This window comes from Simochromis diagramma, unplaced genomic scaffold, assembly GCF_900408965.1.
Source record: "Simochromis diagramma unplaced genomic scaffold, fSimDia1.1 OVJJ01000344.1, whole genome shotgun sequence".
In the NCBI taxonomy this organism is placed as follows: Eukaryota; Metazoa; Chordata; class Actinopteri; order Cichliformes; family Cichlidae; genus Simochromis; species Simochromis diagramma.
The window spans coordinates 6,541,152-6,613,056 of NW_024387375.1; the positions used below are offsets into that span (position 1 = coordinate 6,541,152).

At 42.7% G+C, this 71,905-nt stretch overlaps 3 protein-coding genes across 3 annotated transcripts; all 3 read right to left on the bottom strand.

The window, feature by feature from the left end:
• Positions 1-1,556: 1,556 nt before the first annotated feature.
• Positions 1,557-6,630, bottom strand: LOC120719962 (nascent polypeptide-associated complex subunit alpha, muscle-specific form-like). Its single transcript, XM_040009520.1, has 3 exons — positions 6,611-6,630; positions 4,074-4,275; positions 1,557-3,731 (listed from the first exon to the last, which is right to left on the bottom strand). The coding sequence occupies exons 1-3, from the start codon at positions 6,628-6,630 to the stop codon at positions 2,115-2,117; spliced, it is 1,839 nt and encodes a 612-aa protein (XP_039865454.1). The 3' UTR covers positions 1,557-2,114.
• Positions 6,631-12,709: 6,079 nt separating this feature from the next.
• LOC120719388 (coiled-coil-helix-coiled-coil-helix domain-containing protein 2-like) lies at positions 12,710-15,319 on the bottom strand. The gene is made up of 3 exons (XM_040008526.1): positions 15,104-15,319; positions 13,893-14,151; positions 12,710-13,053 (listed from the first exon to the last, which is right to left on the bottom strand). The coding sequence occupies exons 1-3, from the start codon at positions 15,151-15,153 to the stop codon at positions 12,907-12,909; spliced, it is 456 nt and encodes a 151-aa protein (XP_039864460.1). The 5' UTR covers positions 15,154-15,319; the 3' UTR covers positions 12,710-12,906.
• Positions 15,320-20,731: 5,412 nt separating this feature from the next.
• On the bottom strand, positions 20,732-31,097 carry LOC120719963. The gene is made up of 10 exons (XM_040009521.1): positions 31,062-31,097; positions 29,563-29,666; positions 29,292-29,398; positions 28,531-28,656; positions 28,223-28,440; positions 24,824-24,862; positions 24,646-24,726; positions 24,441-24,557; positions 21,298-21,444; positions 20,732-21,189 (listed from the first exon to the last, which is right to left on the bottom strand). Exons 1-10 carry the CDS (start codon positions 31,095-31,097, stop codon positions 21,154-21,156), a joined length of 1,011 nt encoding a protein of 336 aa, XP_039865455.1. The 3' UTR covers positions 20,732-21,153.
• Between the last annotated feature and the right edge of the window lie 40,808 nt (positions 31,098-71,905).

Consider the following 71,905-nt stretch of genomic DNA (forward strand, 5'->3'; position numbering starts at 1 on the left):
AGACTTGATTTTCACAGTGTACAACTTTGAGGGAGTATATTATTGATTTAGAGAAATACCATGAACCTGGTATTCATTCGTGGAAGCTGGAACTTTCCATTTAATGCCATTCTGAAGTTATGGAAAGACAAGCTCCTATAAACAAAGTCAAAAGGCTTTTACTCTGAAATGCAAAACGAGATTGATTTGAGATTGAGATGTTACCACTGTAGAGGTTGTGTATGGTTTGCATGAACTCCAATAACTTAGTGGAAACAGTAATTGTGCTGTTAACAGCATCCGCGTTTAATTATTAAAAGTACCAAATAAACAATTATAATTACGATATTGATGTGAAATTATCCCGTGGAAACAGCAATTTTCATTTTTAAAACATTCTGAAATAATTGAAAGAGTATATCACATATGGGCAAATTCGATGGGCCATTAATTTGAAATGCAAAATCAGACCAACTTGAAATTTACATGGTTTTGCTGTCGAGTTGGATACTGTTGATCTAAAGTGGAATTATCCTGTGGAAACAGCATATTTCAATTTAAGAGCATTTTGAAATCGTTAAAAAGAGTATATCTGGTATGGTCAATTTGAAAAGTCTTTTATACTGGAAAGCAAAATCAGCCTGACTCGAAATTGATATGGTATCACTGTGGGGTTGGATACTATTGATCTAACATGGATTCATCCTGTGGAAACAGCAAATTTCAATTTAAGAGCATTTTGAAATAGTTAAAAGAGTAGGTCATCTACGGGCAATTTGAAAAGGCTTTTTTTTTGGAAGGCAAAATCAGAGTGACTTGATCTTGACATGGTATCACTGTGGGGTTGGATACTGTTGATCTAAAGTGGAATTATCCTGTGGAAACATGAACTTTTCATTTAAGAGCATTTTGAATCTGTTAAATGAGTAAGTCATATATGGGGAGTTTCAATGGGCCATTACTTTGAAAAGCAAAATCAGAATGACTTGAAATTCATATGGTAACATTGCAAGGTTGGATACTATTGATCTAAAGTGGAATTATCCTGTGGAAACAGAAATTTTCAATTTTAGAGCATTTTGAATTCGTTCCAAGGGTAAGTCATATATGGGCAATTTGAAAAGGCTTTTATTTTGGAAGGCAAAATCAGACTGACTTGATATTGACATGGTATCACTGTGGGGTTGGATACTCTTGATCTAGAAAATCCTGAGCATTTTCTGGCAGATGTTGAAGGACCTTAGTCGCCTCAAAAAATAGAGACGACTCTGGCCCTTTCTGTAAAGTGCTGTGGTGTTTTTAGCCCAGTCCAGTTTATTGTCAATGTGTACTCCAAGGTATTTATAGTCCTCCACAATGTCAACACTGACCCCCTGGATTGAAACAGGGGTCAAGTGTTTCCTGGTCTTCCTGAAGTCCACTATCAATTCCTTGGTCTTTGCCATGTTGAGCTGCAGATGATTCTGCTCACACCATGTGACAAAGGAGTCGACCACAGCCCGGTACTCTGTCTCATCATCCCTGCTGATGCATCCAACCACCGCGGAGTCATCAGAAAACTTCTGAAGATGGCAGGTCTCTGTGCAGTGGCTGAAATCTGTGGTGTAGAGGGTGAAGAGGAAGGGAGAGAGGACAGTCCCCTGTGGTGCCCCTATGTTGCTGATTTATTCCCACTTTTAAGTAGGGCTGTCAGCTGTCAAAGTCATCCTCGACAATGTAGGCAACATAAACTAGAACCATTTACTCATTTATTTTCTTTAAGTGCATTTCAGAGGGTGTACTTTTTAAGAGGCTCTGCAATGTACTCAAAGAGTAAAGAAGTTTAATCAGCTTAATACTTCAACTTTTACTGGAGTATTTCTTAACACTAATAACTGTATGACTTGTACCTAATAGCTGTGCTTTTGCCACCTCTGATCACACCAGATATGCAAGTGGATGAGATCATTAGACCTGTAGTCAAGACTGCCTAAACCAAGATCAAGACAATACCAAGATCAGGACAGACCGAGTCAAGACCAAGACAAAGTCGAGACAAGACCGAGACAAAAAACAAGGAGCACAAGAGTCCAAATACACTAGAAAACAGTTCAAGAACACAGGAAAACAGATCAAGAACAAACCCAAATTAGAGCTCAACAAGAGTCCGAGAAAAGTTCAGGGGGTCGACCCGGGGGTCGACAACACAAAGACCAAGACAGTTCTGGGGGCCGACCGTGCACACTGCAACGGCGGCGGAGCAGGCAAAACCAATCAGGAGGCCGACCACTTGGAAGGCAGTGGCGGCCACTGAGCAGGTCCGGAGGTCGGCCGCGATGCCAGCGGCGGCAACGAACTCTTTCCGGAGGCTGTCCCCGAAGGCCATGATGCCAACTTAGAGGCCCGGAAAACGGCCGGCAGAGGCGAGGCAGAATGGGTCGAGCTGGCTCTGACGGCGGTGTGGCAACCGCAGGACCAGACGAGGCAGGACCAGACGAAGACGAAGGCGGCGTCACGGAGGCAGGACCAGACAAAGACGAAGTCATGGAAGCTGGACCAGACGAAGACGGCGTCACGGAAGCTGGACCAGATGAAGACGAAGACGGCGTCACGGAAGCTGGACCAGACGAGGACGGCGTCACGGAAGCTGGACCAGACGAAGACGAAGGCGGCGTCACAGAAGCTGGACCAGGTGTGGATGAAGGCACGGAGGCTGGACCAGGCGTGGATGAAGGCACGGAGGCTGGACCTGACGGCAGCGGGACGGCTGCGGAACCTGACGGCAGCGGGACGGCTGCGGAACCAGACAGTGGTGATGCTGCAGGAGGTGATGTGAATGCAGGCAACGGTGTAGAAGTCACAGGGGATGATTCAGCAGGTGGTGGCTGAACAAACTTCCCCGGACCGTCAGCAGACGTGAGAATGTGCTTGCTGGGTCCTCCAGGACCCCCAGCAGACGAGGCGTGGTGCTGGGTGGGCTCCTCAGACCCACCAGCTGACTTGGCTTGAAGCTGGAAGGGCGACTCGGGCCCTCCAGCAGACGACACTCGAGGCTGGACGGGCGACTCGGGCCCTCCAGCAGACGAAACTTGAGGCTGGCTGGGTTCTCCCGAACCCCCAGCAGACGAAACTTGAGGCAGGATGGGCTCCTCAGGCCCTCCAGCCGATGAGGCAGGACGCTGGCTGGGTTCACCTGAACCCCCAGCTAACGTGGCTTGAGACTGGACGGGCTCCTCTGGCCCTCCAGTGGAAACAGACACTGAAGCAGCCGGTACGCAGACCTCTGCCAGTGTGGACACTGGCTGGAACTGAGCAGCACAGTGGCTAGACTCAGGCAGCAACAGTGGGACGCAGTCCTCAGACTGCTGAAAGTCTTCCCCAAGACACTCAGCAGAGGATGAAGGCGGACGGGTGAACTCACTTGAACTCTCAGGGGGGGCTGAGAGCCGAGACTGTTCTGGTGAGTTCTCCAGGTGAGCTGCTGGCACTGGCGTCTTGACCTCTAGGGGTCCAGAGTTGGCTGGTGAGCGACACCCAGCCTCTGGGGAGGCCCTACAGGGAGCAATTGTCTCAGAGATGGCCAGCTTAAGAGAACCAGCAAAAGTTTGTATGAAGCGTGTTCCCTGCTTGTAATGCGGCGGTGAGGATGAAGACTGAACTGAGGGCAGCGTGGCTGCTGACTGAACTGAGGGCAGCGTGGCAGCTGACTGAACTGAGGGCAGCGGGCCTGCTGACTGAACTGAGGGCAGCGGGCCTGCCGACTGAACCGTTAACTGAATTGCAGACCCAACGTTAAACTGTGGTGAAAGTGTGGATGGGAGAACATGATCAGGAAAAACTGTTTCGGTGAGGTTTACAACTTCCCCTGAACGAATCAGTGCAGGTGAAAAAGGGTCCCAAACATTTCCATTCTCTAAATTCATAATACCAGGCTTGGAAACAGAATGGAAACAGTCATTAACACAGAGCGTGGGCTTAGGAGAAACAGTCTTTGAAGCAGTGGCCATGGGTGAGACAGAAAAATTATTGTTATCTTCAGAAGACACACAAAAAATAGCTCCAGAAAACACAGTCACAGAGTCTGACGCAGCAGAAAAAGTGTCCCTTTCACTCACCACAGCCGATTGTTTACATGTCCCGACATCCGGCTGTGGGGTGCCACGCCAACGGCGCAAACGTCGCTTCTTTCTTGGAGACGGCTCCGACAGGCCGGGTAATCCCTTGTCCGGCGGTTCGGATGGCACATCCTCCGTTGAAGCGAGCAGGCGAGCGGTAGCGGCGGGGGGGGTGTAGGTGAAGCTCGTGGAGAACGAAATTCTGCACGAGCGGATGCAGAGAGCCCAATAGCCAGGGATAACCGGAAATAAGGTGTTGTAGGTTGGCTTCCACAGAGTAAAGAGAGGCTTCTCCCTATGGAAGCCCGTTTCCGCCACTAAAAAAAAAAAAAAAGGATCCATAACTCAAAATTTCGAGTTATTTTCTCGAAATTTCGAGTTATTTTTTCGAAATTTCGACATATTAACTCAAAATTTTGAGAAAAGCAACTCGAAATTTCGAGTTAGCGCTGCCAATCAGTAATCTACGTGAATGACGTCATTTCCATGTTACCCGGAAGCTGAAGCCCTCAGCTACAAATGCTACAGCTAAGCTACCGGTATTACATCCAGTCGTGAATGCACAGGTTGCTGAGTGTTTTCAGCCTGGCTTCACAAATGATGAAATCCCTGTGTTATTAGCTGAATCACATGGTGTTACTATCAGCAAACATACTTTAATTTGTTGGGATCCGTTTTTGAGTGCGCGGTCCTGCGCCATATGCTTCCGGGTAACAAGAAAGCGACCTCATTCACGTATATTTTTGATTGGCAGAGCTAACTCGAAATTTTGAGAAAAGTAACTCGAAATTTCGAGTTATATTTCTCGAAATTTCGAGATAATAACTCGAAATTTCGAGAAAATAACTCGAAATTTCGAGTTATGGATACTAGCTTTTTTTTTTTTTTAGTGGCGGAAACGGGCTTCCATATCTCCCTCATGCTCTAACCACTGGTAAATTTATTTAGAAGCAGAGTCGATAATGGCCTCCTGAAGCTCCCTGGGTGGGGTGACTGCCGCTGGATCCATATCTGGCTGGTCCGTACTGTCACGGCGAGTGAGAAGAGCCGTGTGGAAGAAATGAAGGAGGATCCAAACGCAGGTAGTCGTGAAGGTGTGAAGGTGGTTTATTGAATAAACGGCAAAGGGAAAATGGCAAATGAAGACAAACTAAACTATACTGGAAAACAACTAAACTACAGCGCAGAAACCAGAACACGAACATGAAGGAGGGCGAGCAGAGGCAGACGATGGTAGACAGCAGGGAACACATGGATGAAACATGGTGAATACACAGACGGGCCAGCAACTACAAAGACAGAAGACGCGACTTAAATGCACACAGAGAAACACAGGGAGATTACACACAGGAGGGGGACACAGCTGGGAGTAATCAACGAGACGAGAGGTAAAACTGAACACACTCACATGAGACGCGGACCTTCACAATAAAACAGGAACAAGAAACCATCACACAAAGACGCAGACTCGACACTGAGAGACAGACAAAAAATGACACATGGAACTAAACTAAACCTGCAAAAACATGACAACTCAAAATACTGGGTCAAACTGACCCAGAACCGTGACAGGGAGACTGCTCCTGCTCAACGTTGTTCATATGAACACTAGTTGTAGGAGCCTCGGCTGTTTCAGAGGGTGACTGTTTGTTTCTTTCCTCACTTTCACGTGTCAAATTTAATTTTTCATGAATTCTTTCGTGAACTCTGGATGTGCCATTTTCTGCTTCTCCTATATTAATGTTAATATTAATGTTGTATGGTTCAGTAAGGAGGATGGTCAACAGTTCATTTTCATTGGTGTTTACGGAAATGCTGGTTGTACAAACCTCAGCTGTTTCAGAAGTGGGAGACAGTTCACTAGATTCACTCGTGGGTGAGGTAAATGGTGCTCGACCAATATTAAGGATTTGGCCAGTGACATAAGTTACTCCTCGGCCGATAGACTCAACTGGAGCCCTAATAAAGGAAGAAAGAGCTAAAAGGCTTGTTTGAAATCGGGAAAAAATAGTTTCTCCTTCCTCTCTTTGAAGATTTCCTCTAACAACATTATCATTCTCCTCAGATCCATCAACATCACTGCTTTTAGGAACCTTTGTTGTTTCAGAGGTGTCTAGCTGGTCATCACCGGAATCAAACATCGGTAAAACAAGTCCATCGTACGGTGTACATTTTAGGACATCGTCAGGTCTCAGGAAAAAAGTCGTCAGGTATCAGTCTCAGACAAAAAAATGTCAGGTCTATATTCTACTCAATAAAGTTCATCTTATCTTATTCTGTTTTCATTGCACCATTCTCTTTACACACTATAACGTACACGGCAATTTATTGTCTGTGCTTAGGTTTTCCTATAAGGTTTTTGTAATTAATTTTAAAAAAATTATATTATTTTTTTGGCTTTAGTGGATTCCCGCTCAGGTAACTCGGCCATTATGCACTACTCGGTAAACAAAATGGCTGAACAGTCTCTTAAATGTCTGAACATGAGCTAGTCATACCATGTTACATAATATTCATGTGCAGTGTAGCAAGCTCACCTTATAGGGGTGTAAAACATGAGGCGTATGAGGTGATTGTTTAAATTACAGGAGTAGATGCCTGCAGTTGAAACGGTTTTCTGATCTGAACGTGAACCTACTGGTCACGTTTACGGTAATGTTACCAGATATGCATTGTACTATAGGAAAACGGTGGTGGATTAGTGTGCAAAAAGCCCCCAAAAGAAACACACAGCTTCTTTAGCTCAAACACTGTCTGATCTCTTAGATACTGTGCTGTTCCATCTAGTTATTGGTTACTGAGAAATGTTAGGTTATTAATTAATTAAGACAGTGCAGCTGTTCAGATCAGATGGTGAAGTAGGAAAATGCAGAACATGTTACTATAGCTGAATGCTGTGTAAAATACTAGTAATAAATCTAACTCCCATTTATGGCTTTTACTACTGTGGGGCTAAATAAAAAAATTACAGACATAATGAAATCTGCTACAATTACAAAGCTTAAGTTTAAAACAATTATTATATATTAAGCATTTTTTTGCTCTTTTTTTAAATTCTTTTTGCTAATAATGGACTCAATTTTATTATCAAGTTCAAAGACCTATTAAACTTTTAAACCATTAAATCCAGGAAATTAGATGCCTGTAAATGTACGAGACCCTCTTTATGGCTAGTATCCCCAAATATTTAATAATCCTTTCTAAAAGTACACAAATTTTGTTCTTTTCAATTAAATAGTGCATGTTTAATGTATTCTTGAGCAGGTAAAAATTCCACTAAATTAGTTTTTGCATATTTTTAAGTATAATCACATTTTTATAGTTTGCGAGTACTTTTAATTTGGAGATTTTGCCACTTGATTTGAAGTTTGGATAGTGCTTTATAGTAATTTGTAAATGTTTTGAAGTCACCTGGCTTCTTAATAATTTAATAAAAAATTAACAGGGAGGGGCGGTAGTTACACACGCAGTAGCACAGTAACAGAGCAGGAGGGAGGGACAGAGAAAGAGAGCCAGGGACAACAACGTCACATTAGAAAGGTATAGTAATCATCCACAACTATTTTCAGTTGCGGATGATAAAGGATTCAGAAAGTTTATTCATGCAGGCCCATATGACAGATAATGTGCATCTTCTTTTTGTTTTCATATTTTAATTTATATTTGTGTTGTGGTTTGCAGTGTTTTGTGTTGTTTCACTTTAAATTTGTTTAAAAGGAAAAAGCTGAAAATTTAAAAAGTTAAAAGTTTAAATGTAAATAGTTGTTTTTTGTATTATATGATTTATTTATTACATTTTATGTGGAGAGAATAAATAAAAGTATATTTACGGTGCCCGCTAGAGACAAAGCACGTACAAACCCCAAAACACGTAAAAACTCCAAAACACATAAAAACTCTGAAGCACGTACAAAACACAACAGAAGTGCTCCAAGATGCTAGGCACAGTGTTGAGCTTCTGTTACCTAGTGGCTACAAAAGCCAGGAAGTACCAACGACCGGATTTGGTGTGTGGTAGTAACAGGTAAATGAACAGTTTTTGGAATTTTTTATGAATATATATGAGTGCTTGTGTATAAATACACAAACAATGCACATATGCTTTCAATTGTGTAAATTAAGTGATCTAGGTAGCTCTGTTTTGGAAGTTCAGTTAACGCTAGAAATGGGTTTTTGAGTTTGTACGTGCTTTGTCTCTAGGGGCCACCATATATATTTATATATAAACATATATAAATAAAACCATGTTTCTTTTTTTACATTAGTAATTCCTTTTGTGCACAATTTTATATTGTTGTTAATAATAAATTAATTAGAGCAACAAAACAACCTGAAGAGCCGGTTGGGAGCCGAAAGAGCCGGCTTTTTTTAGTGAGCCGAGCCGGTTCTCTAAAAAGAGACGAAAATTCCATCACTGGTTGTGTAATTTGCTGGAATTGATATGATCAAAAATGAACTGAGTTGTTTCGTATTCTATATAAATTGTACATCTAATTAATAACAAGGCTTCCATCCATCCATCTTCATCCGCTTTGTCCGGGGCCGGGTCGCGGGGGCAGCAGCCTAAGCAAAGAGGCCCAGACCTCCCTCTCCCCAGCCACCTCCTCCAGCTTATCCGGGGAAATACCAAGGCGTTCCCAGGCCAGCCGAGAGATATAATCTCTCCAGCGTGTCCTGGGTCTGCCCCGGGGCCTCCTCCCGGTGGGACATGCCTGGAACACCTCACCCAGGAGGCGCCCAGGGGGCATCCTTGTCAGATGCCCGAACCACCTCAGCTGGCTCCTTTCGATGTGGAGCAGCAGCTGCTCTACTCTGAGCCCCTCCCGGATGGCCGAACTTCTCACCCTATCTCTAAGGGAGAGGCCAGCCACCCTTCGGAGGAAGCTCATTTCTGCCGCTTGTATCCGCGATCTCGTTCTTTCGGTCACTACCCACAGCTCGTGGCCATAGGTGAGGGTAGGGACGTAGATCGACCGGTAAATTGAGAGCTTCGCTTTTACACTCAGCTCCCTCTTCACCACGACGGACCGGTGCAGCGTCCGCATTACTGCAGCTGCAGCCCCAATCCGTCTGTCGATCTCCGGCTCCCTTCTCCCATCACTCGCGAACAAGACCCCGAGATACTTGAACTCCTCCACTTGGGGCAGGAACTCATCCCCGACCCGGAGTGGGCACTCCACCCTTTTCCGGCTGAGAACCATGGCCTCAGATTTGGAGGTGCTGATCCTCATTCCCGCTGCTTCACACTCGGCTGCGAACCGCTCCAGTGCGAGCTGGAGGCCCTCACCCGATGAAGCCAACAGAACCACATCATCTGCAAAAATCAGAGATAAGATTCTGAGGCCACCAAAGCGAAAGCCCTCCGCCACTTGGCTGCGCCTAGAAATCCTGTCCATAAAAATTATGAACAGAACCGGAGACAAAAGGGCAGCCCTGGCGGAGCCCATCACCCACCGGGAACCAGTCCGACTTATTGCCGGCAATGCGAACCAAGCTCTTGCAACGGTTGTATAGGGATCGAATGGCCCATAGCAATGGGCCAGACACCCCATATTCCCGCAACACCTCCCACAGGACACCCCTAGGGACATGGTCGAATGCCTTCTCCAAGTCCACAAAACACATGTAGACTGGTTGGGCAAACTCCCATGCACCCTCAAGTATCCTGGAGAGGATAAAGAGCTGGTCCAGTGTTCCGCGACCAGGACGAAAACCGCATTGTTCCTCCTGTATCCGAGGTTCGACTAACGGACGAACTCTTCTTTCCAGCACCCTGGCATAGACTTTCCCAGGGAGGCTGGGGAGTGTGATCCCCCTGTAGTTGGAACACACCCTCCGGTCCCCTTTCTTGAAGATGGGGACCACCACCCCGGTCTGCCAGTCCACAGGTACTGCCCCTGATCTCCACGCAACATTGCAGAGGCGTGTCAACCAGGACAGCCCTACAACGTCCAGAGCCTTCAGGAACTCGGGGCGGACCTCATCAACACCAGGGGCTCTGCCACCAAGGAGTTGTTTAACTGCCTCAGTGACCTCGCCCCCGGAAATTGGCGGGTCATTCCCCTCATCCCCAGACTCTGCTTCCTCCTCGGAAGACGTGTCAGTGGGATTAAGGAGGTCCTCGAAGTATTCCTTCCACCGCCTGACAATTTTCTCAGTCGACGTCAGCAGCGCTCCGCCAGCACTATACGCAGTGCAGGTAGAGCACCGCTTTCCCCTCCTGAGACGTCTGACAGTTTGCCAGAATCTCTTCGAGGCAGTCCGAAAGTCTTTTTCCATGGCCTCTCCGAACTCCTCCCACACCCGAGTTTTTGCTTCAGCCACTGCCCGAGCCGCATTCCGCTTGGCCTGTCGATACCTGTCGGCTGCCTCCGGAGTCCCACAGGCTAACCAAGCCCGATAGGACTCCTTCTTCAGCCTGGTGGCTCCCTTCACCTCTGGTGTCCACCATTTGGTTCGGGGATTACCACCACGGCAGGCACCAACCACCTTGCGGCCGCAGCTCAATGCAGCAGCTTCTGCAACGGAGACCCTGAACATGGTCCATTCGGACTCAATGTCCCCAGTCTCCCTCGGAATGCTGTTGAAGCTCTGCCGGAGGTGTGCGTTGAAGATCTCGCGGACTGGGGCCTCTGCTAGACGTTCCCAGCACACCCTCACTACACGTTTAGGTGCACCAGGTCTGTCCAGCGTCTTCCCCTGCCACCTGATCCAACTCACCACCAGGTGGTGATCAGTTGACAGCTCAGCCCCTCTCTTTACCCGAGTGTCCAGAACATATGGTCGCAGGTCTGCTGATACGATTACAAAATCGATCATCAACCTACGGCCTAGAGCGTCCTGGTGCCACGTGCACTTATGGACACTCTTATGTTCGAACAGGGTGTTCGTTATGGCCAAACTGTGATTAGCACAGAAGTCCAATAACAGAGCACCGCTCGGGTTCAGATCAGGGAGGCCGTTCCTCCCAATCACGCCCCTCCAGGTCTCGCTGTCGTTACCCACGTGAGCATTGAAGTCTCCCAGCAGGACAACAGAGTCTCCAGGTGGAGCACCCTCCAGCCTGCGGGAGGATGGGCCCATGTCTCCTCTTCGGGCTGTGCCCGGCCGGGCCCCATGGACTAAGGCCCGGCCACCAGACACTCGCCCTCGGGCACCCTCCCCGGGCCTGGCTCCAGGGCGGGGCCCCGGTAACCCTATCCCGGGCAGGGTAAACTGTTCCCTCGATGTCCTTTTCATAAGGGTCTTATGAATCGCTTTTTGTCTGGTCCCTCACCCAGGGCCAATTTGCCATGGGAGACCCTACCAGGGGGCAAAATCCCCCAGACAACATAGCCCCCTGGGATCCCTGTGACACACAAACCCCTCCACCACGATAAGGTAGCGATTCAAGGAGGGGCCTTGTTAGTGATTCAATAACAAGGCTTTCTGCTGATTATTAATTAATTATTAATTATTAATTAAAAAAATATTGTTTTATTTTTAAGCAACAACTTTTTAGCATGCAATCAGTCCATGCTGTACAGGACAGATTTGTAAACTGTGCATACAAAAATAGACTATTTTACAAAATTGCTCTTTCAACAAATGTAAATCACAGCAGATTTATTTTTGTTGTAGGTGCACTGTCACAACTAGAAATGTGGGGGGAAGTCCTCAAAATTGAAGGCAGACCAGGAAAATACATGGAAATAACAATTTTCCTTTAAGCACATCAGTAAAGGTCGATCCGGATACTTGATAACTGTTGGTATAGGTATGACATGAATTTGAATATATATATATATATATATATATATATATATATATATATATATATATATATATATATATATACATAGGGAGAGAGAGAGAGAGATACATGTAGCTTTGAGTAAAATAGAAAAACAGGATATAAGAATCAGTCTATTTACAATTTAACACTTTATTCAAGTTAATAATACAAAAAACAAACTGAATGAAATGAAACCATAACAAATAAATTACATTTAAAAACAGCCTGTAATTAACATAAAATTACAGTATGTCTTCTAATGATAGACCTGTAGAAAGAGATAAAAAAAAAGGACAGTTAATACTTTAAATCGTTTAAACTGACTTAACATACTTAGGTTAAGGCTCCCCCTTATGGTCACACTGGTTATTACAGGAGTTTAGAATAGTGCAAAGTCATTTGGCTTTGATATGTGAGTTCTATATCATATATGTGAGAGCAGTCAGTTCTTCTTTTACTCTTATGCTGTTTTGTGGATCACAAGGTTTAAAACTACTTATAAACACACACACAAAGTAACTCCACCGGAGTGACTATTTCGGGTCACTTGCCGGTCCAAGCCCGGGTAAAGGAGCAGGGTTGGAATTGTGACATAAAAAAAAACAATAATTGCTAAAAGAAATTTAATTTTGTAGTTCTAAATAAACTCTAAATGCATTTAGGACGTTTTTTACTCACTTTATGTCTCTTCCACGATGTTATTTCTCTCTCCAACAACATAGGTTACAATTAGATTAGTATGACCAATTATGCAAATTAGGCGATGACGTCATTTAGCGACTTCTAGCGACTTTTAGGACAACCAATAGCGATTTTCCTTAGTGAGGAGTTGGCAACACTGCCCATCACTAGATGAAAGGAGCATGCTGAAAATGTGCAACAGCTTGTGCGTCTACCCCCATACGTAGTAAATGTTTAGCTAGCCGCAAATGCAACAGAAACTATAGCATTTCGTAACTACACTCACTTTAAATATATCAAATTACTAATAATGATGAAAAGCAACGACTATAAGACAGAAAGACAGCAGTCTCCATTTATACAAAGCCTGGATGTGCTTCACTCACCATTAGCGCACATGCACTTTTTGAGTGCCTCTTTGTTTCCTGCGCACAGGTTGAGGTTGCTCTGGTTTTGGGCACACTCGACGAACTGCCTCAGCTCATATAAGCAGGCCTGCTGCTGCTGCTGCTGGGGGTATGGCTCCTAATACACACAAGACAGAGGATTAAATCATGTGTGTGACAAAGATCAAAACAGAGTTCAACATGTCAGAACAAACTTCAGTTTTGTATCACAAAGACGGAATATCCTCCATTAATGACACAAAGTAAATATATTTACACATCTATCGATAAAAATGCTGAAATATCTAAAACTGCGATCCTCAAACTGCTCAAGAGCGTGTGGTTTCCAAGTCCTTTTTGTCATAAAGAAAAGCAGAGTAAATGATTGGTCATCACTCATATCTTAAAATCTACTATGAATGTAACTGCATAAAGATAATAGTGATGTACTGGGTTCAGGGTTAATGAGACAAACATCATTATGCATATTTCCCTGCACTTGTGTGAATGTAAATAAACCACGTTTGACCTTTGGACTTTTGTTTTGGTTATAAACGCCCCAAATATTTTTCATAACTGATGTTTTCCTTCAGCAGCAGCTGTGTCTGTATTTTCAAATTAAACTTATCACATGTGTAAACATAAAAAACAAAAACAAAAAACAAAAAAACAAACCCAGATTGAGCAGAGGGAGTAATTCATCTCTAATCAACCAGCACTGATTGCACTCAGGAGTCTTAATGAAAGCAAGATGATTCCTTCACTGCTTTTAGTTAAGTCTCAATTTTCATCATATTGTTTCCATCTGGCTGTTATTATACTGAGCTACCACAGTGCATGTAACTCCATGCGTTACATAAAATGTGGTGTTTGTTTTTCACCTGCTCCATGTTGCAGAGGCGCTGCATACTGTGTCTCAGACACCCTAATCTTCCTTGAAACTGTTCCAGTCCTGTGGCTGGCTAAACCTGGGCTTACCTGGTGTGTGACGTCAGGCCTGGCAGGCTCTGAGTGTCCTCCGCTGAAACCTCCAGTCATGGCGTGACCGATTGTGTGGCCTACCGCTGAGCCTACTGCCACCCCAGCGGCTGTAGACGCCATCTGGGCAAACATACCCGGCTGCCTGGACGCTGTGGCTGGCGTGCCGACAGCGGACGGAGGCGCCTGCATCGGAGCCGGGGCGTAGGAGGGAGGGGGAGCAGCCCGGGCCATAGGTGGAGGGGATGGTGGAGCCCGGCTGTAACAAAAACGTTTTGTTAAAAACTTTTTAGTCCAAACACAACCAAAAACAGATATGAGCTGACATCTGTTATTCCAGCTATTACTCTGAATCACAGCAAAGGTTTATGAAATCTTAGATAAAGGTGAAGCTCTGATTCAGAGAATATCTCCACACTAGTAAGACAACAAAGAGCTACTTTCAGCTGATCACTTATTCACAAGCGAGAATAATATTCAGATGCTCTTCTTGATGCAACCACGAAGGGATTTGCGTCTCCTCCTGGGATCTGTTCTTCACTTGCTAAGAAAAAGTGTTATCCTGTAGCTGGATAAAGTAAGCCCACCTGTGCCCAAAGTGAACTTTAAACAACATGTCACTGTGGAAAATAATCAGTCTTTCCCTAAGCAGCTTGGCCTTACAGGTGGAGACATTGGTACAAATTATTAAGCACCAAGAGTCAAAAGTGTTCTTGCAATTCTTAGTTTCAGCTATAAATTCAGCTTAGTTTCGGATATATTTAGTGAAAGAGAAATGAGGGCACAGAGGGATCATACTTCCCACAAGGAGAAGAGAAACAGAAATACTTCCAACCCTTGTGCGACTTATTTCATTATAACTTGGAAGAATAAAGTCTCAGTTTAGCTGCAGGTTAGAAGAAAAACTATAGAAGCTGATGCAACTCCACTGGCTTTGCTAGCATGTGGGGATTTGTACAGAGGAAACCACGATAAAGACAATGACCTTCATCATTTTCACAACACAGTAACTTTCTGAGCAATACCCAGATTAACTGGCAATTAAGCTTTAATTGAAATTATCCTTATAAGCTACTTGAAGCACCTCATGACCTGCACTTTCCTAGCTAACATACGGCACTACGACATTACCTAAACGTTAGCATTTGTTCTAACTAAAAATATCTACTCTACCTTTCTTTAAAAAAGGGGAATTAAACCCTAAGTGTTACCTGGCTGGAGGGGGCATCCTGGACACCCAGCTTCTGCTTCCTATTGGCATCACTGCTTTCTATCTTAAACTCTTAATATACTTAATATACAAAACGATTAATATACTTATATATACTTCTATATACCGTTGGAAGTTTGCCAACCGCCACTAACATAGGGCTTTGGAGTTGACGTCACGCTGCAATGCATTGTGGGAGCGTGGCACCATTTTCAGGGTCTACGAATCAAAACAAACACACCGTGTTGGAACGACGATTACAAGGACCCCCTGACATTGTGTTTGCTATTTTGTATTTGTATGTCTGTATTTTGTGATTTGTCAATAAAGCGTATTCAAAAAAAAAAACACGATGATTACAAGATGCTTAAAAGCAGCTCAAAAGAGAATGGACTGTATAGAGACCAATTTCGTTCAGAGGCAAAGCAGCGGTACTTGCAGAAAATAGCGTGCATTGGAAATGTGGACCCGTATGAAATACGGCCGTGGAGTAGAAACCCTGAAGACCAACCGCTATTGATGTAGCCTGACATATTTTCGCACCTTATCTGTGGAATCAGCGTGTACAAGTCGTCATTCAAACAAAGGTAAGTCAGCTCGAGTACTGCGTGTAAAATGCGTTTGATTTCCCTGCAAACATTCAGATTACTGCAGCATAAATTCATTCATGAGGGGAAATTACAGTGAGAACATGTGGAGGCTGTTAGAGGGATAACATAGTGAGTTCAGTACATTGATGTGACATTGTCCTGAAGGATTTAGTTATTCTTTATGGTTAAAGAAATTGCAATAATTTATTCATATTTATTGTAAATAATTCTAATTATACATCTTGCTTCCATATTTGTATCTTGTGTCACTAAAAATACATTTTATTTTAATTTTATACATTGATTAATGACCTGCAGAATCTCCTTATCATATTAAGGGATTCATAATTTTCACTTTATGCTTTCTCCATCTCTAAAGTGATTACATCCTTGCATTACATACTTTAGGTTCATTTTCTGCAGGCAGGTTTCTGACAGAGAACAGGCAGATTTACACTATAACATGCAGCGTTCTATAGATGGACACATAAAGAAATGAAAAATTACATGTATGTGCTAACTTTCTAAACACTTTGTTACATTTATGATAAAGTAGATTAAACACATTTATGTCGGCCTTGGCTCATAGTTCTTGTCTTTAAATTAACTTTGTCTGTGTGTGTTTCAGGTACTGCACTCTCAAAGACTGAATGAACCAGCATTGCAGGGAAGGTTGAAGCCGCCCACTGCACCCAGGTGACTGCTCTTCTGTTTAATGTGGAAGCAACAGTGTTGATCTGTGGCACAAGGACTGTTACAGATGAACCTGCATACTGGGTTTTGCTGGGTAATGTGACCAAGATCCTCTGCATCCTATCCTCCCGCAGGCCCACCACCCGCAGGAGGCGCCATAGGGGTCGGGTGCATTGTGAGCCGGGTGGCGGCCAGGAGCGGAGGCCCTGGCGGACCGACCCCCGGCTGCCAAGACTGGCAATAGGGACATGGAATGTCACCTCTCTGGTGGGGAAGGAGCCTGAGTTGGTGCGTGAGGTTGAGAGGTACCGGCTAGATATAGTTGGGCTCACCTCTACGCATTGTCTGGGCTCTGGAACCAGTCTCCTGGAGAGGGGCTGGACTCTGTCTCAGTCTGGAGTTGCCCCTGGTGAGAGGCGGCGGGCTGGGGTGGGTATTCTTATATCCCCTCGGCTTGCTGCCGGTACGTTGGGGTTTTTCCCGGTGGACGAGAGGGTTTGCTCCCTGCGCCTTAGGGTCGGGGAACGGGTCCTGACTGTCATCTGCGCTTATGCGCCGGGTGGCAGTTCGGAGTACCCAGCCTTCTTAGAGTCCCTGGGGGGGGTGCTGGAAGGTGCTCCACCTGGAGACTCTGTTGTCCTGCTGGGAGACTTCAATGCTCACGTGGGTAACGACAGCGAGACCTGGAGGGGCGTGATTGGGAGGAACGGCCTCCCTGATCTGAACCCGAGCGGTGCTTTGTTATTGGACTTCTGTGCTAATCACAGTTTGGCCATAACGAACACCTTGTTCGAACATAAGAGTGTTCATAAGTGCACATGGCACCAGGATGCTCTAGGCCGTAGGTCGATGATCGATTTTGTAATCGTATCACCAGACCTGCGACCATATGTTCTGGACACTCGGGTAAAGAGAGGGGCTGAGCTGTCAACTGATCACCACCTGGTGGTGAGTTGGATCAGGTGGCGGGGGAGGACGCTGGACAGACCTGGTGCACCTAAACGCGTAGTGAGGGTGTGCTGGGAACGTCTAGCAGAGGCCCCAGTCCGCGAGATCTTCAACGCACACCTCCGGCAGAGCTTCAACAGCATTCCGAGGGAGACTGGGGACATTGAGTCCGAATGGACCATGTTCAGCGTCTCCATTGCCGAAGCTGCTGCATTGAGCTGCGGCCGCAAGGTGGTTGGTGCCTGCCGTGGTGGTAATCCCCGAACCAAATGGTGGACACCAGAGGTGAAGGGAGCCACCAGGCTGAAGAAGGAGGCCTATCGGGCTTGGTTAGCCTGTGGGACTCCGGAGGCAGCCGACAGGTATCGACAGGCCAAGCGGAATGCGGCTCGGGCAGTGGCTGAAGCAAAAACTCGGGTGTGGGAGGAGTTCGGAGAGGCCATGGAAAAAGACTCTCGGACTGCCTCGAAGAGATTCTGGCAAACCGTCAGGCGTCTCAGGAGGGGAAAGCGGTGCTCTACCTGCGCTGTGTATAGTGCTGGCGGAGCGCTGTTGACGTCGACTGAGAAAATTGTCGGGCGGTGGAAGGAATACTTCGAGGACCTCCTTAATCCCACTGACACGTCTTCCGAGGAGGAAGCAGAGTCTGGGGATGAGGGGTATGACCCGCCAATTTCCGGGGGCGAGGTCACTGAGGCAGTTAAACAACTCCTTGGTGGCAGAGCCCCTGGTGTTGATGAGGTCCGCCCCGAGTTCCTGAAGGCGCTGGACGTTGTAGGGCTGTCTTGGTTGACACGTCTCTGCAATGTTGCGTGGAGATCAGGGGCAGTGCCTGTGGACTGGCAGACCGGGGTGGTGGTCCCCATCTTTAAGAAGGGGGACCGGAGGGTGTGTTCCAACTACAGGGGGATCACACTCCTCAGCCTCCCTGGGAAAGTCTATGCCAGGGTGCTGGAGAGGAGAGTTCGTCCGCTAGTCGAACCTCGGATACAGGAGGAACAATGCGGTTTTCGTCCTGGTCGCGGAACACTGGACCAGCTCTTTATCCTCTCCAGGATACTTGAGGGTGCATGGGAGTTTGCCCAACCAGTCTACATGTGTTTTGTGGACCTGGAGAAGGCATTCGACCGTGTCCCTCGGGGTGTCCTGTGGGAGGTGTTGCGGGAGTATGGGGTGTCTGGCCCATTGCTACGGGCCATTCAATCCCTATACAACCGTTGCAAGAGCTTGGTTCGCATTGCCGGCAATAAGTCGGACTCGTTCCCGGTGGGTGATGGGCTCCGCCAGGGCTGCCCTTTGTCTCCGGTTCTGTTCATAATTTTTATGGACAGGATTTCTAGGCGCAGCCAAGTGGCGGAGGGCTTTCGCTTTGGTGGCCTCAGAATCTCATCTCTGATTTTTGCGGATGATGTGGTTCTGTTGGCTTCATCGGGTGAGGGCCTCCAGCTCGCACTGGAGCGGTTCGCAGCCGAGTGTGACGCAGCGGGAATGAGGATCAGCACCTCCAAATCTGAGGCCATGGTTCTCAGCCGGAAAAGGGTGGAGTGCCCACTCCGGGTCGGGGATGAGTTCCTGCCCCAAGTGGAGGAGTTCAAGTATCTCGGGGTCTTGTTCGCGAGTGATGGGAGAAGGGAGCCGGAGATCGACAGACGGATTGGGGCTGCGGCTGCAGTAATGCGGACGCTGCACCGGCCAGGCGTGGTGAAGAGGGAGCTGAGTGTAAAAGCGAAGCTCTCAATTTACCGGTCGATCTACGTCCCTACCCTCACCTATGGCCACGAGCTGTGGGTAGTGACCGAAAGAACGAGATCGCGGATACAAGCGGCGGAAATGAGCTTCCTCCGAAGGGTGGCTGGCCTCTCCCTTAGAGATAGGGTGAGAAGTTCGGCCATCCGGGAGGGGCTCAGAGTAGAGCAGCTGCTGCTCCACATCGAAAGGAGCCAGCTGAGGTGGTTCGGGCATCTGGCAAGGATGCCCCCTGGGCGCCTCCTGGGCGAGGTGTTCCAGGCATGTCCCACCGGGAGGAGGCCCCGGGGCAGACCCAGGACACGCTGGAGAGATTATATCTCTCGGCTGGCCTGGGAACGCCTTAGTATTCCCCCGGACAAGCTGGAGGAGGTGGCTGGGGAGAGGGAGGTCTGGACCTCTTTGCTTAGGCTGCTACCCCCGCGACCCGATCTCGGATAAGCGGATGAAGATGGATGGATGGATGGAATGTGACCAAGATACAGTCAGTGGTTGGCCATAAAATAGACTTCTCCTCTTCAGCTGCCCAAAAAAACACTCTTGATCAAAACATAAACAGACCATCCGTATTGAAAGTTAAAAGGAGCCGTCCTCAAAACAGAAAAATCCCACCTGCTACTGTGGAGGAGTTGTCACTGCTATAATGCCATAATGTTTTATCTAGGGGTCTAGATTTATGCCTGTAGTGCACTGCCGTGTAACTAATTTGCATTTACTGAATATGTACTGACTGAGTCCCACTGTTCAAAAGTTGAATAAAGAAACAAACTAATTTTTGCCCCCCGTTTTTTTTTATTAAAACCACTTTATAGAATATCACATCCGTTACAATGTAGAATCCATATCATTTATAGTTTACAAATGACAAAATGTTTACATAAAATCATGACAGTGTTTACATGATATCAGCCACTACTAACATTACTTTATTTACTGTATCTTTTGAAAAAAAAATACCGCTATTTATACAGCAAAAGACTTAAGAATATTTAACAGGAGCAGGTTTCATTTTCCCTGGTTTTACTATCACACTGTTCAACAAACGCAGCAAACCTTCACCATCTTATCCAGAAGGGTCACCTCTTCAGCGCTGGAACCCAGTCACGATGTGTTTAAGAATTTGTCTCCCGAGTAACTTCCGGTGTGCAGGATACACAACAAGGACAATTCCGCCAGGTGAGTGTTGTGTAATGCATTACGTTGTTCACCTAGCTAGGTTAAAGGTTAGAATTGTTTTCTGTGCCATCAACAAAGTCTTACACAGTTTTGCGTTATACATTATTTGTTTTAAAAAATTGAACTCCGGACTGCTTTTACTTGCAAACTGTTTTTGATATTGTCATATAATATTATTTACATCTTTCATATTGTAGGATCAAGGTCATCTCACATTGTGCTTCATATGTATTTCTTTGTCCTTTAAACCGTGTGTGTGTGTATGCAAGAAGTCACCCTTCACCAACTGGTCCTTTTAGTTTTTTAAGATGTAAGTGAGGCTTTTTCATTCCACATAAACATGTTTGCTATCTTATGAAATCACCTAAAAAAGGCAAGGGAAACTCTTGTCTCCAAAATGTGAAGTGAGCATAAAATATTCATGCAATAATCCTTAAAAGATGCTTTATGTAAATTGCACAATATACCAACAGATGTGTGTTTCAGAGGTTTATTCTTAAACAAACCTACTGATAAATGTGGAAAGCCAACATTTTTTCCATTTTCTGCTCTTTTATCAAAATATCTGGTCATGTACCAGTACTTCATTGCTTTTATAGAAATGTACACAATCTGGTATGTGCATGACTTATAACTATAAATTATACACAGATTTATAACTACAAAATTATATATATAGCACTTCCCAATCGTAGTTTACCTCGCAACAAGGATTTCAATAAAGCAAAATGATCGCTTATTTCTTAAATTGATAAGTAAGGCCAAAAAGACGGACAAGTTAATCTTTTTTCCCTTTCTTCTTCTTATGCTTATGAGATTGTCCGCCTCCTCGTCCCCCTCTGTTGCCTTTCGAGCTTCTCCCTGTCCATGCTGGCATAGGAGGCTCAATTTCCCCAGGTCATCCTCCTCTGTCTGGTACACTGCCCATCAACGTCTAGTGACACCAGAAAAAAAACAACAACAAAAAGAAAAAAGAAAATGCTTACTTAGCTGGAGTCAGAGGCATCTTCATTAAGGATCACAGACACATTCATGATTGTACCTTGTAAACAGAGGTGCTTGTTCCAGCTTTGACCGGGTCAATGAAGGACTGATCCTCTCTGGCAGCGAGCAGCAGAGATGGAGACACTTGGGAAGAGCCGATGAGGGACGCAAGATTAGGTGCCGAAGCCAGCGCAGCACTGCGCTCCTGTAAATAAAGGATGGACTGAATGGAGATGTCTGATATTCATCTTCTGCGTCACCAGCACAGGCTCTGACGATGGCCTAAAGCCGACTGACATAAAAGTAGTCTGTTGCAGTTCAGTCAGACCACACGATGTCAGTGTTGTCCTAATAACACCGTGATCTTGCAGACAGTAACAGACATATACTGTATATAAAGATTCAACATAGCTAGAGCTGGGCGATAGAACGATAACGATATGTATGGCGAAATAACTTTTTCTCGATAGAAAAATTAAACTATTGCGATAGGCCTCATCTCTCTTGTCCTCTTAAAAAAAAAAAGAAGAACAGCCAATCAGAATTAAGTAGCGCAGAGCCGAACCAATCACAGCCACAGCGTCACGTCACGTGACTTGTTATGTACAGCACAAGTGCCAAGCCGCACATGTGTATTTGTTTGGGAAGCAGCCAGCCGTCGTGCCGCCCGGATAATGGAGGAAATGAGTGTGCTGACTAGAGAAAAATCAACCGAGAGCGTGAGCGAAGGTTACCGAAGAGAAAACAGATGATGGTTCCAATGCCGGAGAGATTGTTGAACGGAAGAGCCACAGAAGTTCCATAGTGTGAAGGTATTTCGGCTATTTCAAGTCTGACAAAAAACAGAGTAGCGCGCACTGTAAATTGTGCCGAAAGCAAGTCTGGAAATACAATAAACTGGTGCATGCTCAATCTCTGACTGAAAGCGCTAATTCGTCATTCGGCTTTTGTCAGACTAAAGTAACTGTTAAAACTGTTTGAAAAGCTAAGCTATACAACAAGGAGAGATTGAGAATTTCCTTTTAGTTCTCAGCTTATTTGATATTGACAAAAGTTACTCAATTTTGTCTGTTCTTCTGTAAAACAAACTAAGATTTACTTTTAGAATTAATATTTTGTTTCTAAGTGGAATTGACAATTTAGTAGTCTGTTTTGTTTGTTCTATTTTGAAACTTAAACACTTTAGCGGCTGCCTTTTGTGTAGTTTGCAATATTTGCCTTTATTTATCTGAAAAAGTCTCATGTTCCTTAAGTACATCTACCCTGTTGAACTTATTATGGGAAATAAATATTTAAATCAAAACAAGCTGCTGATTATTTCACATTTTACTTGTGAGCAACGGCACATTTAAATCTTACAAATATAGTTATTTGGCTTATATCGTGATATATATCGTTATCGCCTGAAATGAAAAAAACATATCGTGATATGAAAAAATCCTATATCGCCCAGCTCTAAACATAGCCTATAGGTCTAAAGAGTGAAGTAAAACTACATTTTTTTTTCTCCTAATGGGAAATCCTCTGTTTGCAAGACGACATTAGACAAATGGGTTCTCACTAAATTTATGAACCTTCCTAATGAATTTATCATCTCAGTCAGCAGTTTTAAGTCCTATTTACTGCAGCATGGCGTTGATTTTATCAATTACGGCACCAAGTAGGATTTAAAAAAAAGAGAAAGATGATGAATCAGGGAATGCCTAACTTGCAATCACTCCTGCATGAACACACATCCACCCTCCTTCAGTTTGAAGATGAAAATGATGACAGTCAAAATCTCAGATTGAGGCTTCAGATGTGCTGCTCATCTTCTTTATTACATACACTCTACTTGTTACAGGTGTTAGAGAAGGCAGGGTTCTCATGCATTTTGGAGATATTTGATGCAGATGCAAATGAAGAACCGCAACTCATTTTGTGCATTAAATAAACTTCAGAGTGCTGCTAAGTGTCTTCACAAATGTTACTCTAACCTGGGTTTCTTCATTCTCAGTCACATTAAAGTGGACCTATTCCGTGCCATATTTTCTGTTGTATTAATTCTCATATTTAAACAGTCAAAGTTTCTAATGAGGTAAGCATATGAACAAGTAATCCCTGCAAACTAAACATTTAGGCTTCAGACTACACTAAACGCTCAGTTTCAAACACTTCTTTACTACTCTTGCATTCAACTGATATCAGACGGTAAAGACACCCTTAAAATGGTCATCTCGTGGATACGTGCTGTATTCCATTTTCAGTGAGAAGTTGGAAATTTCAAGTTTGCAGCTGGAATTTTCAGCTAAAACCCTGAATCAAGTTGGACTTCCCACGTAAAAAGTCAGAGACATCACACCAACCCTACCTTTGTAATCCGAGGTGGCAGCAGTGAGAACTTGTAATCTTGTAATACTGTTCTGTATTTGTGACTGCTAAATAAACCATACACGTGGTACTGACCAGGCTCTCTGTGCTGAGGTGCCATTTTTAAGCACAGTAAATAAATGAATAATCATTATGTTATACTCCACACACTGCCTGGAAGCCTGCCATGGGGTTTACTTGGTACGAAATCACTTGCAGCTCCAAAATCTGACTTCCGATGTAAAAACTCCACCTGCTGTTCAAAGCTTCTGTTTGTGAGGGGCGCCCAAGTAGAAGAAATCTGCCTTATGCTTAATTTATGCTACCAAGGTTGTGTCAGTATTTGCCTCCGGAGACGGGTTTTTCAATCACCATTGCAATCGAACAAAATCTCAACTGTGCAGTGCCCCATGTGGACGACACTGTGCATCAGTTAAATGCTGACTGGTTGAAAAGTGGGCCGGAATAAGGAACAGCAGAGTTCACCAGAAGTGGAAAAAATACATTATGAAAAGCTGAGGAAGGGGCTACAGTGCACACTTTTCATTGTTTTTAATATTCTGTTTCACTTCAGCTCTTTGCATGTTAGAACTTCGCTCTTGTCTGCAGCTGGCTGACAGACTGACAATAGCACAGGCAAGAGCCACAAGAGCACAATTTTTATAGGGCCCACATCTGACAGGAGACGCCCTCTGCAGGTAGATGGGCAGTCCAAAGCTTCCTCATGCACTACCGCTGCTGAACTAAGATTTTCTTATTAAAAGGGAATAGACTGAAGAGATGAACCAAGGCTCAGAGTAAAATAACCCAGCTAACAGGCAAATGATGAACAGAGTTATTTAACATTCCTACCTTTTGTTTTTCTCCCCATGCAAATGATTCAAGCGTAACCTGAAAGCGCGTGACCATCATTTGTCGCCGACGCCGATAGTCCTCGGACAGAATTTCATTCATTTTTTTCACTTGAAGCTGAGAAACAGGAAGAGGCAAAGATGTAAATGCCACATTAGAGTCACGTCTAAAGTCTTGAGAGCTGAAAACAGGCCTGGCAGCTTACCCACTGCTCTGAGCTGAGGCTGGTGCTGAGAAGAGGTTTGGTCATGTCTCCACTTGGTAGGCGAGAAAGCCTCTCATTCACCTGCATTAAAGCAAATGTTTGTAAACTCCTCTTTCAGTGCTTCTCAGTCTGTATTCGCAATTTATTCATGGCTCAATCTCTGTTATTTCAAGCTTACCTCGTTCAAAACGTCCTCAAACCGAGAGGAGGCATCCATGTCAAGTCAAATCAAATCAAATCAAATCACTTTTATTGTCACATCACATGTGCAGGTACATTGGTACAGCACATGTGAGTGAAATTCTTGTGTGCGAGCTTCACAAGCAACAGAGTTGTGCAAAATACAATAATGTAAACAAGCAAAATACAAGAATGGCTACATCTGAAACTAATAAATATATGTACAATATATAATAGTATATGCATTTCTGGATGTGTATACTAAATATTTTTCTACGTGTGTGTGTGTGTGTGTGTGTGTGTGTGTACACATATTTTACAAATTAAATAGAGTAAACAATAAATAAAATATATAAAATAAATAAAATAAAATATACAGAGTGAGACATGTGCAAAACAGTGGCATTACTGTACAGTATGGAGTGCATAATGTTAAAGTTCCAGTAGTAAAGGTGAGGTGTCTATGAAGTGTTCAGCAGTCTGATGGCCTGATGGAAAAAGCTGTCTCTCAGTCTGCTGGTTCGGGACCGGATGCTGCAGAACCTCCTTCCTGATGGAAGTAGTCTGAACAGTTTATGGCTGGGGTGACTGGAGTCCTTGATGATCCTCCCCGCTTTCCTCAGGCACCGCTTCCTGTAGATGTCTTGGAGGGAGGGAAGCTCACCTCCAATTATCCGTTCAGAGCACCGCACTACTCTCTGGAGAGCTTTGCAGTTGTAGGCGGTGCTGTTGCCATACCAGGTGGTGATGCATCCAGTGAGGATGCTCTCAATGGCACAGTGATAGAAGGTCCTGAGGATGCGGGGGCTCATGCCGAATCTTTTCAGTCTCCTGAGAAAGAAGAGGCGCTGCTGCGCCTTCTTCACTGTTTTGTTTGTGTGTACTGACCACGTAAGATCCTCAGCCAGATGTACACCAAGGAACCGGAAGCTGCTCACTCTCTCCACAGCAGCGCCGCTGATGGTGATGGGGGTGTGTACTTCTCTGCACCTCCGGAAGTCCACTATCAACTCCTTTGTCTTTGCGACGTTGAGGGTGAGATGGTTGTCTTGACACCAGTGGGTCAGGGCGCTGACCTCCTCCCTGTAAGCTGTCTCATCACTGTTGGTGATAAGACCCACCACTGTAGTGTCGTCCGCAAACTTCACAATGATGTTGGAGTTGTTAGTGGCTGTGCAGTCGTAGGTGTAGAGTGAGTATAGGAGAGGGCTCAGTACACACCCCTGTGGAGCACCAGTGTTCAGTGTGATGGGGGATGAGGTGATGCTGCCCAGTCTGACCACCTGGCGTCTGTCAGACAGGAAGCTAAGGATCCAGCTGCAGAGGGAGCTGCTCAGTCCTAGATCCTGCAGTTTCCTGTCCAGCTTCGAGGGAACGATGGTATTGAATGCTGAGCTGTAATCTACAAACAGCATTCTCACATACGTGTCTCTCTTCTCCAGGTGTGACAGGGCAGTGTGTAGTGTCAGGGCTATGGCATCATCAGTGGACCTGTTGTGGCGGTATGCGAACTGTAGAGGGTCCAGTGAGTCGGGTAGTGCAGAGCAGATGAAGTCCCTGACCAGCTTCTCGAAGCATTTGCTTACGATGGGGGTCAGGGCTACAGGTCGCCAGTCGTTCAATGAGGAGATGGTGGAGGATTTGGGTACAGGGACGATGGTGGCCATTTTGAAGCAGGCTGGGACTACAGACAGAGAGAGGGAAAGGTTGAAGATGTGCGTGAACACTCCAGCCAGCTGAGCCGCGCATGACTTGAGGACGCGGCCGGGAATCCCGTCCGGACCAGTAGCTTTGCGTGCGTTCACCTTCCTGAAGCACCTCCGCACATCCTCCTCAGTGTGCGCACTGACGTCATCCGCGGTGCGCACACTGTCCGGTCTCATGGTGTTCGCTGTGTCGAATCTAGCGTAGAATACGTTTAGATCCTCACACAGAGAGGCCGTGGTCTGCGGTGTGCTGGTTTTCCCTCTAAAGTCTGTGATCGTGTTTAGTCCCTGCCACTTACTCTGAGGGTTGTCAAACTGTTGCTCCACCCTGTCCCTGTACTCACGTTTGGCTGCTTTGATCGTCTTCCGGAGTTGGTAATGTGCGTGTTTGTAGTCCGATGTGTTCGCGGAGGCAAAGGCGGTGCTCCGTGCCGCCAGTGCCGCGCGAACATCTCCGTTAATCCAGGGTTTTTGATTTGGGAAGGATTTAACTGTTCTGGATGGGACGACATCTTCCACGCATTTCCTGATAAATCCGCAGACTGAGTCTGTGTATTCATCAATGTCCCTAGCAGCCACGTGAAACATTTCCCAGTCCGCGTGATCAAAACAGTCCCGCAGCGCAGACTCCGATTGGTCCGTCCAACAGTGCACCGCCCTCCGGGTTGGAGCTTCCTGTTTCAGCTTCTGCCTGTAGGCGGGCAGGAGCAGGATGGAGCGGTGATCTGATTGGCCGAATGGGGCGCGGGGGAGGGCTTTGTACGCATCCCGGAAAGAGGTGTAGCAGTGGTCGAGTAGCCGATCTCCACGAGTGTTAAAGTGGATGTGTTGGTGGAGTTTGGGTGAGACTTTCTTCAGGTTTCCCTTATTAAAGTCTCCGGCTGTGATAAACGCTGCCTCTGGGTGTGCGGTTTCCTCGCTGCTGATCGCGCTGTACAGTTCCCTGAGTGCTCGGTCAGTGTCGGCTTGTGGGGGAATGTAAACAGCCGTAATAATCACTGCTGTAAATTCCCTCGGTAGCCAGAATGGCCGGCACTTAATCATCAGGTACTCCAGGTCCGGTGAGCAGAAGGATTTGACCGGGTGCACGTTCACATAATCACACCAGCTGTTGTTGATCATGAAACACACACCACCGCCTCTGCTTTTCCCAGTAAGATCCTGTGACCTGTCCGCGCGATGCACGGAGAACCCCGGTAGTTGTATTGCGGAGTCCGGTACCTTGTCCGATAGCCAGGTTTTCTGTGAGGCAGATCACGCAGCAGTCCCGCATCTCTCGCTGGAATGAGATCCGTGCCCGAAGCTCGCACAGCTTGTTCTCCAGAGACTGCACATTAGCCAGTAATAAACTGGGTAACGGTGGTCTGTTAGTGCGCCGTCTCAGTCGAACCAGAACGCCAGATCTTCTCCCTCTGCGTCGGCGTTTGCGGCCTCCAGGGCCAGAGAACAAAGGCGTCTCAGGTGAGATGAATGGGGGGTCTGCAAACGGAGCGTCCGTGTTGCAAAACTTGAACTCCGGAAAGTTATAAGAAAGACCGTCTTTTATGTCCAGTAAGGTTTGTCAGTCGTACACAAGGAGACATGTGCTACTCGCGAAAAAATGAAGGAAAAGTAAAATTAAACACAGAAAAAAGCTGTTGCTTGGGGGAGCTCGCGACAAGGCTGCCATACTCGGCGCCATCTTGAATCATGTTGAGAGCACGCAGAAGTAAAATCCATTCTGCTTGCATCTCTGCCTTCCTCCTGTTTTCACCCGAACCGTCATCGCCTTCGTTTTCCTCACAAAAGTCACGGCTCAGATCTTCAACTCGCTGCTCTTTTTCAGAGTCCGCTTCTGTCGCCCGCTCGTCAGGATGTGACTCTTTGTACTTGATAATGTGAGCTGCTTGCAATTCTGATACAAGGAACTCTGCAAGATGTGCAAAAGATCACTAAATCCACGAGCACTGCAATCATCTGTTCTTACTACAACAGTATCCACCACAGTCCTGTTTCTCACCAGCGACTTTGTTGAGAGTGGACGGGTCCAACACCTCAGAGGTCAGCACAGCAAGGGGAGAGGATATGTTTGATAGTACATTTTTCAGCTCTCCCGCCAGCAGCACATCACCTGACCCTCCTGAGTCTAAAAAAGGACAATTAAGCCAGTTTATTTAACACATTTCACTGCAAGTTGAGTCAGAAAGATCTGATTTTTTTCATGGCTTATATTTGTAACATAGTAACCATCAGTTTGTTTACCAAAGCATGTTTTGGTTGTAGTTATATAATGCATAGAAATTACAGCTAATGTGAAATGCATCTCAGTAGCTTCATATTAAATTAACTGCGGGTAAAATTATGAAAATGGTGTCACTATCCAAATGTTTCCAAATCCAATTCTACTCTACATGTGAAGATGTTTTGCTTTTGTAGAGCATCTGTCAACGTGTAAAAAATATCCTGTTATTTTTATATATTAAAGGCATCTAAATCGGCTGTTCTGTAACTGGTTTGGTGAATTAATGTGGATGTTTTCAGAAAGGACTTGCATTTTGTTTTACATTACATAAAAAGTAAGGTCGATTCTTAAGCAGTTGCTTTGCTGAGTCGGCCCACTTGAGACCACAGTGACCCTTCTGCATGAGACAGTAAAAAATCCACAATCCTGAGATGGTTTCCTCCTTCCTTGGGAGAATGTGCTGTATTAAAGGCAATGGTTAAACATAAAAAAGCCTTTCTCAAAGATTTATAAATGAAAATCTCAGTCCTGAGCCTCACCTCGTAGCTCCGGGCAGAGAGTCCTGAGCTCTGCGCACAGCCAGCTGAGCAGCGGACAGGGAAGCTCGTCACATCTGCATCGGGAAAGGCAGCGGCTGCCCGGGTACCTGACCAGGAAGTAAGTGGAGGCGACAGGTGAGATTACCTATTCACCTGTCAGGCATATCGGAAAGTGTCATTATACATCAAAAGCCCAGAAAGCAGGCAGAGAATAAGGTTTCTCTTCTCAAATTAAAGTTTCGTAACGACGAAAATCAAACATGTTAATCACCCCAGAGCTTTGATGGCTGAAACTGTCCCCGCGCTCCTCTCCACGAAGAAAAGATAAACATAAAAGTTATGGTAGTATTTACCATATTTTGGCACTGAACTGGGCTAGACTGCGAATAATTAGATATATTTTATTTTTATTATATTATTTACATATTTGGCTTTAATTTGTCTGTGTAGCCTTATAAACACTGCGATGTCCAATTCATGGCTTCTTGTTGTGAGATCCTTAAAGTACATTTTGAGTGAATGGTTTGTTTGGCAGTAGTAATGACTGAAAGTCCCCTAACACAGATCCTTTTGGTCAGATATTTAACTTTACTTTTTGTTGTGGTGATGATAATCATATGTTTGATAGCTTGACTCAAAGTACAGGGAGTCAAAATACGCTCACTTCCACTTCATTGCTTACACTTGTTCAACTTCTTGTTATCAAAAATATCTAATCACCCAGTCACATGGCAGCAACTCAGTGCATTTAGGCATGTAGACATGGTCAAGACGGCCTGCTGAAGTTCAAGCTGAATTTCAGAATGGGGAAAAGGGTGATTTTATATGACTTTAAACGTGGCGTGGTTGTTGGTGTCAGATGGGATGGTCTTGAGTTTTTTTCAAAAACTGCTTGATGTCAGAGGCCAGAGCAGAATGAACCGAAGTTGCATTAAAGCTGAAAGGAAAAGTAACTCCAGTTACCACTCATCACAAGCAAGGTATGCAGAAGAGCATACCATATACCATACATCAAACCTTGAAGCAGATGTGCTACAGCAACAGAAGATGGGTAGTTTCAGCATTCGGCATAAACTCCATGTATCCATCCTGACTGTTGTATCATTGGTTCAGTCTGCTGGTTGTGCAGTGATGTGGGACATAATTTCTTGGCACATTTTGGGCCAGCTGAGTGTTGTTTGCTTTCAACAGGACAACCTTGTTGAATCTATGCCACAAAAATGAAGGCAATTGTGAAAGCAAAGGGGCTCATGTCCTATGCTAGCAAGGTGCATCTAATAAAGTGGCAGGTGTGTGTAAATGTGTTATATAAAATTCAATCTCTGTTTTGGCAGTGCAGTTTTGCATTTATTATATTACAAAACATCAGTGGTGGGAAATTTTAAGATGTCAGCCCAACCCAAGCCCTAACCCCAACCTGTCATCTCCACTGTGTATGATCAGATCATAACCTAACCTAGCATGGCCAACTTTAAGGCTGAACAGACGCTGACACTCTTGTGACGACTAAAATTCTCCCTCAGAATCCGATGGGTGCAGTGAACAAAAGCCACTACAGAACAAAAGTTATAATTTCATGTTCTGAAAACGAGTTCAAAGACATGAACATAAATTGGGTGTCCCAAATTTGATCTCTGGGTGGCAGTGTTGCATCATGATTAAGGTTGTTCACCTGTGCAGAGGAAACCTGCAAAATGTTAAAATAGTCGATTTTTAATATTTGATGTATCAAATTTTAAGTATAACCATTTAGTCTTTTAGTCAGTTCACAATGGGCTTCGGTAACGCACTGGTCTGCCTTATCATGGTTATAACCTGAAATAAATTATACATCAATTAGAGCGACGTGTCCTCACACCTGGTAACATTAAACACGCTGCCTGCTTCTGTTTACTGAGGGTAATTTAACTGTTTAAATAAAAAAAATATTATTCAAGTAACGTTTAACATACTTTTAACACTACTGTAATACATTATTGTCAACATCCTGTTGAGTAAATCTTGTAATATCTTGATCTGTCCATTAAATTCTCACTGTCTTATCTTAAGCAGGACTCTTTAGAAAATATGGTATAATATTAATGCTAAAAAAAAAGGTTTATTTTTAAAGAGAAAACTTAACACAAAATAATTTCCATGGACATCTTTCTTTTCAAAAGAATTTCATTTGAATTAGTCTTCACTATCACAGGGGTTCTGTAAGCACAATACGAGCTCCATTCTTAACAAAAAGCTTTATTTTTGAGGGTAAATACTCAGATCGTTCTGCAGATTTAATGAATGCAACCTTGTAATGGATGCTAGTTGTGTAATGGTAGACCACCCTATCCACGTTCTGCATTAGCCTTTTTGATGCAAAGGTGAGCTGTGTGTGAATAACAAACTTAAGGCCCTTAAGGGTTGGAGTGCATATAAGAAAGAAAGCTCCAGTCACATAATGAGTATGGCTTAATTGTCGGTCCTCACGGTCAGAGTTGTGATCTCATAGGTGGATAACAAAAACTCCAGCACTGAAACCACACCTCAAAGAATACCCCTAGGAGATAATGATGCTTTTTTTCAGAAATATACAGGATTTAAATGTGTAAGGAATGTAATGTGAAATTCATTGCGTGTTATGAAATGCACTGAACCCCAGCCTGTCTTGTCTGCAACACCTTCATCCAAAAAAGGGGAAACTGACTTTGGCATATGGTTGAAATTTCTTAAAGAAATGACAGGTGGGACTCCCCTGGCTTGCTTTACTTTTGATACAACCACTAAAAAACAGAAAATGCAGTCTGTAGCTTTGATGAGTTTATATTTATCGGAAGGTGTATTTACTTGTGCGAGGAAGAATTTATATATTCATGTAAAAGAAAAAAATTCAAAGGTTGTCTGTTGATTGCCTGGCTGACACTGTACTTTTAAGCTGATACATCCTCTTTACTACTAGTATTTCCAGCTGATACAGTTGCAGCAGAATTTTAAATGCTATTTGGACACATAACAAAATCTTGAGCGGGCTGACAGCCATCCAGTTTCACCTCAGACAGAGGCAGCCAGATGGGGAGGGGGAAACAGGGGAGGGGGTAGTGGTAGTGTTGTATTAAGTATCTGAAATGAAGACAAGTCAAGTAGTCACAAAATAACTGCTGGTGTGCTCATAAATGATAAATTAATCGCATAATGCATTAGCCAGACAGTCATAAATGCACTGTGAGTTCTAGCCTAATCCCAGTCCTATATGGCTGACAGTAAAGGTTAACTGGGAGGTGAAAGAGAAATGCAGGATATGGAAAAGAGGAAAATACAGCAGCCAAGACAGGAAAAAAAGGAGTGAAGTGAATTGGTAAAACGCTGGATTTCTTCAGGCAGAGGTTGGACATAGTGCAGCTTTAGGCAGTCTATAATTCTTGTCAAGTTCCCAGATTCAATAACAAGATAGCACTCTCTGGCATCCACAGGTTCCTCTATTCAAAACTATCTTGAGGACAGGAGAGAAAGAGACCGTTTAAAGCCTTCAGGGAGACCAGTGAGATCCCATTTCTGCAGGCCAGGCTTTGCCCAAGTGCCTAATTCTAATTTCCTCTTTCACAGACTAAAGGAGTGTACGTCTATCTGCAGTTGTATAGCCCTATGGGAGAGATAGAGAAGAATAGTGAGTCTCGGAGTCTGGATCTGATGCTTGCATGTGTGTGAGAGGTGCTTTAAAAGCTGTGGATGTACGACGTGCAAGGGAGTGAGTGACTGGACTTTTGTAAGATTGAGAGAGTACGGGAAATGAGAGCTTGTGCCAGGAGAGGACAAGCTGATGGGGGATATACAACCGCTGAGAGAGGGAGAATTGTGGAGATATTAAGAAGTAGGTGGAAAGGCAAAAAATGGATGGAGATCAGAAACATTAAACATAAGGAGAGTTGACTGTTTTGGACATATTGTTGTCCAACTGAGGATAAGAAGTTAATATCAAGGGGAAATTCCACTGTATAACAAAAGTTAGACTTTTCTTTTTTTTAATTCTAAGCATATTACACCACTTAAAAAGACCATTTCCAAATGAAAAAACAGAGGACAGTGTCCTCTGTGTAATGCCTCAAAGAGATAAAACTTGGAGTTGCTTCAACAGTAAACTTGCACATGTACTGTTGCATATTTATGACTGCTCTGCTTGGTTCAGAGCAGGGTTGATGCCCAGGTAGACAATGACACGCGACGTTCTTTTAAGGCACTGTGAATTCGCCAGACAGTCTTTTACTCTGTACTGACATGAGTTCAATTAGATGCCACACAGTATTTGATCTACATATGCTCGCAGTTTAATACGGAGTGCATCTGGATTTCAGAGATGTGGAAAAAGTGATGTGGTCACAAGAGTTATCCTTCACCCCTGAACAAGTAGTATACATGTGTGGAACAATGAAAGTCTGAATGCTTAGTCCAGTGAACATGCAAGTTATTCTGAGCGATCGCGTTCATCAGCATCAATATGCGACTATATCCGATGCACATATTTAAAGTTCCGCTTTCTGTCATTTTATTCTAATTAACTATCCATATGTCTTATTCTGTAACTTTTAGGTTTTTACCCTAAAAACACAAGATTGTTTGAGTAACAGTATAAAGAATATAGGGCAGGTTAGTATCATTTTCTGGTGTTGTGACAGCACTTATCGACATCAGCCCCAAAAATCCAGAATCCATATATATTTATAGGCCAGCAGCAGCAATCTGCACATTTACTCAGTATACTGACACAGCTGTGAGAAGATATATGGCATAAACATATAGCCCATTAAGAGTTTTATATGTTTCAAGACAGCAAGCACAAATGAGATTAATTTTCAATTTTCCTCTTAACACTAGATATAAGAAGATGCACTTGTTGCTTTTCCACACTCTTGGCAATATTTGAATGTATCCTTAGCAATGAATTTGTAGGTACCACCCTTATGCCACTGCTTTTAGAAAAAAACGTAATGTCCTAAAATACCAACTTGACCGGCTAGTTTGTTAATACAGTTCAAGACAAGGACATCTGAAGAGCTGCAGCTGGATATTGTTTGCTGTTTGTGTTTTGTTAATTATTTAATTGATATAATTACTAAGGTAACTAATAATTGTTTCACCTCTACTGCAGATCAGACAGAGATGAGTCCTGACAGCTGGCACATGGAAGCCATGAGTTTTACCGTGCACGTGGATTTTATAGTGTTCCCTTACTGTACATGCTTTGGTAATAATTTACATCTCGCCATGTCTATCTTAACATCTGCTACCTGACTTTAGTGTGCTTTCATCTTTGTTCGTGCGCTGCTTGTTCATACACCGGCGATTTTACAAAGTCAGTCGCACACGTGAAACATCAGATTAAACATAGACTCCTAGATATTAGCTGACACTCCCTTTTTTTCATATGTTTTGTGCGCTTACTTTCTAGCTTTTCTTTGTGTTCTTTAAAAAATGAATAGTATTTATCCTGTCTTCTCCTTCTTTTATTCAGTGTGTGTGTGCGTGCGTGTGTCTGTTAGAGAAGAGTGTATGGTGCCTGGGGTGAAATCAGGCAGATAAAAGGCAGTGATGAGGTCTGGATCCTCAGCATCCTGACAGCTGTAGATTAAATTAAAGAACTTCTGACAAATCAAACAGATTCTCTCTCTATCTCTCCCTCTCTTTCTCTCCATCCCTCTCTTTCTCTCTCTTCACCCCTAGAGCCCTCATCAGGCAAGCTGGGTGCGGAACTTGAAACAAAATGGATTTCATCTTTAAGGGCTCGGGCAGGCTTTGAAACCGCACCAACTGCCGCCCCTACTTGTCCGTCTTTCTTTCTCTTTTGGATTTGTTGGCTTGCCTTTTTTTTCCCTGATACTTCAACAAACTTGAGCCATATTGTGACAGATAAAAGTAGAACATCAGTACTTCAAACCATGACAGTAATTGAGAGATGAAACGGGCACATTTTCCAGGTTCTGAGAGGCCCACTCCGATCCTCACATCAATCGCTCCTGCACGGGATTCCAGGGAATGGTAGAGAGCAACGCTTGGCTCCCAGTGGATCTAAATGCTGCTGTAATAAGGTATTAACACTTTCTAATGTGGTCTATTGGCAGTTAGACCTGCTCTGATATAAAAGAAATACATGTCAAATAGGCTTACTGCTGATCCTGGTAAAGCACATATACACACATTCATACGTAACTAAAAATGGCTACTGCCATCATGAAAAGGTGCATGTCATTGTCTCATAGTATGTGGCCCGACAGAGCCCTTCCCAATTCCCTATGCAGGCCAGCATTCACACCATATTTACACTTTGTAGGTACACCTTGCTATTACGGTGCTGGACTCCCTTTTGCCTGTAGAACTACTTTAATTCTTCAGTTTCAACAATGTGCTGGAAACATTCCTCACAACTCCTCAATATTCATTTTCTTCCTGCTGGAAGCAAAAGATGGGTAAACCAAGGCTGTAAAGTGATGGACATGGTCCTCAACAATACAGGTATTGGTGCCTAAAATATGCCAAGAAAATGTCCCTACACCGTTAAACTACAATTAACAGCATAAAGTATTAAAACAAGGAAGGATGGATCCATGCTTTCATGTTTTTGTGCCAAATTCTGACCTTTCCCAGCAGAAATCAAGACTCATCAGACAAACATCGTTTTTGACTTTTATTAACAAGCAGCTGAACAGGTATATGCTTTCATCGCTTAAAAGTGCACCATATCAGATTGATAAACTTCTTAAAGCTAAAACTGAGTATTACGTCACGTTATTAAGATTCTCACACATTTATACTGTTAAGCATCAGTGTAATTTGTAATTTTATTATTATCATCATTATTATTATTATTTTTATTCTTTCTGAAGAGACTATTGGTCCAGGAAATGGCTTTTTCATGTAGGGGGATGTTGATTTTATACCCATGTCAGTAGTAAACTAAAGTGTAACTTACGATGCCAGACAGTGACTAATAAGTGTGAAAGGCTTTTAACCTTATGCAGATTTATAACCATCAAAGGCGTTATCTTTGGTAAAGTATTTTAACTGTAACAGTGTTCGTCAAACAGTTATTACACTTCACATGTTAGCAGAAATGGAGAAAATCTGTAGTTAATGTTAACTTTACACAGCATTATGGAAGACAGAATGAATTTAAAAGTATTTTTCTTTTATAGTTTTTTTTGGTAATGAGCAGAGATAAAAGGCCTAACACAGTCGCAATCAGCTTCTGATTGCTTTCTCGACTATTTTGCTTAATGAAATAAAAGATTATTCAAATTCCTACAGTTATGTTCTGTACAGTTCCAGTTTCATCTCATCACCAATATAAAAACAGAAGAGATTACCAGCAGTATGTCGGTGCTATAATATTAGCCGCTAAGTTGCTGATCTAAACCTTTTTTCATATCTGCACTCTAACCAAGTAAAGGATAAAGAAGTTCCTGGAAATCCTAACTTGAAAGAGTAAATATATCTCGCTGTATTGTTTAATCTGTTTATTAGAAATTATAAAACAACTTTGAAATTCATTGCTTTCACTCACAAAAAGTGCTATTAGATAAATTGTAGCTCAAACAAAAATCAGACACCCTAATATTTGAGAAATTGTCCGGTCACTAGAGAGCAGTATTGGATATGAATGAAAGGGACGATGTGTGTGTGTGGTAGAAACAGATAGAGCATGCAAAAGAGTGCCTTGGACTTAAAAAGCCCAAGCTTAAGCAGCTGGCCAAACAGACTGAGCAGGGGATCAGGCAGGAGCAGTGTGTGTGTGTGTGTGTGTGTGTGTGTGTGTGTGTGCGTGCATGTGCGGGAGAGTGGGGAGTGGTGCAGACTGCTAAAGAGAGGCCTTCTTCTCACCCGACTCCTCAGCCCTGCTGCTCAAACCAACAGAATTAATAGGCTCATTTGCCAAGAAAAACACTCTAATCAGTGGGTTTCCTCTCATTAAAAGTTAATTAGTTTGACACGAGTTTCCTGCAGAAGAAAGTATTGGCCACTTACAACTCATTAGAGCCAAAGCAAAACATCACAGTGAGGAAAGCTGGAGGAGAGGGGAGAAAGGAGGAATGGGGCACACGCACTCATGTTCATACACTCTAACATGCAGTGCACTCTGTGAGACTCACGCTAGCTGGCACATCTACAGACATGTGCATTACTTTGTTATTGCAAAATGTTAGTGACATGTGTAAACATGCATGCCAGCACAGTTATACATGCGCACACACATACGGTAAGTGCTTACATACACATGTGGACACAGATACACGGTACTGTAAACTCATTTCTGTTATGGCATCAGTAACAGCAAGAAACACTTATCCTGGGAACTATAAAGCTGGAGTCTTTCTCCACACTCATCTCATACAGACATAATTCAACATACACGTGATGTAAGTATTCTGTATATAAAACATACAGAATATATGAACTTTTTTGTATACATATGTATATATATTATATTGAAAATGTTTGAGTTATATAGCTTATATAACACCTCAGGTGCTAAATGTGTTCCATCTGATCATTTCATTTGCTTTGCGTGCGTGTGCGTGCACACTTGCAAGTGTGCGTGTCTGTTCTTTTGTAAAGACAGAATCTAATTCTGACTAAATATTAAAGTTTCTGACCAATTAATAAAATATTTGTCACTTTAAAACTGACATAAATACATATGAGTGAATATGTATCAATTGAAATGTCTTGAAATTGAATGTATATTTTACACATTTACATTAAACTTCATTAAAAAAAAAACTTTATAAAACTTTTCCATAAAAATGTTTCATCACTAGTCATGCTAATGCTCAGCTGAAAACTTTGATGGATGCTTTTGAACCCCTAAAGCGCCACCACAGATGTGTTTGCTGACAGCAATGAAAGCATTTAAACTGGTACAATGGAAATCATTTATGTATGCCCAAAGGGTTAAACACTTAAATCTAATGAACAGTTTCATTTTCAGTGTGATATTTTGGAAACTTTTTGGGAAAGAAAAAAAAAAGCTTGTTGAAATTTTGCTATTCCACAGTAATTGTGTGGTGCTGCTACTTTGCGGCACTTTAACTGTTCTGTTCTGTAAAACCAAATCAGGTGTGGTTAGCTTCTCAGCACTCACTTCAATATGTCAGTCAGCACATTTACTAAATGAAATTACAAGACTCACACTGGAGACAGAGAGGCCAGAAGTCATAAAGAATAAAGACACAAAAGTATCTGCTCTGAGAGAGTCAGAGATCACTGTGGCTCTGTTATACCAAAACAGTATCTTCCACGTTAGTGTTATGTATTAATGAAATTACATGTGGTGATTTGTAGCCTCCTTGATTGATTATTGGGCTGTGACATCCCACACTGTTAAATAAAGTTAGACACACACATATGCTCCCACACCCTCCCCCTGTTTCCTCTTTCGCTCCATCTTTCCACTGCTCTCCAGTCTCACTGATCTGTCCAGTCTGCTCAGACTTCCTCTTGTTAATGAATCATGAAGTTTGACTTTTACTCCTTAATAAGCGGTGTTTTGCAGAGAGCGAAGGGAAAGCGCAGAGTTTGTTTTCGTTTAATTAGTCAGGCAGGTTCCCTGGGCATGGCGCTCAGTGAGTGAGAAGGCCGGGGCCCGTGGAGCAGCATCAGACGAGGAAGTGCTGAGAGGCAGTCCGTGCTGCCAGGTGGCCATAAGACGAATGTGTGCAGGCAAGGACTAAGACGGGGCAGGAAACATAGAGGCACAGTGCTGCAAACTGAAGAACAATGATAGGAAATGTCCTGGAGAAAACACACCAGCCCATGGTGAAAGAGGGCTGGAAAGAAGGAGGGAAAGAAAGACGAGGGGTAACAAGAGGAGGGAAATGTCCGACAGAGATTAAAGAAAGGAAATCAAAAAGAAAGAATTTGGAAATAATAATGAGAAAGGTATGAGTACGAGTGGAGGATACGTGTGTTAAATATACAGTGACTGTAGTATCCTGACGTAATTTTACTTGTTTACTTGAGTTACGTGTAATTTCCTTAGATTTCATGGGTTCTTCTGACAGCTATAGCAACAAGTTCCTTTTCTGATTTAAAAAAAATGCCTGAAATATATTCTTTTTTTGTGAGTTTAACTTTGAAGAACACAAAGTCACAGAGTCTCAGAATGGAGGAATTGCATTTTACATTCCCTCTCTAAGTATAAACTGCTACACAAAAGAGCAATGAGCTGCAGACAGAAAGCCGTGGTACAAATACATATTTTGACAAAAGAGCAATGGGCTGCAGAAAGAAATCTATGGTGTAAATACATCTTTTTTATTGCCCCATTTCCAACCAAGCTAAGAAGTTAGTTATCAAATACTGCTGTAGAGCTTTTTCTCTCTTAAAGAAGTTTTTATTGGAAACATTTTACACACTGCAAATGTTTTAAACCACCACTGACGTTAAAAGAAGTGCATTTGTTCTTTAAGCTATCAGACTATTTTTATATATGTTTCTATTCTCATTTTGTTAATCTTAGTGCTACTTCCACTATTTTGTCTTTGAAGAGCAGCAGAACGTCTGGCAATAATGTTATTCGCGCATGCTGCATCTGTGTGTAAATATCAAAAACCAAAGTAAGATAATAGTGTCATCTCGCGCATCGCAATGTGACAAATAGCAGCGCGGTATCAGAAAGGGTCAACAGTTTGCGGTGGCAAATTACAGCGTGACAGATCTTGAGCACTTTGACTTGTTGAAATCCGATACACATCAGAGGACAATAATGGGTTGTTTATGCCAGGCCCTGAGGCAATTTGTTGCACTCCAATATCGCTATAATCAATTCAAAGTAATCCTCAGACCAGCATTATGATTTTTATTTGGTAAGTCTCATTGCCACTGTGTGTACGTGTCCCTGTTTTACGTCTGTCTTTGTGTGTCGACTAAGGACAATTTGGCCAGTCCTCACTTTTGGACAGACCCACAAAAGGCAGTTTTGGTTCAGCTTAGTTCAGTTTTATTTACATAATGTCGATTCAACAGCTGCCTTTATATTGCAAGGTAAACGCCTGGCAGTATTAAAAGAAAAACACTAAAAAGGCTTCGTTTTAAGCTTAGAATTAGCTTTAGAGGCTAGCAGTAGGTATTTAGTTGTGATGGGTCACCTTTGGTAAAGGGGCTTGGGAACGGTTGTGTCTGTGAGTGTCCTCACAAACATAGAATTAAAAATATGTTTGTGTTCACGCCATAGACCTGTGGGCTCAGAGGTATTAGACACTCATCAGAGTGAACCTTTGTAGAGTCAATATTAGAGGCTTCACCTCAGAGCCTGACCTTTACAGCCTGTTTCCCTCTCTACAACACACCTCGATACTTCCTACACACTCTCACACAAACAAACACACACAAAAACCATACACCCCATGATCAATCTTCCCCGGCCTCTGCGACAGGAAAGCACAAAGCCAATCACATCAACACGGTCGGGATGCCTCGCTCACCCTCTGACGAAATGTCACTGGAGAGGCTGTGTCAGGAGACCGTGGGCCTGTTGAATGTGTGTGAGACAGCAGAAAATCCTGAGGACTCTGGTTGCTGGTGAATAGAAGTGTTCATATGGCTCGTGTATTGTATCTTGTAGCAAGAAAGTTAAGTTCTGTGACTGACTTGTGCTCTGACCCTTTAATTTAGAAACAGATGATGGACTAACCTTATTACCAGCTGGTATTTCAGCAACTTTTGTATAATGGAGCAAATGACTTGAGCTTTGTGTATTGAGATCACCTGATGGGCCAGGAAGATAATGCCATTATGCCATTCTTCAGTAAAAGGGCACCAGCTGATAGGCTGTTTTGGAGGGACTCAACTAACACAACACAATAAAGCTATATTATACTTTCATTAATTCATCAGAAAATCAATTTGCATTCTGCACACTTGGGTCTTACCCTGAATGATTATGCTTCACATGCACTAATTAAACAATGAGTAATCATCCCTTTTCACTGTATATTACAAAAAAAAGGACTGCAGCCAATAAAATACACCATGGAGCCCAGCCAATGCTGGGTAGAGTGTATATTATTGCCTTACCTGATTACATTGTGTTTTCGTGTGAAGTGGGATGCCAAGATGAGGCTTCAGAGCACATCTGAGTCTCACGTCCTAAAGACAGCCTTCTGCTTTCCCTTGCCAAGCTCACCCGGACTGCTTCACCTGTACTCGTGACCCAGTGGTGCGGTGCAGCTCTGTATGTGTAGAGCTGTTGGCTGAATCAAAGAAAAGTGGTGTGCAACACTGCAAGTGAGGAGAAGGTTAGGAAGGTACAGGACATACTCTCACAGTGTGAGAGAAGCACAGCTGTGCCAAATATTGGTTCTGTGGTGAGCTTCAGGTCCAATGCCGAACCTGCGCAGTGAAGACATACAGAACAGATGTTACACATCAGGAAGAAACAAGTAATATATGTCAGTGCTTAATATGTGATCATTGTGATGTGATTCGTTTTACCCTTTAGGAACGTAACGTAATTTTGATGTAACGTGTTGTTTCATCTGTTAAAATTAATGCTAATTCAACAAAATCCTGACAAAATAAATCTTTAATCACTTTTAATCAGAAAAAGATCTCTATGGGAAAGACATGCAATTTTCATTATTTTAGCATTGGTAGGTAACATTTTATTGTTAAGAGACAAAAGTGGAAGTTGTATAAATATGGATCAGAGCAGACATCGGGTGATTTCCAGGATGCCATTAAAGACTGCAGGAAAGCTTAATCTGTACTACAAACGTGTCATATTTAAAGCTTATTTTTTAAGACTGACCAAAACGCTTTAAGCTGCACTCATACAGCATGTTATTCTGCACACTCGAGCAATGTATCTACGTCACATCTCTGTCTTTTGCATGTTCTCCCTGTGCCTGTACCGGCTTCCTACCACAGTACAAACTCCACACAGTGTGGTTCGAACAAAGAGCCTGCCTGCTGTGCTGTGATAGTGTTAACCACAGTACCACCCTGTCACCCATACATACCAACTATAGATTTATACTGTAATTCTATTGTAAATTCAGATTAGCATAAAGTTTCCTTTTGTGCCTGTTTTTAGTATTAGAGAATAACAAAGACTAAAGCCTGTATAGTATATTTATAGATGACAGCAATCCTTTTTGACAGCAAGCATGACTTGTCATAGCAGGAAAAGCAGTGTTGCTAACAACATCAGAAATAGTCATAGTTCCCAGTAAGTCATATCAGTGTGACAGTGAGCAATCACACACAGTACCAGGACCATAAAACTGAAGCAGTATAGGAATTCAGATGTTATTAATATTGCCGTTACACCTACGCTTTGCTTTTCTTAGAGATTTTTTTTTTTTAACGTTTACAGCACTGATGATAATTTTAAAGGTCGGTGCTATCATAGTGAAATTTAGCAGCATCATTTAGTATTAACAGCTATTAAAAAGTATAGCCTATTAAATCCTTTCACGCGAGTCTTGCCAAAGGCTTCTTTTGCCATTCAGAAGTCATTATAGACGTCATTGTGTTTATTCTTATCACTGTGTGTTTTAGTTTAGTTTTTATTCTTCTTGTTACAGGAGCCATCGTCCAGAATGTGTGTCTGTTAAGAGACTGACCTACAGAAATATTGAAAAACTACTGGGGAATTAATCAAATTATAAATTCAAAGTGAATTATCAATGTAAATAACTGATAAAGAATAAAGTTCTTACTTTGAATACTACGGCATTTTCTTTCCCAGATGTAATCGCAAATGAAGAAAGTGCAATATGTGTAGTGAGGGAAATATTGTTAAACTAATCTGTGTATCGAGAACTGCACCCACAATTGGTTTGGCTGAGAATAGCTCTGAGGGCTGTGGATCAATGCTGGCTGGAAGCACCTACATTTCAGACATCAGAAACATTTGCATTGTTTGATTGTGGATAAACCAAGTTTAGACATAAGAGTATTAGCCCAAAGGTTCGCTCTGTGCTTTGTGTTTTTTAAATATATATATATTTTTTTTTTTCTTTAGTTGTTGGTTAGGGCAAAGTGGGGTTATATTTGGATAGACTGATATCTTCTATTTACAGAATGAATTATATTAACCAAACAAGAGGTCACTGGCTGTGGCTAGCATGTTGGGGCTAAGGGAGTGTCTGGAGTTGAACAACATCAGCGTAACCTCTGCTTTAACCCCACATATGAGCACTATTGATTCATTCACTTTGAAGAGGTCCTTGAAATTGTTTCGATGAGGAACTGTTGTGGCAGTCTTTTGGGGCGTCTAAGGCACCGGTCCAAATGAGAATGTCTCCAAGCTGGAGACAGACAGACAAAATCACAAAGGCCGCGAAGACAGACAGACGCACATAGGCGAAAAAAATGAAAAAAAGGGAGAAAAAGAGTAAAAGAGCTATTAAAAAAAAAGAGGAGAACTCCTTGTTTCAGAAACAATGACTTTCCTGCCGATAGAAAGTGATGGCTGAGCTGTTGCAATATCCATGTCTCTGACAGAACTCAGAGCGTATCAGGCTTATTGCATTACCTGAAAAAAGGGAAAGGGTAGAAATAATCAAAAATGCATCAGAAATAATGCACTTTTCAGACTCTATCCATCATTGTTTCGGCACCCTCGATCCTTTACGAGAAGTGAGTGAGCGGAGGGAGGGGGCGAGGCGCTTGCTCTCGCTCCCACAGCCAAGGAGGAGGATGGGTAATTAAATTGTGTGTCGCTCTCTAAGAACTAAAATGAATGAAATAGATGAATGCTATTGCATTATGCCACAATCGTGACCTGCAGAAAACTAATGGCAGAATAATAGTTTTAGGTCCTGGCGCTGTTTCTCTGATGCAGACAGCCACTTGAGTGAATATGCAACCGTACTTGCAGGCAAAATAGTTTGTCCTACACCTTCACTCTGTAATAGTCCGCCTGTCTTTCTGTCTGTAGCGTGTGTCATCTCGAAGTCTGTTAGGCTGTTTGTCGGTATAGATTTACAGTATTGGTTCATAGCTGTCTCTTCATCCATCCATCCGCTCACCTTTCTCTCCTAAGCTGTCACGCTCACCTCAACCTATTCACCAGACCAACAAGGAGTCCAAAGCGGTTAAACCGATGCAGCTTTTCTCTCTTTTATTTTTTCTTTTTTTTTTTGCTTTGTTTTTGAAGCGAGCAGCCAAACCAGTGGTCTTTTTCTTTGTTCAACATGCCTGCCATAGACGGGGGTCTTGCTTTGTAGTTTGACTGTAAAGAGCTGGGAAAACTGTTCTGAAATCCTGAGCAAAAAGGAGTGTAAATAAAAGATCAAACCAGGCCTCTGAGCAGAACCAGCGGCCTGGTACTCAGCGCAATAACTCACCAAGCGTCGCCACGCATTAACTTGACGCGCTCAACCGAAGTGGGGAGAGGTAGCCAGGAGCTTTTTCCCAGCTGCTCTCTATACTGTACAAACACCTGAGGACATACAGCATTTTTTGCTGTAAAGAAATACAGTTTATTGATGCTTTGAAGTCTTATATGTTGCTTGTTGTGGCTTGGGCCTTTTTTCTGTCTTTGTTACACAAACAGAAAGAAACTGCATAGTCTGCACACTCATCAAAACTGTTTTATGTTTGAAGCAGGATTTAAATTATTCTCCAAAACCTTTGATAACATCTGATGAGTGATTGCAGAAAATTCTGCACTAATCTATGAAGCTCTAATAGCCAAACTAGGATGGAGTTTTATTTAAAAATGCACACGATACTCTCTCCGAGATGCATTTGCTCGCCTCAGATGGCGCCCGGCCAGAAGATGGCAGCACCCAGCTACACTTTGGCCTCCTCTGATCTCAGCGTTGTGTCAGTTGGTCTGCACATGGATACGTTACGTTCAATGATGGATAAAGATGTTTCGTGGCTGCTGCTCTCGCTACACAGCGTAGGTCACTGGGCCTGATTCAGGTCCTGGTCCTCCTCGCTGTTCCCCGCATTCGAAACATGCTGAACCAGTTAACCGCAGCATTCCTGGAACGGCTCACAAATCAACAGCTGATCAACAGAATCACTCATGACACATCCTGGCAGTGAATACTAAACATAACTTAACAAATAGCTGTCTGGGGAAATGAATGAGAAGATGCCAGCCATCTCGGAATACACAAGTAGACAAATATACACAAACCTCTTAAATGACTGCTCAAACTTCGCAATAGCCTTGAAGTAAAAGTTGTTGTCCTATTGTTAGATATAGACAGCCTAGGTTTATTTCTGTTTGTATATGCTGGAGGGGATTGTAGCTCTGCTCCTGTTGGCCCTGTTATTTGATTTCCTCTTTTACAAAGGCCACAGTCAGAGCTCATGTCAAAAGAATGCATGCAATAACAAAACAAGCTTGACTGATAAATACCCGCTTTTCACAGCATGTGTGTGTTTAAATGTGTTTGTGTGCGTCTTCGGGGCTGTGCTGGTAGTGATCTTCCTAGAGTGCGTCTGACAGAAACAGTCTTACACACAAAACCAAAGCAGCCCGAGACTCTTCCAACCCTCTAATGATGTTTAATGATACTTATCAGTGATGGAACACACACACGCACACACACACACCCTTCAAACCCCTCCAGGAGCAGCAGCACCTTGCCGACTGTGGAATTACAGGCAGGCGATAATCAGGTCAGCCCGTAGGTCCTCGGGGACTGAGGTGTTCATAAACATTCCTGCTGCTCTTTTGTGTTACTTCCTGCGGTAAAACAGCGAGGCGCTCCAGTCGAGCCGACGCAGGCTAGCTAGCGCGTCGGTTCGCCCCTGGGTGCACCATCCCTGTCTCTATGTGCAGGGAGCCACACACACACACACCTTCTCTGGGATATTAAAACACACTCAGGCTTCATGTAGACATATCATCAGAATATTAACTACCTTATTAGCATAAAAAACCCTCCCAGTCATCTACATCTGATTTGACATTTGGCATTGAAATCAGTACCTCGACTTAAAATAATATCTAACAGCATTATACATTTCTTTTAAAGACCGAACAAATGTGTGTGTGTGTGTGTGTGCGTGCGTGTGTGCATGTGTGTGATATTACTTGAGGTTGATACTCGGAGCCAACTACCTCCTCCTCCACGTACAAACCTTCTACAAACAAAGACTAAAGAACACAAAGGCGTGGGTTCAGTGCATGCCTCTTTTTTTCAAGGATGTCAGCCTCTGCTTTTCAAAGATTTGACTCTTGCTCTGCAGTCAAATAAAAACCTTTTGGTAAATTGATTAGCCTCTCCAAAACTTTTCAGGTTTTTGATGCAACTCAATGTGAAATGTTCAATATTCCACTCGCTCACAGTGGAAAGTTCACAAACATGTCTTTTTGTCTCTCTCTTTCCCTCTTTTCTTTTCCAGTCAGTGACCTGGGGCCTTTTGCTAAAGCAGGTGCAGAGGGGGCTGCTGACTTTTCCTGCTGGGGTCTTTTACTATTGAGGAAAAAAAATGCCTGTGTGACAGCTCCAACTATGTGTTCTGTCTTGGGAATTTAACTTTTTGGAACTTGTTACAGTTGTGCATTTAGCATCAAATCGTTTTCTAGAAGGTGGGGACACTGCCAAAAAAAAAGAGAGAGGAAAAAATCCTACGAGTAAAATTAGGGAGAGTGAAACATTTATTTCTGCTTAGTTTTATAGTTTTCTCCAGTTCCGTGCAGCCAGTGGGAGTTCAGATCTTCTCGCTCCTTATTTTACTTTGGCGTGGACATTCAGCTCACTTGAGATCCTGCTGCAGTCAGTGGCTTGATAACTACTTATGGGACGATATGAAAAGGGAGACCCTAAAGTAAGGCTAATGTAAATCTTGACAAGTGAGCGATTTTTGCTTTAAGAAGATTTGAAAGTAGGAAAAGGCCATCATTCTGAATTTTTGGGGCCATTAACAGTGAAAAACTGACTGCTGTTAACATCACATTCAGGTTTGGAGTGTTGAACTTTGAATATTAATTAAACTAGTTTCTTTAATCAGACTCTACTAACCGACTCTAATCAGGTATTGAGTTATAATCTAAGCTTTGTGAACAGCATGCACTTTGTAAAGGACAGAGACAGACTTCACTGCTTATTAGGTGGACCAGCAGCTTCATGCACGCTTGTAGCCCATTTTTTGTCATTCACCATATAAGACACTTATAGTGACCATTACACGTAGGCCAGTCTTGGACAATGAGGTTTTAGTTTGGTTTATTTGTTGTTGTATTTAGTGGTGTGTTACGAAACAAGTCATTCAAAGTGAATGTTCGGGAGACTTACACAACAGTGAGGATGAAGGTTTTCATGCCCCTCCAAATTAAAAGCCAGCCAACAGTCAAAAGAGAAATTGTGCGGTGACAGCCATCTACTTGTTAGCGCAGGAAATATGCATTTAAGTGCATTTACAGTCTCTCTTTGCTTACTGTGTTCATGAAGTTATTCAGCATAGTATTTTTTCAGTTGTTAATGAAGCCATAATGTTGTTTAACTTTGCGCAACTTGCAGTGCAGAAAAGCTTTTTCAAGAAAAATTCTGGGCATAAACATTAGACCTTTATTTATTTATTTATTTTGGCTGATAATTGCAGACGTGCAGCTGATATATCCCAGTAACTTAATAAATTACAGTTTTAGCTCTCTCCCTAATCATTTAAGCAGACCTTTCAAAAGTAACTGCCCAAATAAATGTCCAGAGGCATTGCTAAGATGGCTGCAGAGTGGCAAGACTAGAAGGGTTCGGCATAACTGACCCCCACAGATGTATGATTTTCCTGTTGTAAGGGAAGCTTAGATTTATCTGTAGGCCCACTAGCGTCCACATAACTTGAACAATATCCTTAACAATGGGGAGACTAACAGGGTACCACCAAACCAGAAACTGGGAAAAGAAACAAAGCACTCTCTACAGCTGTTTTAAACCATGTCAAAGTTATTCTGTGGATTTTTACTTTAGAAAATATTCCACTTCACTCTGGTTTCCTCATTTTCCTGTCCTTTGTCCTGCATGTTTTGACCCTGATTCTTTGCCCTCATTGACCTGTCCTTCCCCTTAGCGAGCCAGCTCATATCCAGATACTGTCCAGGCCTTGAAAGCAGCTCATCGTCTCACCCCTCCTCACTGTCAGCAAGTCTCCAGCAAAGCTATGTAAACAGCTCAGCCACAGCACAGGGCCCAATGTCAGAGTCTGATTACCCCAAAACAGCCCCAAATCAAATGGAAGTATGAAATAAATCACAAGTGATTAGCTCTGCTTCAAGGGTAGGCATTTGGCCATTGTGGCCAATTCTGTGGGTCAGGTTTAATGCATCAAAATAAACAAGTCAGACCAGCTTTGTTTGTTGTGTGTGCCAGACTACACAAGCTATTTTTTCTTTCTTTCTTTCTTTGTATTTTGTTATTTTGATGATGAATCAAAAAGGCGGGATAAGCCAAGTTTGACGAAGAGGCAGTGGTGAAAGATCTATTCAGTTACTTATTCAGTTACTTATATAAAAGTAACAATAGCACAAGGTACAAATGCTGCAATACAAATAAATACGCTGCATTAACACGGTTATCACCTAAACGTATTTCACATTCTGTTTTGATGCTGTAGCATTAACGGTGCATAATTCTCCATGGAGTTATTATGCAGTAGTTTAGAATATAAAGACACCTAACAAGGCATTCTTGGGTACATTATTAGTTGACAAACCAATAATCAGAAAAAATGAAAGACAATGAAAAAAGGAAATGGGGGTTGGAAAAAGAAGCCAGGGCTATAGAAAGTACCAAACAATGGGCCAAACGAGTAAGATTGGGGTCTAAATCTGATTTAACCTACTGTCTGTGTGGGACCGAGGCAGTGGTTAGGGTGTTAACATGATGCCGTAAGTGTGATAGCCGTGTAATAGCATGTCATTAAACTGTTATGGTTACACAGCTCAGTGGAACAGAACAGTGGGTGTAAAACCTTGAACAAGGCAAGGCTCTTCAAGCTTCAGCCAAAGCAACGATCTATAGGGCAGAGGGGAATGTGCAAGTGTGTGTGCGTGTGTGTGTGTGTGTGCGCGCGCCTCATCTCATCACAGCACACAGTCTGATTTGTGTATTCAACCTTACAGTTTAAATAAGCACAGAGTACGTATGCCACCTTTCAAGTATTTGATCAAATTCCAATATATCTAAGTTGAGCAGAGTTATGGCCCGCTACCCAAAGAAAATACACTGATAAACTGCGTTTCAGCTTGAAGCATTAACACGAAAGTTAAACCAGGAGAGAAAGGGAAGGAGAGAGAGAGGCATGGCAGCTGTAATGAGGGGAATTACTGATTGGCCTCTGCTTATTTGTTTTTGTGGGTTATTTTCTTGCTGTAGCTGAATGTTTACTGCTATGACTCAAGCTGCTTTTATTGTTTTACCTCAAATGACCACCGAAAACACGAAGACATGCACAAATTGTTGACTGAACCTAGTATGTATAACAAAAGTCTAGCATCCTGATTTGAAGAGTGTTTATAGAGCGTGACCTTGCAGGCCTCGTTCTCATCTCTATCCAAATGCGGTTACACCTCTCTCCCTGCTGCCAGAATCTGTCTCCTTCTGTCTACTTCGCTCCTTGCCACAGCTGGCGTACAAACTCTTTAAAAAAAACCCATCTAAATTAAAAATCTCTGCCCTGACCAATGTTATTACAATCTTTAACATGCCAGTAAACATTGATGAAGGAGAGCAGTAATGTGACCTGCATGTGGATTTATACAGCCCTGTGAAGGCTGGCTGGCTGCTGGGTGGGTGGGTTGTTGGTGCAAAGAAACTAGTCTGTTGTCAGCCTCAACACAGGCCCTCTGATCTCTCTCTCTCTCTCTCTCTCTCTCTCTCTCTCTCTCTCTCTCTTTCTAACAAACCCTTTCATTTCCTTTCGGGAAAATCTGTTCTTCATAATATCACATACACAGACCTGGAGTGGGAAAGTGGGAAGACGCCAAGGAGAAGCAAAGGGAGTCAAATTTAGGAAAATGTCCAGACAAAAAAAGACTTGATTCCTACCATATTTCCAGTCCATGTGGACATGGCTGACTTCCAGTGAGGGGGACTGACTGTGTGTGTTGGTCAAAGATATAATTGAAAGTTCGCTCTGACTGTTGACGGAGCAATGCCAAACAGTCCAGGCAAAGATGGGATTATGCATACAGAAGCTGCAGGGTATGGATGAGCTCTGTCCTGCACCGCCACAACCACAAGACCTGAATATTTGACATAAAATGGACTTATGACTTATTGTCATTTCGCCATGGTACTGTGGTATTTTTAAATTATGAGAAATTATCCAATATGTGCCTAAAAAGTTAGACACGTGTATTTTCCCATTATATCATTATTACAGAATTAGGGATACATGTTGCTGTGGATCAGCTGATCAGGATCAGTGGAAAGTACTGCTGGCTTGTTGCTTGCCTTTTCCTATCTGCAAAAAACATTGTCTATTTTTTTCAGTTGTGTGAAGAAGAACTAAAAGAATTTAATTTTTTTACATTAAAGTTTTTTTTATTTCTTTTCCTGCTCAAAAAGGGAGACTAAATAAAAAATGATTAGTACCTGGTTTTGAACAGATGTCCACGCAACATCTTCTCCGTGTACGCAGACTAGTATTACCAGAGCCTGTTTTTATTTAAATAAAAAAAACCAAAACAAAACAAGGAGCACTTTTAACCTGCGTACAGTTTTGTACATCTAAATTTCATTTTGTCTGCGCCTAGAGAATTTAGCATATTGGGCTCTTAGAATTGTCGCCTGTCTGTCTGCGATGTCAGCATCATAACTCAGGAATGCTGTTGTTTGTATTAGAATTCAACTAGTTCAGTAGGATTATGGGTGCACTCAAATGCATGAGGTTACAACTTTGCAATGTCACTGAGGTGAAGTTTTTTTTCTTCTTGTTTTTTTTTATCCAGAAACTTTTTTGTAAGCAATTCTTAAACACAAATTTCCTCTTGCTAGAAACTCTTAATGAGGACATCCAAGTGTCACGGTAATGTCTGTGATGTTGGTTCAGCCTTCATTTTCCACCATCCAATCCACCCAATAAACATAGGTCCAGTATTCCTTTCCCCTACAGCTCTGGGTTTTTTAGTAACTCATTTTTTGTATCTACAGTTTGGTACAGAGCTGGTTGCATACCGCAGGTTTATTCAATATATAACGACAAACTGTGACACTGAAGAACCACAACATCTGTGAGGTCAAACCAAATCAGTAAACATCAAAAGAGTTGCGGAGACTTGAGTCTTATGATAGCATTTTGGGGGGTCTAGCCACCACAAACAGCTCCTTTGACATGACACTTTGGTCCTTTGGTTCATTAGTTATTTGAAAATATCTTTAAACAAATATGAAGTGCTGTAGGGGGAAAGACTCATGAGCAGAATGTATCCGCTGAAAGAAGGAGGCAGGATTAATGATAAAATGAATGACAAGTCTTGTAATGGCGGGAGGCAGTAGAAATTCAGTATAGAGACCAACATTCAGCTTGACCCTCACTGATCTCTGCTGTCTATAGCACTCAGAGCTGAAGAAAGCTGATTCACTTTCAAAAAACACATCACTTGTCAAAAGCAGCCGTCAGACACTAAGGCAGGAAGGCACTTCAATTAGAAGATACAAAAGTAAGCCCCCTATCCTGGATGTGACGTTTCTGTTGATCTGGCATTTTTCCCCAAAAAGAGCACAGAGACAAAAGAGGCTAAAAGAAACAACATAAGAGGAGGAAAGGGAGACATGGGGATAAAAGAACATGCTAGGAAGGGTTTTCTTCATTTTTTTTAACCCATTACTTACAGCATTCATACACTGCAACACACAAAACAAGATATTCTCGCACACTCTCCCAACTCTTGACATTCTGACACATGGTCAGCATTTTATGTATTTTAACACATGGGGTTTTTACACAATTTAGTGTTGCTAGAGCTTATTCTGCAAGGTGAAACCGGCCACAAAAAGTATATGGTGCTACACCAGTTGCTGCTGCTGCCTCTAGTTTGTATGGAAGGCTCCAACTTATCTGCAAAAACTTGCCAACTACGTGAAAACGTGAAGTCATGAAAGTGCGACACAAACCTAAAACTTAGACCAATTACCCTCAATGTAAATATGGCATTTATTTTGAAACATATTGTGTACAACTTTTATTTTGAAGAAAAATCTTCTCCATTTCCAGTTTGTGTCACAATTTTTCAAGTTTCACTACCGCTCAGTCAGTAGTTAGAAAGTGTTTGCAGATAAGTCTCCATCTTACATACAAACTACAGGCTACTTTAGCATTCTGCTAGACACCAAAGGAATCACAAGATAGCACTACCCTCTTTCACCTAGTGACAGCCAGCACTTCCTGAAAACACCAACCAGGGAATACACATTTTTCCCTTGTCCTGGTGGTTGCCAGGTGGTTGCCAACTAGTCTCTAGGCCAGTGTGACTGGGGCATTAGTACAAGATCATGATTTCATGGTTTATTGTACACTCTTTTCACAAGGCTAACCACCGCTCCATTCGCAGCACTTGTCTCGGTTTCCTGCCACTGTGTTGCACCCTGTGACAGAGACTACACCACGAGAGCACATTTGGCTACAATACCTTGGCATCTATCTACTATGAAGAACCTTTTGAAGTCTGTCACATAGCACATTAAAATATGACACTGTATATGAGTTTAGTGTGTTAAAATGTGAGACTAATGAGTCCTAACCAAGCGTAACCATATGAGAGGCTGGAAGTGAGAATGGATTACTGCAGCACTTAGCACACCCTTCCATTTTCATGCTAGTTCATGCCGGGTGAATATAAACATCAACTTTCAAGAGCTTAAAGTCTACCTAAAGTGGGTAATCCATCAGAGTGAATTTATTTTACACTTTCATCTGTTAGAGTTTTATCTTGATCACAGATTTTCGAATAGATGAGAGGTCTTTTGAAGGGTCAGTCAAATCTGAAAAACAGCAGTTAAACACTGAATAATGTGAATATGCGTAGATCTCAAAGGCCACAATACTAAAAGCTAATGTCAATTTTTAAAGTGTAGAGTATGCAAACTCATTTTCATACTATAGTGAATTTCAATGGTATGTTTTTCAAAAATGGTCATTACTTAAGGCATTAGACTTGATTTTATCGTTGCTGAGTTAGTACATGAAAATGTAATGGTATGGTCTTTTTAAGCAGTGGAACCATTTAAAGTTCAAGACAAAAAGCAAAACAATCCATTCAGAGAGAATAATCTAATTTGGTTTCATTGTTCAATCCCATTTCCTTTTTTCTTCCATATATCTTCCCCTGCATCCCTTATGTCCTTTCTCCAAACCTAATCTCTCCTCCTCCTTTCTTACTCTTCCCATTCCTTTAGTTTATGTAATTTTCACTGCCTCCCATTTTTAGCTGTTCTCCTTCCTTTGTCTTCTTCACCTGTTTCTTTCTTCCCATGTGTGTCTCCTCTACACCCCCCCCCACACACACACACTCCTTTGCCTTGATTTTTCCTCTGCCCCACTCCCCCTTGAGATCTGTGTTGAGAGCACAACAGTAGAATTTGTTTTGCTACCTCTCATCAGATTAGTGTTGATTTTTCTGCCACCAAGCCGCAGTTCAGCAGAGTGGATGAACTTCTGTAACTGTTTATCAGAGGCACATTTACACTGCACCGCTCAGCGGCCCCACGGTTTGTTACCTGCCATTTACTATGAAATAAAAATCAATGGATGCTGAAATGTGATTTTATGGTCTGTTGTTACTGAGACCAATGATGATTTCCTGTTTAACAGGCTGTGGAATGTCAGTCCCACTGGTGTGCTGTTTTAATGGAAACCGGCCTTATAAACTGCTGCTGTGCTAGCACTGCTTTTCAGTTTTGATGGGATAACCGCACGTGACGTTTGAATCTAAGAAAATCTTTCATTATTGCAAACTTTTTTCTTTTTCGTTTTGTCTCATGGTAGTTGTCTGGATCGATAGGCAGCAATTCAAAGTTCAATATAAGATCATAAAATCTGTTGCCGTTTGAATCAAACATCTAGTACCGACTGTGCTTCGCTCATAATTCCCTTCGCCCTCTGCCATTTGCCACACTACAAGCGAGCTGGGGCTACTCGAAATGAAAACAGTCGCTAACTTGAACCCTCTCCACTCGAGTGGAGTTGCGAGCCAGACAATGATGACACAGTGTCCTGTCAGAGAAGTAATGACTGAGATTTACACTCTATTATTAGAGCTGGCCCCTGTGAGCTGCCACAGGAGACCCCTTCCTCTCTCATCCAGATCCAGAAAGAGAGAGGACAGAGACAGAGCACAGATCACAGCTAATGCACTGAATCGCCAAGCACAGGATAACATGCTGATAAGAAGTATAATTGTAGTATTGTCTCTACCGTGTGTCTTCCTCTCTCCTTTTTTTGCAAAGTACAAGCCAGATCACAGGATAAAATTCTAAACGTGTCTGTGTTACTGCTTAACATACGAAACGGGTGAGTGTGCAGAAACGGCAAAACACATTAACTCAGTCTGTTAACCCAATAAACCAAACTGCTCGTAATAACACTCCTAGGAGCTCAGTTACCGGACTAGAGGAAGACAGTAAGGAGACAGTAATTAGTTAGGACAAAATATGTTCCAGTCATTTCTGGTACCACTTTTGATTAGTTGTTTGTTTCTGTGCTCAACAGGAAAATACTCGCTAGGTTAGCATCTAATTAGCATTGTTTCTGTCTTTGGTATTTTTTTTTTTTAAACAGAAATCTATTTTCCTTTTTTCCCCTTTTTCCCCTCCTGCTAACTTTGACTCTGCATGTCTTCAGTTCAGACAAACATGGTTGTTATGAGTTGAACTTGTGTTTCTTATTAAGTACACAAGAACACATTATGCCACAGAGATGATAAGCATCATGAATAGCACGCACTGCGGGACACGGTCGTGCAGTTGTAAGGCCATTTTGCTCGTCAAAACTGGAAGCATGGTCACTGCGTGCCTGCAAACTTAGACCTCTCTTTGTTTTTAACATCATTGTGAGTGCCAAATGTTCTTTATGGTTAAAAGTTGTGTGAATTCTGGCCGACGTCTCAAAGTCTCTCAGCCCAGAACAATCCACTGGATGGCTTTAGAACAAGAGAAAACTGTAGACGAGGCGGACATAATTTTGGGACTTTTTACAGTATTTTGCACAAGGAAGCATTGTTCATTACAACAATCGACAAGAATCATTACAACAGATCAGGTCATGAGAATGGTTGAACTGTTAATTTAATCTAAATCATTAGAAGGTCTTAATTAGAAGCAGTTTTGCAGCTTTCTTACTGACAAAAACACCCCCAAGGCTTATCATACAAAACTGGAGAAAGGGTGTTAAACACTGCTCCTTTTATTTATGAAAATAAACCTGAGAAATATTGCTGAAATTGTCTATTTATCATTTTTCATTAAAAGATTAACATTTTTGTACTTGTTCACACTAAAGTAAAAGGAAGATTTTGGTTACTGTTTTATCTGTTATTATTATTATGTTGAGGTTTTAGCCCACTTTCATGCTGCTGAATTCCCCATCTGTTGTCCATGCACATGCATGTTTTCACACGCACATGCATCCGTGCACACAGACTCAAAGAGTTGGAAGCCCCAGGGACCGGGTTGGGGGGGCTGCTGCCAAAGGAGGAGCAGGGGAGGAGAAAAAAAGGAGGCAAAAGGATGGGCAAAGAGGAAGACAGAGGGTGAGAGGAGAAGAGGAAAATGGTCCACTGTCTCAGCAGGCGGTGCAGAGCTGCCAGGCAATGTCACCATGTCATCGCCATGGGAACACAGAGCCCGCAGACTCTTTTGGACTAATAGGCAGTTGTCAAGGCAATGATAAGATAAATGCTGTGTTTGATGGAAACATAGAGCGATGGGCCTGATAGGCACCAAGAAGCACCCAAACAATCAGCAGAGAGCAGCCAAGAGGGGGCTGGGGTGGGTGGGGGTACAGGGCAGTGGGTATGAGGGAGCGAGAGGAGGGAAGAGAGAAAGCGTGAGAGGGGAAACAGAGGATGGACTCCCACCGGAAAGGCAACGTCAAGCCTCTCTCTCTCTCCCCCTCTGTCTCTGCCAGGGTCTCTTTTTGTCTTCTGGGCCTGTTGGCATTTTTCTCTTGATTTCTGCCTCATTCCCCCTCTCGCTATGTGACCTGCACACTAACACTCCACTGTAGAAACAATCTAGGCCTGCTGCTATGCGTGTGATATGTTCAGACACACACATGCACGCACACACTTACACGCATGTGTAGAGGGGAGGGGGTATGTGCTTATCTAATGTTGAGGATTGAATTCAGTTAGCCCCAGTGGGATTGGGTTAGGAGATGTCAGAAAGATAGATGGGCATCATGGTACGACACCCCAGCCCCCCCTACACCCCTCAAATTGTTTTGCATGTGTGTGCTTATCATACATATCACATTCACCTATGTGTGAATCCAAAATGTTCTATAGGTAATATTTACTTTAAATTGCATACCCAAAACTTGGGTGAAATACCATCGTCTTGTTGTCTTGCACATTTTACACTGCAGTTAGTATCTGAAGGCTGTACCGTGCTCTGTATAATGCAGCATTAGTATTTAAGCCACTAGGAATAGTTAGTTTTTTCTCCTAGGCCAGTCTAGATGATTGATGCAAGACCTGATCTAAGGCCTCTAGTGGCTGGGACACATGTCTTAGAGTCTGTCTGTTTAACCAAGAATTTCCTCTTCCAATGCAAGAATGAAAAAAGCTGAGAAGTAAAACAATAAGCAGAAGTTTATTGTTTTGCATCAGTGTAAACTTCTGTATACAGCTCCATGTTAAAGTCATACCCTCAGCCTTTTGCCTGTGATCAGGATCTCCTGGCAGGGTTTTCATTATGTATTGATTTGTACACAGATGTACAGTTTGATTCCTTTTCTCACTATTGAAGTCCTACACACACGTATATATTCACACATGGTTTGCCTAATCCAAATCAAACAGCTAATTTCAATTAGATCACAATCAAGGCTGATGTGATACAGATACTGTATAAGTTTTATGATTTCAGTGATTTTTTTTTTACCTGTCTTTGTCGCACAAAAGCGTCCACACACCCAGATAGACACACACTATCTATATGGATGTGTATGGTCTGTATGATCTTTTCTCCAGAGAGTCTCACAGACTCTGATGCCCTGCAGTAATGGCTAGCCATACCTGGTCGTAGCTGCCTTCTCATGGCCTCGGGCAACTGCTTAGCAATTCCACTCTGAATACAATGGGCTGCAGGTTTGCGCTCACTCACACGTATATATACACACGCACACACATACGCACAAATACACAGCAAGCCATACACATCCAACAGACCTCTTTCAAAGCTCCTGTCCAGTAATGAATTTCCAGACCTTGAAAAGCTCCTTCTGATATACTTCAAACAGGTACTAACAAAAAAAGATAGACTGTTCCTTCGTCTTGCCCTACCTCCACTGTCTGCTGCCCTAGACAAGTACATTTATGGATCAAGACCACCAAAAAAAAAGCCAATGTTGACTTAAATACATCTTTAATATCACTTTAAGAACATGAAAAACCAATTTATTTCTTTGCAGGACTGTGTCAGCCTCTATGACCAAGCATCTGCATATTCTTCCCCTTTGCTGTGGTTCCCTCTCTCCTCGTCTTCCACATTGGGATTGGGATGGATTTGTTGTTTGACATTGGCTAGTTGTACAAAGGAGCAAGTCACAGGAAGAACAGGATCCACATATGAGGATATGCCAATCACAGGCTTAGGAGAAGGCAGTGAAGAGGGAGAATAAGAGAGGTGCTCTGCAGCCTCTCCAACCAGCTTTTGAAAAGAAAATACATTTCTGTCACACTCACTTCCCATCTGCTCTATCTGCCTGTCTGAGCCGGGAATAGGAGACACTCAACCGTAAACACTGAGGTACACACATGAAGGTGGTAGGCTAACAGTTAACAGATACTCTCAAATGAGCCTAAATTTGCACTCTCCTTCTATGTTCATACTGGGGGACTGAATGGATTGGATGCAGCTCAAGTCAGATTTTCTCACAGATGGCTGGACTTTAGCAGACAATCTGAACCCTGGTAGGATTGCTATTAACCCACTCTTTACCTCACTTTAAATGAATAGTTAAGGCATTTGGAAAGTTTTTACACTCCTTTGTAAAGAATCGTTAATAAAAGTGTATCTGTGGGATATTTATTTAAGTCTCCCTATAGTAGCAACTCAAAAAAAAAAACCACTAAATCACTTTTAATTCAGACCAAGCAACAATTTTTCAGTAACATATATTTTAGTTTTCAGGCTCTGGTGATTTTAGGGTTATGTCATTATGAAAATGCAGTATCTGTGGGTGTGATATTGGTGACAGTTTTTGTTGTAGCTTATATGTGTAAAATTATTATATGGATTAATCTCATGTTAGGAAATGTTGAATATGTTCGTCATGTTATGCGCTAGGAGTGGCTCATCAGCAGCAGGGTATAAACGACCGTCTTAGTTGGTGGTTGCTCCTGATTGAGGTCCCTAGTGCTACATAGCCCTGCCATGTTGGGCTCTGAAGATCAAGTGTGTGAAAAAAATTAGGAAAAGTTGGCCTGCACCAAATCCTGCTTCTACCTGCCACGATTGCATCCTAGCCAGACAATGGTCATTGGTCACGGTGCTCAAGAGGTCGAGTTCAGTTACTTGAATTAGTGCTACACCCCTAATAGTGCCTAACTTTAAGCTTTATTTCATTGGGTTCATTTCTACAATAACTCCCCCCAGAACAGCTGTCAATTAGCTATAGAGACCAAAACAATTCTGGGACCAGAGTACATGCTTAGTTTTGTTTTGAAGTCAGGCATTTTAACATCTGGGATCTATGGGATTTGACAACAAAACATGTCACTTGGCTGATATATGGATATTGCTGTGACTGGCTGTTTCTTGTTTTCCTCCAACCAAAGGAGACTAGCTGCTTCCAGTCCCTTTCTTTAGATGTAAAAACAAACATTAAATCCGGTTTGGGATTTTGCATCATTGTTGATGTTCTTGTTTGGTGACAGGATTGGAATTTACCAGTGTATCGGGTGATTTCTGACCCTGTGCTCTGACACTGTTCCACAGAGTGGAATATTAGTAACATGGGTGTGTGTGCCAGTTTCTGTGTATTTGAGGGCAGGGTGATGTAGTAGGGTAGTGTAAATATAAAACCATGACTTCCTGCTGTCTCCTCCATTATGGTAGCCACAGAAACATAATCCGCCTGAGCGCTACAGCTGCCTGCCAGCTTGCCTGACTCCTCTGCTCCCTGACTCTTCATTCCCACCATCATCCACCTGGCTTCTCTGTCTTACACAGCATGTTGCTTCACTATTGCTTCCTCAATACTCACCACTTTTTTCTGTCATATAAAAGTTTATCTTCCTTCTGTACAATGTACACCAAACCTGCTCGGGTTTCTTAAATTCCCAGTTGGGATAAAATGATTGGATTGCAGGAAACTGTGAGACAGATTTGAGGGGTAGAGGAGGAGACAGGTGGCAGGAGAAACCGGGGCGATTGTGGCTCAAAGAATTGGCAGTTCGTCTTGTAACCGGAAGGTTGCCGGTTCAATCCCTGGCTCGGACAGTCTCGGTCGTTTTGTCCTTGAGCAAGACACTTTGCCTACTGGTGATGGCCAGAGGGGCCGATGGCGCGATAGGGAAGCTGTGGCTACAACTGTAGCTTGCCTCCACCAGTGTGTGAATGTGAGAGTGAATGAAGTTTAAAGCGCTTTGAGGGCCCCGAAAAGCGCTATATAAATGCAATCCGTTATTATTATTAAACGGACGGGGGGAAGACGGCAGGACATGTGCAATGGGCACCAACCATATTTATTTTTTATTGTCTATTGGAAAATGGTAGGTGTTGTTGTCTCATTGCCATTACCTAAGTTCCTCTTTTTTTGTCTGTGTGTACTTTGACCTTGCACATGCAGGGTATTTTCCAGTCAGCAGAATGCTTTATCTCCGAGAGCAACAATCAATAAGGATAATTAATGATGCCCGCTGCAATGATAGCCTCAGCAGTCATTACCAGGCATTAATCCATGCAGTCAGAGGAGGGTCAAGGCCGGCTGCATCGCTCACCTAGAGGCGTGGCACAAATTAAAATAATCTACACACCGGCCGCTCTGTCAGGCCTTTTCTAATGCATTCACCTCCGTTGGACCATAATTAAAGATGGCCCATTGCTAGGTGGTGGGGCGCCAGGGTGACAATCCACTGCGTTGTCTCTTTAATATACAACACTTAGCCCGGAGGATGACACTAAAAGCAATCTGTAGGAACTCATCTCACCTGCGAGCGTGGGAGGGTGGATGTGTGTGTGTTTTTTTTTTTTCCTCTTCTAGATATGCTGGGACATAAATCAAACGCACAACATGCAATTTTCTAATAACGCGGCGCCATCAGAAATGTGATTTAGCAGTAAATATAATTTGGTCTTGGTGTGAGACATTTCAAGTGAATGTATTATCTTTGCCGTAATGTTGTGCTCAGAGAATGAAATCTAGCAAAGACATGTTTTAACAGGTGATTTTAGGATAACTATGAACCACTGCTATAAGGTCTTAATATAAAATATAATATTAGATGCTGTCATAAATTGGGCTGAGCAGATGATGTCTTCGTGAGCGATTCAACAGTTTGCCATGAAAATATATGTTAAGCTATACGTCATCGTGCAGCATTCTCCCCACTGCGAGAGAAGTACAAATCAGATTAAAAAATGTAGCCGATAGTGATCACTCTCATCTGATATTCTTTCATATTTCAAGTAGAGAAACGCAGCCGAGCAAAATGGTATTATTCTCCGCGCTCTTCCTGCTCCTGATTGGCTGTAGCATCACATCAGAGGATGGGAACGGCAAAGCCTCCGAGTGCCCACCTTGTTGTCAAGGGCACTTAGATTTACCGTTTAGAGTTTAGAGGAGAAATTCAGCTTGATTCCATAATTCATGGGTGGCATTTTCATTGTACTTAAACTTTAGGGTAAAAATTGGAAATGTGAGATTTAATTTCCTGTAATGTTTAAATTACTTTTTCTCTTTCTTTTTTTTTTTTTTTTGCTTGGCCAGCATCCAAACGTGGGGAAGCGCCGAGGGGCAGAGAAGAGATGTTTAAGCAGAGGTTGCTCTCACTGCCAGCGGAGAAGTGGAGAGAATCTATAATAATGAAAAATGCATTTATCTTCAGCTGCCAGTCCTCCTTTTCTCCTCTCTGAAAAACATTGCAGGGAAAATGCAAGTGTGTTTGTGACTCAAAATAAGGTGCGTGTCACATTCAACATGCTCAAGTAAAGTGAAAAATAACTTCATCGAAATCAAGAAAGAAAAGAAAAGAAACCTCGAGTGTGTCGAGCTGGAAGTTATCCTGAATGATGAGGAAAGTCAAACCGCGAGCATCTAGAAGGGTGCTTGATGATGATTGACAAGTGTTGGTTGTATCTCACTCCCACGCATGATTACGCCGTCTTCATCTATCCTCCAGTAGCTCTCTCACCTTCAGCTCTGTTTGGTTAAAGTGAAGAGGCGTGTAGGCGCAGCGCTAGACGCTCATGTGATTTCTATCAAGTCATTCTCACCAAGTTAACTTCTCGTTTTCCCTGCTTTAAATTTTCATCTTATTGAACCTATTACCGGCCAGGAAACAAAAGGGCCTGCAGGGTAAGGTGTGAACTCCCATAGCGGCGAGTCAGAGATGCTCACACACGCAGGCTTTAATAGGAGAATGTCAAACACAAAATCAGGAAATATTCTCTCTCAGTAAATATTAATTTCAGTGAAACTGGGAGTGGAGATGAATGTTTTTTTTGTTTTGTTTTTTAAGCCAATCTGGAGTAAACACTGCCAGGAAACTTCAGGAATACGGAAGTCATGTTAAACATTTCCCCAGCGGACACTCTTGACATTTATTTTTTAACTTACTTTCCCATCACGGGGTGATTTAGACCAGCAAATGAAACATGTGAAGAGACATAAATCTCCCGCCTTCTCCAATTTTTTACTGTCCCATTTTGGCCCCTATTGTGAGTTCATACACCGCAGTCACAAAAGAATTAAGGCTTGACAATGCAGCATGTTCCTAAAACGCTCTTCAGTTTTTATTTGCGAAACGATCAGTGAATTTCACTGATTTTTCATTTTCTTTTTTTCTTCTGAATTAATTGTCCCACTAACAAAGTTTAGCCATTTTCTTTCCCTATTTCTGTCCAATAAGGTAACGGAAAGCAACAGAGATACAGAGATTAGTGATATGCATATAAAAGACTGTCAATCATTTAAAATTAATTCTGTAAAGCATCATGCGGTGTGATTGTTAGATTGCTGATTTGCAGACACGAGCCATCATTAGGCAGCAGACGACACCGCTGATGGTAAAATTGCCTCCTCTGCTGCCTCCATTTCAGCTAAATTTATATTTTACGCTCATTGCTCATTCTTTGTGATCTCTTTAAAAAAATAATAATACTAATACAATATTGTTAATTCACCAAAAAGGCATCTTACTTTGAGAAAGCGCTCGTGTACACATCTGTGAATATGTGTGTTTATGATTGTGTGTGTGTGTATGTGTGCATTATCCTGGATATTTCCGGACGTGTGCCTGTTTGTACCCCTGTGCGCACCCTGCTCTTGTCATCAGGTTGGCCAGTAGGATTCCTGATATCGCTGCCAGCCGGTTAATTAGAGCAGGCATCCAGCCGCCCTGGCTTCATTTGACTATCAGCCACCGAGCCACTTACTCCATAATTTCCTGCCTGAATTGGAGGGCTTTACTATCACTCACCCAGGCAGATCGGAAGTTTCCCTTTATCTCCTGCAAAAAAAAAGAAAAAAAAGAAAAACAGCACCCAGACTAAGCAGGCCTCACACCAAAATTCAGAGACGTTATGATTACAAGCTGAAGGTGTGAAGCTGAGACACAGGAGAGCTTCAAACCTGCAGCAAACAAAAGATATGATTGTTTTTCTTTGAGTGTGTCAAGGTAAAAAAACAAAAACCTGTGAGAGCTTGTTTTTGCCAGGCCCAAAGCCTGTGTTTCCCTCCTGCATGTGTGTATATTTCATACCGGTGATTACAAATTTTGAGTGTGTGTGTGCACCCTTGTCTGAGTGTGTGTACTTGCTGTCGTCCACTTTGTCACACTGGCTTTTAACTTTTTATGGTTTTCTCTTCATTAATTGAAAACATGACGGGGTGCTCTCGGGGCCTGATGGATGGAGCAGGAGAATTGAGAAAGCCATTAGCTTTACTGGAATCACAGCCTGTCAAGCAGTCAATACACACTGCTTTATGTGTCTGCAAGCAAAGATGGAACAATTATCCCTTTTATTAGGCAGCCGCATCACGCGCAGACACACACGCACGTGCGCACGTACACACCCGGCGCATCGCAGGCAAGAGGAGGGCAGCAATAACGATCAGCTAAAATCAGTCATTCATTACTGTCAAGTACACCTGACTCTCAGCTTATTAAAAACAGGCTTAATAGGTGGAAGGAGATCGAAAAACTTAATTAGTAAACAATTGTGATTAGTAACCTTTGGAATAAATAGACATTTTCCGAGCAGTGTTATCACATCGTATTTAGAATTAAACTACAAGTGAGTAACGCACACAGGTTGCATTTAATTTTCACACGTTCCTGGTTCTACATGGAGAAACTGTTCAGAAGTCTCTATCTATACAAACCGCTACACATCTGTTTCTCATTTTCGTGTCAATCACTTGAATCTGTCTGGATATGTAACGCAAAGCTGTTCTCAGTTGTTGTTGTTGTTGTTGTTGTTAGGCTTTTAATCGGGCGCTAATGCATGGTAAACACATGACGATCAGGGCCATATGAATAACAGGAATAGCTTTTCAGAGTGTCCCTGGCCTCCCAGCCCCCTGTGGGGGTCATGCCCCCTCACTGAGTGGTGCTGAGCAGCAGGAGGTCACAAGTTCACAACCCCGGGGCTGGTTTAGTAATAGCAGGACACTGCAGGCTGCCTTTGAGGGGATTGCTGGGGCTGTGATCAATACTACAGGTAAAGGAGCAGCAGAAAAGGAGCAGAGAGAGGACCTCACTGGGGAGGTGAACATTATCAGAATCTATACAGTGTGAAAAAATAAAAACATCTATTGTATACAAAGAGACACACCACAGCATTAAGTGAGCTTTCACATACATATACACTGGGAATACAGGGTAACCCTTATGCACACAGCAGAGATACAAGGCTGGCTGGAAAAGGCCTCATGTTTTCATCCATGTGGGGATGAAAAAAAGCATGAAAGTAAAAACCAAGACAGAGTTTAAAAAAAAAAAAAGGAGTGTTTGTTTTTCTACCACCTCGCTGCCTTTTCTATATAAGCAGTGGAACACTTTACATAAGATTTATTACATCCAAGCAGAAATATTATCTTCTGCGGATGCCATTCATCACCCGAGCCATGAGACGCTGTGAATGATACCACCAAATTATGTAGATCAGCCATGTCTGAGGGGGGCGATTCAATTTGGTAACCTTGGTAACCCCAGGTACTGTGAACAACCACACTCCCCATCACATCCCCATTTTTGGCACATCACTTAGCAAGTGCGGTAAGAAAACGTGCACATTTACAAACAAAAACCCAGTTCACATGCATATTCGCTGTTTTTGGGAATGCCCTTGTATTTCCAAGTGTGGAAATATGTAGCTAAAGAGAGAAGTGCAATTGTAAAAAGTTTGTAAAGATCCTGGACAATTTCTTCTGCCCCTCAGATAAAAGAATGAAAGGTAAAAAAACTTGAGTTTATTAACAAACTACTCTTCTTAAGTAGGAAATCTATACGTTGTAACTGAATTTGTGATAAACCTCCCACGATAACTCAATGGTACAAAGAAATCTTTGGAGTTATTCCACTGGAGATACTAAGTACAAAATTAAGATGCAACACCAAAAGTTTTAAGGACCCATGGCAACCCCTGATAGACTATCTGCCCAGTGATCTACATACTGACATCCTTAAAGATGAGCTTGCATTCAACTGGAAATAATAATATGTCATAACCACCTTTTTTTTTTTACCATATTGTTATTGTTCTTTTTGTGACCACCAATTACGTTGACACTATTTCCTCTAAATATACTTTGAGTTACACTAATCTAACAAATTTGGTAATGTAAAAACGTGCCTGTGCTGGTCAGACTTTGGGAAGTACCTATAGAGGTCGCTCATCAGCTTGTGCAGCGAGTTTAAGAGTATGATCCTACTCAAAAATTACACTGAGGATATTGTATGCTTGCAGTCAACTGTGCTAGTGCTTGGTGAGTTTATTGATCCTCTTCTGCACCTGTAGAAAATGTCTCTGGTGTTTGTCTCCTGCTTTGCTTCTGCAATCTTTAACTGTGGCCACATTTCTCTATGAGGGGGCTATGGGTGAAGTTGTAATCTTGCATGGTGCATATGTGTGCAAGCGTTTTTTGTTCTTTACTAATGGAATAACAAGATAACTTGCTGAATTCCATCCTTTCAAAGCTGGCCTGTCCAAAAAGTTGCCCATCCAGTTCATACAGTCTCCCTGCGCTAGTCAATATTAGCCAACAAGGCTAACAAGGCTCACCACATGTTAGCTCAGTTTGCACAAGCACAATCTGATACTGACACACTATCAAATGTCTTTTTGGGAAACTGGAAATTATCATGTATTTTGAGTGCTGAAATGTCCATGTTTTGCAATGAGTTAATCAGCCTGAAAAACATCAAAAGGAGTGTGCAAAAGATTTTGCATTATAGATCTGTATTTTTTCCCTACATTTGCTGAATCTTTCCCTGACCCTAAAATACAGCCTATTAGGAGCAACCTTTTATTGAAATGTTGCAGTTTCTGTCATGTTTCAGGCGTGCTTATAGAACAAAATGATTACGTTTTCACACTGCTCACACAGGTACCATTAGAAAAACCAGAAAACTCATGGTCATCAAACCACGTTTTTATTGATACACACTGAAGTGCCAAAACCCGTCATTAAGGGTACAGGGAGGTCCTCAAATGTCATCTTTATGGGAGAAAGAGTTATTAAATCCATAAGAGAACCTTTTTTTTTTACACTCTCTGATGGAAGAAAAGGCCAAAAATCTCTACTTTATTGACCATGGACAGGTTTCTAGTTGCAAGAGAGGCATGCAATGATCCATTCATGCTTGCGACCACATCTATACCCAATCTAAAATAACTAATTAATCTGCATGTCTTTGGACCGTGGGAGAAAACAAGAGCACCAGGAGAAAACCCACGCAGTCTCTGGAAGAACTCAATTTTCAGAAATCTGATTATGTATTTGTTTGCACTGATTGTTAAACCTTTAACTTTCCACTTCCTTGTGGGGCCTCCTATTGAAAGCAGTTGTCATGCATGAGTAAAGTCTTGAGAACAACTGTGTCTGATCCCACATATCTAAACAAAAGCAACCATAAACTTGCAACCTTCCGGATTCAGACCATTCACAGTGTTTATCATATATTTAATTGTTTTGACCCAGATATTATAGAGCAGTTTCTTCTGCTGGTGTTCAAAAAATGCACAAGTCTTTTGTTTTTGCTTTATTTATTTTTTTTATAAGAATAATACACCGTGCTCTGAGCCCAAGTAGGTGTATCATAATTACCAGTCATCTCAGAGCGCGTTCAGAAACAGGCATCCTTTCCCCCACTCACTGCCGTTTATCCAGCACTGAGCTGACTCAATTATGATGCAAAAGGGTGTTTTTGAAAAGCCTGGCTCATTTCTAATTAAGCCACACACTCATACCTATTTGTAGCTCATGTCCTGACATAATGCAAATGCTATGTAAATTAACTGCACTGATCTCCCTCTAGCTCCGCACTCAGAGCTCCTCGGAGACTAGCAGGGCATTTAGTCATACTTTATACTAGTTTAGTTTCTCATTGGCTTTAACACAGGCAGAGACGGATACACTCACGGTTCAGCTAGGAAACAGACAGCACAGTAGCCTGAAAATAATTTGTATAATTGTTTTCCATCTCATGCTCCCTCCTCCCCCTTCAGTCTGCTTGTCAACATATTGATCAGTAATGATAGAGCAGCTTGAGTCATATCCCTTCTGTTCCTTCATTCAGCGGTCTTTAGATGCCTCCACAGGCTGCAGCCTGCCACACCTCCAGCCTGCAGCGCAACCAGAGGGTTGCTACACTCCCCTCTCTTTACTGCCAGCCCCCAGCTGAGACTGTTTAGACAGACCATTAACACGCTCACTCTGCCGTCACTAAACAACGGGACAATGGCTGGTTAGGGAGCTGGCTGACCGTATCTGAGAGGTTATGGCCTTAACTGCGGCTCTATTATTGGCAGTGACACTGGGCTCTGTCACTTGATAACCACTCAGAAGGATTACAAACTAATTTATCAGTCTACCAAAACACAGCCTGCAAGATTAGACGCCCTGCAATCTTTTTTTTATGTATTACTTACAGAGTTCCTCATGCTTGGCCTTTATTTTATGCTGTATAAACTGCAAATTCCTCCCCAAAGACATATACTGGAAAGTATATGAAGCAACATATAAAATCAAATTGACTTTAAGGTCATTCTACTGCTATTGCTTTCCAACTAATGTTTGAGTTGGGGGGGAAAGAGTGGAAACTATGTTGATATTGCGGGTGTTGTGTTGCCTTTAGTGATCTAATCAAACTCTATCATTTATAGGGAATTAACCATTAACTGACATGATGAATTCTTAAATGAATTAAGCACTTTTAGGTTAGAAAGAAAATGCCAGCATACATTTAATAATTCCCTGGCAGCTGCTCCACTCTGCTGATGATGATCATATATGTTATGATCAAAAGCAACTTAAAAGCCTCTAAACAGACCACCACCACCACCACCACACCTCCTTTCAACTAAAAAGATTCATGTTTCACATAATAATGATGATGGATATTTTTTTCTATTAAAAATATCAATACTAAGATAAACTGTAATTTCTTAATGCACTTTCTCTGTGCTAGACTTTACAGTATTTGAGACTGTTTTAAATATTTGGATTGCCAGTTCCAACATTCCCAATTTAAACTTAGCAAAGTAGAAAAAAAAAGAGAGAGAAATAGAATAATAGGAATCATTACAGCTAATCTGTCCAGGTCTAGACTTTGCTCTCTCTTGACTCATCTGCGCCACCAGTCATTGCTTTGTATCTTTGTCTCTCTCTCTCTCTCTTTTTTTTGTTCTCTCTCTCCATATCCGTGTCTATGTTCAGCCCATTAATTGTGCCCGAACAGTGCCACATGCCTCAATGAAAATAAATTGCTTTTAATTTAGGCTTTCCTTTTTGCCACGGCCGGCATCACTTAATTTCATTAGCTCTGAACCTGTAGAGCGCTTTTTCAAAAGCATCATCTCATGGACGCACTTGAAAATGAAAAGAAACCCTCGCTTTTTTTTTCTTCCCCTCTCTCAATCTCTCTCTCTCTCTTCCTCTCCCCCTCCTCGCTCGCTCTCTCCTCTCTCTGCGCTCCTCAATTAACAGAATCGTTTCCTTTCAACTAAAATGAATGTTATTGAAACCAATTAGCATGGACTGGAAAATCTCTCGTTAATGAGGGGAGTGTGGGTGAGTAAACAGGAATGAAAAGATGAAATTAGAGAAGAGGCTCTTCTTGTTGGCCTGGAATAATGACATGCTTAGTCGCCTAATTGTCTGGTGAAAAGCACCGCTGCGATAGTAACAGATTGCGGTGTTCATTAGGCAGCAATGGGCCACCTGCTGCTGGGGCGGCGAGCCCGCAGTCCCCGTACACGTGTTTATCCCAGGGGGCACTTTTTTTGGCCACGACGCTCACTATGAAAAGCAAATGAGCTTGCCAATATGCTGCAATGTTGTGTCCTTATTGCCAAGGCACAGAAGCATGATATGTCAAATCAAATGAAATGAATGAAACCCAATAGTGTGAAGCTGGAGGGTTTCCTTTCTCTCGCTCTCCCACTCTTTTTTTAAATTTTTTTTGATGATGTTTGGTGGGAAATGACCTATAAAATCACACGGGTTAGCAAAACTATGTAATTTCATTATAAAAACCTAAAGATAACTACTCATCGTTTCTGTTGTCATATCTCATCACAGGGCTTTTTATTGCCGCTTTTGAGGCGCAGTTTGTAAAGAGTGTGAGGGTTGAGAAAGGGATAATGGGCCTCTAATTGCAGTGTGGATCAGGTTGGTAGGAGTGGGGGTGGGGGTGTTCTAGCAACATTTATCCCCCTCCATGAAATATTTAATGGCTCGCCGGGAGAAACAAACTCTATAGACATTCTCTAATTCATATCCTGGAGATAGTCTTAGACATAAGAACACAATGCATCTATATCTCGATCCTTTCTCTTTGTTTCTCCTCGGCTTTTTCACTAATGCTATTCCTGACTGCAGAGAGAGAGAAAAAATAAAATGCGGCGATTTAAAAGTAGCCACTCCTAAGTGTACTGTTAATTAATTCATAATTAATTCCTGCATTAGGACTAAAATGGAGAGCACATATTCTTAAGCTCGGTGGGTTCCTCTGTTGCTTTGAGGCAAAGTGGAGAGTGTGGAGAGAGCTTTGACCCTTTGACATGAACCAAAAAAATAACAATAGTCATCGGTTGCAGTGTCTTTTCAACTATTTTCCCATCCCTTTCAAAGCAGCACGAAGCTGTTATGTGTCAATACAATTAATGCCCGTGCACATCTTTTGTGCATGAATATTTCCACTGTGTATAAATACTTTCTTGAGCGTGCAGATACTTCATGTAAACAGTGTCATTCATGTGGTCTGGCACTCCCTGACAGGCTTCCACCAGAATGTTAATAAGTCTCATTGTTGCATGTTGCACCGTCTACAGCTGTTGGCTATAATTATATTGCAGATAACTTAAAGGGTGTCAATTAAAACGCTGCTCTTTTTGGCTGTTTTCATCTAGCCTGTGCATCCCACTCCCTGGGCTCCCCCTGTGCCTCTCGGGGGGTGGGATGGTTAAGGTGAAAGTTCAGAGTGGGATCGGGCAGGCAGGGGTGTGGGCGGTAAACGTTGGGCTGCTCTGTTTTAGCCCAGCTGATTTATTGTAAGTAATTAGTGTTAGATATAAACATCTAATCAGCATCACTTTTGCTATAAAAATGCACACTGAGTTATTTTATGTGTTTAATCTCATGGCAAATAGATATAAAATAACAGTCATTCATGAATTGCTAATGCTTTTTTTAAAAAAGGAAGAAGAAGATACATTGACACAGTCTCCCTGTGGACCTCCCCCTTTGGGGCAGGGTTCTGGTCTTCCTTTTGAAGAAGCACATCCTAGATGGTTACCCAACCCCATTCGCACCACCTCAACCCCTTAACTGCTCCCCACTCCCCTCAGGGATAGTTCAACCTTTAAGCTCTAGAGTTTAGCTTTGCGACCCTTGTACAACACCACAGTGGCGCACATTATCACGGAAATATTTGTCTTTGTTTACAGTTGTTTACAGTAATTGCCGATGTACATAAATAACCCAGGAGACAGCAGAAGTGGTGGTTTTTGTGCCCCAGATATTCAACATCAGACAAATACGCAACAAATGTAGATGCTTTCCATCCCTGAGGTACCATGAGACTGGATTATACTTTATGCTTCATCATAACCTAATTTGATTGCAGATGGAGCTGATTAAGCATCATTAATTTGTTGCTCAAGTAGAAGATGCAGCGATACAAATCAAGGCTGATTTCTTTTTGCGGGTTTGGCAGCTGCGACCGTGAAGCCAAGACACGTGACTACAGTATGGTTGTGGACTTTGTAATGGAAACACAGATTGCTTTTTAAATTATATGTGTATTTTAAAGGCCTTAGGGGAATTGGAGACAGGAAATAGCACCTCTAGTCACTCCCTTGAGAGCCCCACCGCCTAATTGATTTACGCTGTGCACAGTGACACGCCCATTCACACGTCCATCAGGACATGTGTCAGTGGCACATGCTAGGGTCCCTGTGCCCCCTATTGTAGTTCATCCTGATAGGGGACACAACTTTCTGAACCAAATTCAACAGCAGTGCATCGAATACTTCTGCCATCAAAGCCTTTGGATATATATGTGTGTCCCACTAAAAATCTTGACCTATAAATGGAAATAAACGGAACCTTTTCAGTGGTGGAAACAAGCTTCCATACAACTGAATGACTGAAGCTGATTGGAGCCGCTCTTTCAGCGTGGATTTAAAACCAAAAGGAAGCACAGGCAAGTGCAATGGCGATCAGGAGTGGCCAATGCACTCATCAATAATTATCGATGAATGAATGAATAAGAGGTTATTGAAGAGCCCATTGATTGTAAGCCAATCCCGAATTAATAGATGCCAATAGGTTGTCTTGGTTCTTCAATGGTGGATTAGGGTCAGAGGAGATTGTTTCTCTGAAGCAGTCCTCTGCTTCTTTCAACACCTTCTTCTCATTTGCCTCCTGCTCCTCCTATTGATAGTTCATGTCTATTTAAAGGTGCGGCCTGGATGAAAGCAGGCACAATGCTGACAGCCTCAGTCGTACATTGCCACTGAATCAGTCCCTTTTTTGTATCCATCATTTGTTTTGGCAAGTGCGTGCGTGTT

Excerpts from the sequence above, each read along its gene's own strand:
- LOC120719388 (XM_040008526.1), bottom strand. The coding sequence starts at position 15,153 with ATGCCAATAGGAAGCAGAAGCTGGGTGTCCAGGATGCCCCCTCCAGCC. Across the intron at positions 14,152-15,103 it reads AGGATGCCCCCTCCAGCCAG|CCGGGCTCCACCATCCCCTC; the intron begins GTAACACTTAGG and ends TTTTTGTTACAG. Across the intron at positions 13,054-13,892 it reads GGCCTGACGTCACACACCAG|GAGCCATACCCCCAGCAGCA; the intron begins GTAAGCCCAGGT and ends TGTGTGTATTAG.
- LOC120719962 (XM_040009520.1), bottom strand. The coding sequence starts at position 6,630 with ATGTTTTACACCCCTATAAG. Across the intron at positions 4,276-6,610 it reads ATGTTTTACACCCCTATAAG|AATTTCGTTCTCCACGAGCT; the intron begins GTGAGCTTGCTA and ends CCGCTCGTGCAG. Across the intron at positions 3,732-4,073 it reads CATGTAAACAATCGGCTGTG|TTAACGGTTCAGTCGGCAGG; the intron begins GTGAGTGAAAGG and ends TCTGCAATTCAG.
- LOC120719963 (XM_040009521.1), bottom strand. The coding sequence starts at position 31,097 with ATGATAAGGCAGACCAGTGCGTTACCGAAGCCCATT. Across the intron at positions 24,727-24,823 it reads TTGAGGACGTTTTGAACGAG|GTGAATGAGAGGCTTTCTCG; the intron begins GTAAGCTTGAAA and ends GCTTTAATGCAG. Across the intron at positions 21,190-21,297 it reads CAAGCACCTCTGTTTACAAG|ACGTTGATGGGCAGTGTACC; the intron begins GTACAATCATGA and ends TGGTGTCACTAG.